This window comes from Electrona antarctica (genome assembly GCF_951216825.1).
Source record: "Electrona antarctica genome assembly, chromosome: 21".
Taxonomy (NCBI): Eukaryota; Metazoa; Chordata; class Actinopteri; order Myctophiformes; family Myctophidae; genus Electrona; species Electrona antarctica.
Genome location: NC_136802.1, coordinates 3,705,823 through 3,777,911, shown reverse-complemented (window position 1 = coordinate 3,777,911; position 72,089 = coordinate 3,705,823). Strand labels below are relative to the sequence as shown.

The 72,089-nt window shown below is 42.6% G+C and overlaps 2 protein-coding genes across 6 annotated transcripts in view; both read right to left on the bottom strand.

Annotated features, from left to right (window-relative positions):
* LOC306914513 (GTPase IMAP family member 8-like) overlaps positions 1-12,630 on the bottom strand; it is a 138,664-nt gene extending 126,034 nt beyond the window's left edge. Inside the window, exons 1-8 of one of the 5 annotated variants that reach the window (XM_079491577.1) lie at positions 12,105-12,630; positions 11,547-11,665; positions 9,882-10,548; positions 9,111-9,178; positions 8,926-9,004; positions 7,088-7,161; positions 6,716-6,848; positions 5,096-5,644 (exon numbers count right to left, since the gene is read on the bottom strand). In XM_079491577.1, the coding sequence (XP_079347703.1) occupies positions 5,487-5,644; positions 6,716-6,848; positions 7,088-7,161; positions 8,926-9,004; positions 9,111-9,178; positions 9,882-10,548; positions 11,547-11,665; positions 12,105-12,591 (1,785 nt within the window). In that variant the 5' untranslated portion in view covers positions 12,592-12,630 and the 3' untranslated portion in view covers positions 5,096-5,486. Of the gene's footprint in view, positions 1-5,095; positions 5,645-6,715; positions 6,852-7,087; positions 7,162-7,859; positions 7,939-8,043; positions 8,112-8,925; positions 9,005-9,110; positions 9,179-9,881; positions 10,549-11,546; positions 11,666-12,104 lie in introns of those variants that run through there. The other 4 variants (XM_079491578.1, XM_079491579.1, XM_079491580.1 and 1 more) reach the window with 4 other exon arrangements.
* A 44,716-nt stretch (positions 12,631-57,346) lies between these two features.
* LOC306913727 (GTPase IMAP family member 8-like) lies at positions 57,347-64,027 on the bottom strand (the record flags this gene model as incomplete). The annotated part of the gene is made up of 8 exons (XM_079490540.1): positions 63,454-64,027; positions 62,821-62,939; positions 60,819-61,464; positions 60,200-60,267; positions 60,015-60,093; positions 58,756-58,823; positions 58,402-58,505; positions 57,347-57,356 (listed from the first exon to the last, which is right to left on the bottom strand). The coding sequence occupies exons 1-8, from the start codon at positions 63,938-63,940 to the stop codon at positions 57,347-57,349; spliced, it is 1,581 nt and encodes a 526-aa protein (XP_079346666.1). The 5' UTR covers positions 63,941-64,027.
* Positions 64,028-72,089: the final 8,062 nt, after the last annotated feature.

Below are 72,089 nucleotides of genomic sequence, written 5' to 3'. Positions count from 1 at the left end.
GTCCTTGAGGGAGTTCCAGGGGAACCCCAGCTAAATGATAGTTTGGAACCAAATGGACCCTTATGGGTCTGTAACTCTGAGAGTGTACAAATGGAATCAAATGGACTCTTAAGGGTCTGTAACTCTGAGAGTGTACAAATGGAACCAAATGGACCCTTATGGGTCTGTAACTCTGAGAGTGTACAAATGGAACCAAATGGACCCTTATGGGTCTAACTCTGAGAGTGTACAAATGGAACCAAATGGACTCTTATGGGTCTGTAACTCTGAGAGTGTACAAATGGAACCAAATGGACCCTTATGGGTCTGTAACTCTGAGAGTGTAGAAATGGACCCTTATGGGTCTGTAACTCTGAGAGTGTAGAAATGGACCCTTATGGGTCTGTAACTCTGAGAGTGTACACATGGAACCAAATGGACCCTTATGGGTCTGTAACTCTGAGAGTGTACACATGGAACCAAATGGACCCATTAGGGTCCATTTGGTTCCATGTGTCACCTCTCAGAGTTAAATTAAGATTGATTTTACAACATGTATTGGGGGTCCCAGAGATAGAAAGGCCATGCAATGAGCGTCCGTAGCCTAATTCAGGTCAAACTGGGGGTCCTAGAGACGTAGAACTCTTCTCTAGTGGGGGTCCTTGGCATGTATTTTCAAATGGGGGGGGGGGGGGTCTGCGGGCTGATGAGTATCTTCTCGGGCGTCCTTGACATGAACAAGTTTGGAATCCACTGACTTGGAGAATCAATGGTCCATAGCATTGTTTGATTGTTTGACCTATAGCTAAGCCCCTCCCCAAACTGCTATGGTCCAATCACAGCTAAGCATAACATGGGTTAGATCAGAGTAATCTAGTAAGAGAGTGGCGACACTAGCGTTGACTCCCATTGTAACAACGGAACCCGGAAGTGCTCATTCTATCTCAATGGGATAGTTCCAGCCATACGAGCAATGTTTGGAACTATAGCACTTAAGTGGTAAAGGGCAGGGCATGTTAGCATTTTTAGCAATGCTAGTGGAAGACAATGAGAACTGGAGCATGATGCCATTTCAGCCGATATTGAAAGAAACAATGAACCTCTTGACAGTATTTAAAAACATGTTTTATTTCTGATTTTTTTAAATTTATGTTTAACTGAGATTGTAATTAACCAGATACTGTAACCCTATTGGTATCCTTTGTGTTTATTCAAATGATCAGATGTATTCCAGTTGTTATGTTTTATGTTTTATGTTCTTATTTATAACGTTATTTTATACACCTGGTTTTGAATTTAATTTCAATTCTTTTTTTTTCCATCAGTGTAATAATTTAAAATGGAGAAATAAAGTTTGGAGAAAACGGGATCTCAGCAGGAGTCTTTTTTTCCACCTGAGCGCTATTTAAGAACTGCTATCAGCTGTGTGTGTTGGCAGTGTGTTTGACTGTGAGTACGTCGCGACACCCCACAGGTGATATCATCCACCCCACACAGGTGATTTCATCCACCCCACATAGGTGATTTCATCCACCCCACATAGGTGATTTCATCCACCCCACACAGGTGATTTCATCCACCCCACATAGGTGATTTCATCCACCCCACATAGGTGATTTCATCCACCCCACATAGGTGATTTGATCCACCCCACAGGTGATTTCATCCACCCCACATAGGTGATTTCATCCACCCCACACAGGTGATTTCATCCACCCCACACAGGTGATTTCATCCACCCCACACAGGTGATTTCATCCACCCCACACAGGTGATTTCATCCACCCCACATAGGTGATTTCATCCACCCCACATAGGTGATTTCATCCACCCCACACAGGTGATTTCATCCACCCCACACAGGTGATTTCATCCACCCCACACAGGTGATTTCATCCACCCCACATAGGTGATTTCATCCACCCCACACAGGTGATTTCATCCACCCCACACAGGTGATTTCATCCACCCCACACAGGTGATTTCATCCACCCCACACAGGTGATTTCATCCACCCCACATAGGTGATTTCATCTACCCCACATAGGTGATTTCATCCACCCCACACAGGTGATTTCATCCACCCCACATAGGTGATTTCATCTACCCCACACAGGTGATTTCATCCACCCCACACAGGTGATTTCATCCACTCCACATAGGTGATTTCATCCACCCCATAGGTGATTTCATCCACCCCACATAGGTGATTTCATCCACCCCATAGGTGATTTCATCCACCCCACACAGGTGATTTCATCCACCCCACACAGGTGATTTCATCCACCCCACATAGGTGATTTCATCCACCCCACACAGGTGATTTCATCCACCCCACACAGGTGATTTCATCCACCCCACACAGGTGATTTCATCCACCCCACACAGGTGATATCATCCACCCCACATAGGTAAATGGTAAATGGTGCATTTATATATAGCGCCTTTATCCAAGGCGCTTTACAGAGATTGTGCATTACATTCACACATTCATACACCGATTGCAGTGGAAGCCATGCAAGGTACCAACCAGCACATCGGGAGCAATTTGGGGTTCAGTGTCTTGCCCAAGGACATGTAGCCAGGAGGAGCCGGGATTCGAACCGCCGACCCATGGATCATTGGACGACGAGCCACAGTCGCCCCTGACCACCCTATATACTGACTGTTTTTTGCTTTTTTTCCCCCACTTGGACATCAAAACAACTCTGTTTCTCCATTATATGAAAGCCTATTATTGGCCCATTTAAGATGTATTGAACGGCAACTGAGCCATTTTTGCCTATAGCCAAAGCATGCCTATACCTGGGAATTGAATAACAATAATGTTGAAATACAACCATGTTCTCTTCAATAAAGCTCACATTGTTGTAAATGCATTCATTGTAACATGATGTCGGGTTTATTTATTGACCAATAGAGATTTAAAGAAAGGGACAATTATGTAAATATGCAAATATCAGCCTATGTCGTCAGCTGGACGATATATATCGGTCAAGAGTTGCCACCCTCTGTACTTAAAGATGGAGTGCTGTGATTTGTGTAGTTTTTCATGTGTTCATTCAGTATTTAAGTCTGACGTCATTTTGTAGTGCTACGTTACGTCCGGGTCCAAGTGTAGTGTTTATTAGCCTCGGTCCCAGGCTTACTTTTCTGCGAAAAGAAGAGCCTGGTCACAACGTAAGGCAGAGAAGCTATCGGGCGGATGTATCCTCCGGAACATCCGTCAGATGTATTTCCCCCGGATACGATATTTTCCCGACCAATCACAACACTTGTTTCATTCGCGGAGAATGTAAACTGATTTGTAAAGCATCAACGTAATTTCCTTGGGCGATACTTCCGCTAAAATCCCGCAACTTCCGCTGATAGTCTTTTCAGTGTAGGTCTTGCCCAGGGTGGTCCAAGTGGCACCAGCTCCCGTCCGCATCTCATTGTAAATAGAATATCTAAACGCGTGAATCTTTTTACAATGACGTTATTTTTCAGAAAGGAAGCCATTGAGGGTTAAAATGGGTCTTAATGCTTCCAACTCGAGTAGAATTATTAATGTTTTGTACAATTTGTCCATGACAAAAAAAATATATGATGTGGAGACAATAAAGACTATTATTATCATTATTATTGAAGGTGGTAACAGTCCATTTGCTCAGTAAAATATTTCGGGGGCATATTTAGAATGTTTGCAGGCTTGAGTATGTTGAATCTAGTTTGCATTAATGAGGATTTAGTTGACACAATGAAATAAAATGGCGATAGTATTCCGTGTGGGGCAGAAAGCCTGTCAGCCAGATTTGGGAGAGCAGCGCGGCTTTGTTGTTGCGAGGAAAGCGGTAAAATTAGACTTTCGTGGTTGTTTTCGTCTCAGATTTAGTTCGACGGAGCGTCACAGTATAACTCTATGGGGACACAAAAGCGACACAAAAGTAGGACCCGGAAGTATCTCAGGAGGCGGAGCTGATCGTCACAGCTAAAATACTGAATAAGACCCCTTGGTGTGGTCGGTTTGTGCAATGCAGAGCCATAGAGTATAGATAGTTACGCAAACTCTGTTCACTTCATGGGGCTTCAGTCCAATGGCAGCTCTCCTACATAGACTTCTATTGGTCACTTCATGGGGCTTCAGTCCAATGGCAGCTCTCCTACATAGACTCCTATTGGTCACTTCATGGGGCTTCAGTCCAATGGCAGCTCTCCTACATATATACACTTCTATTGAGAATGGGGACAGCAAATAGGGACAAATAAGTCCTGGACCGGAAGTAAGCAGAAATGCATTGGACTCAGGCAACAAACAGCCCAGCTTTAATGATCTTAAATCCCTTTATTTTAGATTGTTTTGTAGTAATAGTACAACATAAACATTACAGAGACGTTAGTTGTTACTGTACAATACTTTAAAACAATAACATTTAAATTGCTTTTATTTGTGCCGCCCTCGTTGAAAACAATGTATTTCCAACTCCAGCTTGTCTCAGTTCAGGCTGCATGAACAGCGCTCGAGTGCTCGGTTTCTGCCCCCTCAATGTCATAACTCTTCTATTAGACGTCTTTCCTTTGTATTTAGGGTTTCTTCCTGGAGGCTGAAACCTTGACAGTCAAACGTGCCAATGAAAAAAAAGTGATATAGTGACATCACAATATATCATGTTTTAGGGTGGGGAAAAAATCACTGCTCTCCATCTTAAACAAAAACTTATAGAAATATATGTGATAAAATACAATAAATTAATCGAGATGTGAAAACGGCAAAATAAACATGAACCTAAAGTGATTTAAACACCAAGGTAGGTAGATAGATAGATAGATAGATAGATAGATAGATAGATAGATAGATAGGTAGGTAGATAGATAGATAGATAGATAGGTAGGTAGATAGATAGATAGATAGATAGATAGATAGATAGATAGATAGAGTTTTTATTAAAGTGTCCTACATCATAAGATGCCCAGCCCGCACAGGCTTACAAGACACTCACAAAATTGTACATACATAATGATACATATACACAAAATACATAGATATATAGTTACTCATGGATACATCGTTCTCCAACGTAACTGCCACGCCTTCTCTATGAATTTTCCTAAAACAAAAACGTCATTACTGAACAACCAATTTAACATAAAACACTCAGACATCCAAAACAGATCTGGGTTCTTATCCTGAATTCTTTCAAATAAAGAGTTTCTTAAATCATGGTATAGTGGACAATAGAAAACAAAATGAAACTCATCCTCTACAACTCCCAGGTCACAACGAACACACAGTCGCTGCTCCTCAGGAATGCCAGAAATATGTAGAAATATGTTCATATTAATACAATAATACAAATCTTAGATCTGTACAACTCAAAGTAAAGTTTTAGTGATCTGATCTGAATGATTCACTGAAAAGAACAACAATGCTCATCACTACTAGTTGTGTGAGCTTGTAGATCTGCTATTCATCCGCGTGACACCAGTGTGTGCAACAAAGTATAACTCAAGCCTAATAAAGTTTTCATCTATGAAACATCTTCATCTCTCGCACTCGTCACATCACCAGTGTCTGCCTGGCTGGGAGCAGCTATGCTCATGGTGTCATGTCCTGAAGAGGGCGCTATTGGTCCAGGATATCTGTTCAGCCAATCTGAGACCTTGGCAGAAGCTGTGTCACCACTCACTGCAACACAAGACAACAAACACACACATTTACAATTAGAATAAAAACACAAACCCTCACATTTTGTTCTAAAAGGTGGTATGGCCGACTTACTGGTAGGCCTACTGTAGCCTAGGGGATATTTCTCATGTTAGCCTATTATTATAACAGGCTTAAAGAGACAACGAGAGAGCTTTACAACAGAAAGCCAACTATTAGAGGACTGACTATTAATTAGGGCATTTGAACACTGATGCCTGTCAGTCACAATGTGGGACAGGGTCTCAGTTTGAACACTGATGCCTGTCAGTCACAATGTGGGACAGGGTCTCAGTTTGAACACTGATGCCTGTCAGTCACAATGTGGGACAGGGTCTCAGTTTGAACACTGATGCCTGCCAGTCACAATGTGGGACAGGGTCTCAGTTTGAACACTGATACCTGCCAGTCTCACTGTGGGACAGGGTCTCAGTTTGAACACTGATGCCTGTCAGTCACACTGTGGGACAGGGTCTCAGTTTGAACACTGATGCCTGCCAGTCACAATGTGGGACAGGGTCTCAGTTTGAACACTGATACCTGCCAGTCACACTGTGGGACAGGGTCTCAGTTTGAACACTGATGCCTGTCAGTCACAATGTGGGACAGGGTCTCAATTTGAACACTGATGCCTGCTAGTCACAATGTGGGACAGGGTCTCAGTTTGAACACTGATGCCTGCTAGTCACAATGTGGGACAGGGTCTCAGTTTGAACACTGATGTCTGTCAGTCACAATGTGGGACAGGGTCTCAATTTGAACCCTGATGCCTGTCAGTCACAATGTGGGACAGGGTCTCAATTTGAACCCTGATGCCTGTCAGTGACAATGTGGGACAGGGTCTCAGTTTGTGGGACGCCTGAAAAGTCTTGGAAATGAGGGACTCCACGCAACGGCCGGGGGACATCTGGTCACCCTAAATGTTCATCTTAGAGCAGCCTACTAATCATTCTTTAATGAAAATGCATCCAATCTTGTTATTTTATTAAATGCACAAACACACATTTTAGTAAGTAATGTGTGTCCACATAAGAGGACAACAGTAAGACTCACTACTTGGTTCTTGTGGCTCCGTCATCACAAACGTCAACATCGTCTCGATCAGCTCCTCCTCTCTCTTCTTCCATTCTTCTGCTGTTAGAGTTTTAACTCCTGTCAGTCTCTCAAACAGAGTCTTCTGTCGTGTCTCCTTGTCACAATATCGACAGGAAAGAGAGGGAACATTGTAATTAGTGAAAAAGCACAAATATCATCCCGATATATCAGATAGCTGGTATATCAATCATCAGTACTTAAATCTTCCTATATAAAGACAACAATGGAAAAATATGATCAATTGCATTTTAATTTGTAACCAAAGCTCTTAGTTATCAACAAAGTGTTATGCTATGTTGATTAATGTAATACATAGACCACAATGGAAACACTTACATCAGTCTCTGCCTGGCTTGAAACGACACTCATGGTGTCAAATCCTGAAGAGCGAGTTCCTCCACTCACTGGAACACAAGACAACAGACAGCAACACATTTACACTGACAATATAAACACACTCACTGGAACACAAGACAACAGACAGCAACACATTTACACTGACAGTATAAACACACTCACTGGAACACAAGACAACAGACAGCAACCCATTTACATTGACAATATAAACACACTCACTGGAACACAAGACAACAGACAGCAACACATTTACACTGACAATATAAACACACTCACTGGAACACAAGACAACAGACAGCAACACATTTACACTGACAATATAAACACACTCACTGGAACACAAGACAACAGACAGCAACACATTTACAATGACAACATGAACCATGATGTAATTTTGACCGTGACCTCAACTTCCACGCAAAAGTTCACTACAAAAATTCAGTAATTTTATACTCATGCACACACACACACACACACACACACACACACACACACACACGCACGCACGCACACACGATTACATAACCAATCACTAAATTAATGCTCTAACTATAGTCTGGCTGTGCATGTGTTTTATAACTATTGAACCAATAAAAAGTATTAACAACAGCTGTGACTAAATAATTACTACCCATTGAAACACAGCCTCTTTTTATTTCCTGAAAAGTAACATTATTGGACATACAGTACAGGTTTCCATCTGACAGTGATGACATCATGATGTAAACAGGATATTGATACTCACTGCTTGGAGGACGCCACTGTATGCTGTTCCTTCTCCTGACAGCTGGCAGGGTTGATTCTTCTAGCCCCGTCACCACAGACTGAAAATACAATGAAACATAAAGTAAAGATAAAGAACTTAAATGTTTGTGATTAAAGTCAGACTAAAGTTTCATCTATGAAACATCTTCCTCTCTCACACTTACATCAGCATCAGTGAGGGTTGGAGCTCCACTGGCGGTGTCATATCCTGAAGAGCGAGTTCCTCCACTCACTGGAACACAAGACAACAGACAGCAACACATTTACACTGACAATATAAACACACTCACTGGAACACAAGACAACAGACAGCAACACATTTACACTGACAATATAAACACACTCACTGGAACACTAGACAACAGACAGCAACACATTTACACTGACAATATAAACACACTCACTGGAACACTAGACAACAGACAGCAACACATTTACACTGACAATATAAACACACTCACTGGAACACAAGACAACAGACAGCAACACATTTACACTGACAATATAAACACACTCACTGGAACACAAGACAACAGACAGCAACACATTTACACTGACAATATAAACACACTCACTGGAACACAAGACAACAGACAGCAACACATTTACACTGACAATATAAACACACTCACTGGAACACAAGACAACAGACAGCAACACATTTACAATGACAACATGAACCATGATGTAATTTTGACCGTGACCTCAACTTCCACGCAAAAGTTCACTACAAAAGTTCAGTAATTTTATACTCATGCACACACACACACACACACACACACACACACACATGCACGCACGCACGCACGCACGCACGATTACATAACCAATCACTAAATTAATGCTCTAACTATAGTCTGGCTGTGCATGTGTTTTATAACTATTGAACCAATACAAAGTATTAACAACAGCTGTGACTAAATAATGACTACCCATTGAAACACAGCCTCTTTTTATTTCCTGAAAAGTAACATTATTGGACATACAGTACAGGTTTCCATCTGACAGTGATGACATCATGATGTAAACAGGATATTGATACTCACTGCTTGGAGGATCCCAAATCATGCTTCTCCTTCTCCTGACAGCTGGCAGGGTTGATTCTTCTAGCCCCGTCACCACAGACTGAAAATACAATGAAACATAAAGTAACGAAATGAGAACTTAAATGTTTGTGAATAATGTCAGACTAAAGTTTCATCTATGAAACATCTTCCTCTCTCACACTTACATCAGCATCAGTGAAGGTTGGAGCTCCACTGGCGGTGTCATATCCTGAAGAGCGAGTTCCTCCACTCACTGGAACACAAGACAACAGACAGCAACACATTTACACTGACAATATAAACACACTCACTGGAACACAAGACAACAGACAGCAACACATTTACACTGACAATATAAACACACTCACTGGAACACAAGACAACAGACAGAAACACATTTACACTGACAATATAAACACACTCACTGGAACACAAGACAACAGACAGCAACACATTTACACTGACAATATAAACACACTCACTGGAACACAAGACAACAGACAGCAACACATTTACACTGACAATATAAACACACTCACTGGAACACAAGACAACAGACAGCAACACATTTACACTGACAATATAAACACACTCACTGGAACACAAGACAACAGACAGCAACACATTTACACTGACAATATAAACACACTCACTGGAACACAAGACAACAGACAGCAACACATTTACACTGACAATATAAACACACTCACTGGAACACAAGACAACAGACAGCAACACATTTACACTGACAATATAAACATGCCTGCATGTGAAAACCCTGCAGCCCCCCCCCCCCCCCCCCCCCCATCTCTGCAGACTCTGTTCCTCTTGACCTCTTACACCAAAAAGGTCATCAGAGCATTTGTGCACACACACACACACACACACACACACACACACACACACACACACACACACACACACACACACACACACACACACACACACACACTCACTATCTGGAGGAAAGTCCATGCTTTGTGCATCCTCTTGGTCCATGCTGTTCCTTCTCCTGACAGCTGGCAGGGTTGGTTCTTCTGGCTCCGTCGTCACAGACCTCCTCATCCTCTCTATCATCTCCTGCTCTCTCTTCTTCCATTGTTCTTCTGTTCTTCCTCTCAGTCTTTTAATGAGTGTCATCTGTCCAAAGTGTCCTCTGTCCCTCATCACCATGTCTTCTATTTTCTCCATCAGCTCTGTGACTTCTGAAATGTCCCAGTTCCCACCATGCTGAACATGATACCTGTAGCCACATTTCTCCAGGATCCTCCTCAGAGGTTCTCCTTCAGCCTCGATGTACTCCTCAACACGTCTCCCTCCCAGCCAGTATCCCCACGTGAACAGAACCAGAGCGCGTCTCCAGACTCTGTCCCCCAACAGCTCCATGTGTTCCTCCACTGATCTCCTGTCAGCTTCACAGAAACTGGACCTGACAGGAACAGTCACCAGGACAGCGTGGGGTCCAGGAGAACACAGAGTCGCACCGTGTAGAAGGACGTCTTTGGTCTTCTGTGATGGAGGTGTAGTCGACCAGTCTGGACAGTTCACCACACTCACTTTTCTTCCAGCAACTCGTCTCTGTTGTCTGACACATTCTGTCAGTTTAGTCTGGGTTTTAAACTCCTGGAATATGAAGTTTACTGTATGTTAGTCATAATAATAATCAAAACATTCACTCTATTCTGTCCTCACTGGAGTTGCTCTTAAATCTTACCAGATATTAACTCACTGAATGTATATATTCTCATTTACTTTGTCTAAAGCCCAACACACACCGTCTGTGATGCGGGTGCGCAGCGACGCGGCACAGTATTGCCGCGCGTCACAGCAACACCCACAGGACGTGGCGCGCTACCGCGCGGCTGGCCAGCCACGCCCACGGATTCCCGGATGGAGGCCGCGCGGCAACGCCTGGGAAATAGAACAGCGGCGTATCGGAGCGTCAGGCGAGGCGAGGCGTGAACGTGCGCCAGCGCGCGTCTGACGCCGCCGGTGTGGGATAGGTTCAATGAAAATAACGGAGGCGCCCCCCCCCCCGAAGCAAAGATATGAGTTGAAAACGTTCGCTCTGAAAGAATATATATTCAAAGATTTGCGCCGCATTTGTGCAATTAAAAAAAGAAATAGCAGATCTACAAGCTCATAGCGCGGCACTCAGTGCCGCGCTATGAGCTTGTAGATCTGCTATTTTTCAACAGCTAAAGCATAACATAATGCTTGAAACACCAAAAGGGGTTCCCGCCCACAATGGGTTAAGATGCTGATTCTACAAATGCCTTCTAAATTAGTAGTTGTTACATTTTCAAGATAAATAAAAACTATAAATAGCAGAAGTGACGTAGGATGAGCTGTACATCTGCTATTTATGAATAGCCGCACAAATCTAAAATGACACATTACTGTGTATATTGATCAGTGACACTTCACTGATCACATGATCAATAGACATTCATGACAGCAGATATACAGTATATATATATATATATATATATATATATATATAGTATAATATTATATTATATACTGTTACATTATCTTCAGAAAACATATTTGATCTCTTTACTGTTTATTAACTTAGAGTGAAGTCATTCATTATAATTATAACATCACATGTTACTCACCTTGAATGGAGTTGGTTTAAACACATTATCCTGCAGTATGAGATCTCCAGCTCTGCTTCTCTGATCCTGTTCTCCACCAACCAGCATCACCTTCACCTCTGGTAGACTCTGATGTTCTCCTGACACACGCACACGCACACACACGCACACGCACACACACACACACACACACACACACACACACACACACACACACACACACACACACACACACACATTAGTGAGATTAAACTGCAAAAATGATTGCACTAAACTGACCACAGAACAATACATAATGTATCATTTGAAGTTATACTGACTAGTATCATGTGATCAATTATGTAAATGAGTTGAAATGCATTAATTAAAGCACCAATATAATAATATAATGTTCATTAGATCAGTTCAATGGAGGAACAAGTACTGTTATTTAACCCATTAAAACCAGGAAAGGATCCATCCATGCACACACACACACACACACACACACACACACACACACACACACACACACACACACACACACACACACACACACACACACACACACACACACACACACACACAGATGAACATCACCTTCAAACAGAGCTTTCAGAGCAGTTCTTTGTCTCTGTATCTTGGTCATCAATGTGTGGACATGTTCCTCTCTGATCTTCTTCCTCTCTGACGTCGTCTCTGAAACATCTCCACCATCTTCATAGTGTCCACCTCTGTTTCCTGCCACCATCTCCTCCATCTTCTGCAGCAGCTCTGTGACCTGAGTGTCATCTGTCTTCTGGTTGTTGAAGACATGGTACCTGTTCCCACATGTGTCAAGAAGCCAGCGGAGGTCTTCTCCTTCAGCCTCGATGTGCTGCTCGATGCTTCTGTCTCCCAGACAGTCTCCATTGGTGAACAGGACTATAGCATGACTCCACGCGCTCTGTGACAGAAGGGTCATGTGTTCCTCTACTGCTACTCTGTGTGCTTTGGTGAATGCATAATGAAGAGGAACGGCCAGAAGGACAGCATGTGGTCCAGGAGGACAGAGAGACACACTGTCCTGGATCTCCAGTTTGTCCATCTCTGAGGTGTCCTGTAGTGGACGGTTGTAGTACCAGCCTGGTGACTTCACCACTGTCACATGTCTCCCTGCTACGCTACCCTGTCTCACCTCACACTGTGCTGACCTTTGACCTGCCTGACTAACTTTGAAACCCCTTCCTCCCAGAATGGTGTTTCCTGCTGAACTCTTCCCTGATTTCCCGCTTCCCAGCAGCAGAATCCTGAGGTCCGTCAGTCCTGTCAGAGAAAACATTGTTTACTTTCACTTTGACAGCTTCTTATTTAAAAACTGGAGACATATAATTATTTCATCATTCATCGCAGTACAAATGGCAAACAATAGCAGATCTACAAGCTCACAATTAACACAATATGTTTTGAGCTTGTAGATCTGCTTGGAAATGTTCGCCTACAGTGTAATGACATGCCCATATTAGGAATGATGATTGATTAAGAACCAGGATACAATGTCCAGGAAATTATATGTTGTTACTAATATGATAATATCTAATTCATAATATCTAATTAGGTTTGTTCAGTGTACAGTTCAGAATGTCCACCAGGAGACATCATAGAATAATACTAATGTACGTACATTACTACTTAGACTACTGTGTGTGTGTGTGTGTGTGTGTGTGTGTGTGTGTGTGTGTGTGTGTGTGTGTGTGTGTGTGTGTGTGTGTGTGTGTGTGTGTACCAGTATCTTTTGGAAGTCCAGTGGTTCGTTTCAGAGAGTCTGTCCTCCTTTGTTCTGCTCTTCTGCTGATAGTTCTCTCCTTCTCCTTCAGTTCCTCTGAGACGTGTTCTTCTGTCTCATAGTGACCACCACTACTCTTCACCATCTGATCTATCTTCTCCATCAGCTGTGTGACCTGACTACCATCTCCTCTGTCACTGATGTTAAGAACATGGAAGCGACCTTCACATTTCTCAGTGAGATATCTTAATTGACGATTAGATCTAATGAGACCAGGTCTCATGTTGGTTTTATCAGCTACAGTGAACACCATAATAGCGCGTTTCCACACTCGGTCACTGAGGAGAAGACTCACATGCTCCTCTGCTGACAGATCTGTTCCTACATATGGGACGTCCAATGGCATCACTAGGACGAAGGCATGTGGTCCTGGAGGACACAGACTCACACTATGTTGGATTTCTAACTGGGTCAGTTTTGGGGTCAGATCTAGGGGTACATGAGACACCCATCCTGGAGTGTCGACCACACTGACCTGTCTCCCTGACACTAACTCTTGTCTCATGACACTCTTAGTTGTGTTTGTTTTAAAACCATCTCTGCCCAGGATGAGGTTTCCTACTGAACTCTTTGCACTGGGTCTTCCCCCGATCAGAACAATGCTCAGTTCTGACGGCTCGCTGTTCTTCCCTGGTTGGAGAAATAAACATAATATTGATAAAAATCACAGATGTGACTAAACCAGTATCAGTTTGTTGGTTTCATCTGATTTAGACCTGAGGCCGATTCTACAAATGCCTTCTAAATCAGTAGTTCTCAAACGTTTTCAAGTCAAGGACACCCAGAATGATGTGTATTTGCTGCAGATCCCCCCCCCCTGCTCCATCGGAAAATATCTTTCCAGGGACCCCCAGAAGAGAGGATTTGTGTTAAAATATTCCACATTTTTATTATTCCACATTTTTCAAACACTCAACACTGAGGCGTGGCACAAAGTGTCGTGCTGTGAGCTTGTAGATCTGCTATGCTATAGATCTGCTATGCTATAGATCTGCTATGCTATAGATCTGCTATGCTATAGATCTGCTATCCTATAGATCTGCTATGCTATACTATAGATCTGCTATCCTATAGATCTGCTATGCTATACTATAGATCTGCTATACTATAGATCTGCTATGCTATAGATCTGCTATGCTATACTATAGATCTGCTATGCTATAGATCTGCTATGCTGTAGATATGCTATCCTATAGATCTGCTATGCTATAGATCTGCTATGCTATAGATCTGCTATGCTATAGATCTGCTATACTAGAACCTCTGTTCTAAATCCTAAGAGTTTTCTGATAAAACTACATTGCTATCCAGTATATAGGCCTATATATACGTTTAGCTGAACTGTAAAACCACACAGATCCTTTCCCAGTTCTAAAGGGTTGATAGAACTCACCAGTGATGGAAGCTGAGGTTCCACTGGCCATCCTGTCTACAGCTGTTGGTTGAACTGTAAAACATTAACATACAGTAAGTTACAATAATCTGCTGTTATTATAGGTTTGTTGTCATTACTGTTATATTGTTATATCACACATTGGACAATATAATGAATATAATATATTTAGACCAGCGGTTTTCAAAGAGGGACCTGCACCAAATGGACCCTCAGGTCCATTTGGTTCCAGTTCATGGTAGATTTCAGAACCACTGCTAGAGATGAACAGACTCTAAATGTGTCTCCATCACAACATCTCTCTCACATGTAATAGTTCTCTGACCGACACCATGTCAACATTAGTGTGTCCACACTAGACCTACTGATTCATTATTTAGAGCCTGGATTCACACATTAATTTTGACTGAACTAACCACAGAGCTCTGTGTGCGTGCGTGCGTGCGTGTGCATGTGTGCGTGCGTGTGTGTGCTTGGCTGCGTGCACATAAACATTACTAATAATATAACTGTTACAGTGATAATCACATTCCTCACTGTCTGTCATTTACCACACACACACACACACACACACACACACACACACACCAGCAGGTGAAAGCAGATGTTAACAAGCCTTTCTTGTTGTTCTAACCTCGTATCCACATTCATTACAAAAAAAAGTGGTGAAAATAGCAGATCCACAAGCTCAATACACGTAGTATCGCAATGCATTGTGAGCTTGTAGATCTGCTATTTTCCGCTATTTTCCAGGGACACATGGCGGCCCAGTGATGATACTACGATGTGATTGGACACTAGACTGGCCCAGTGATGTTACTACGACCTGATTGGACACATGACGGCCCAGTGATGTTACTATGATGTGATTGGACACTAGACTGGCCCAGTGATGTTACTATGATGTGATTGGACACTAGACTGGCCCAGTGATGTTACTACGACCTGATTGGACACTAGACTGGCCCAGTGATGATACTACGATGTGATTGGACACTAGACTGGCCCAGTGATGTTACTACGATGTGATTGGACACTAAACTGGCCAAGTGATGATACTACGATGTGATTCGACACTAGACTGGCCTAGTGATGTTACTACGATGTGATTGGACACTAGACTGGCCCAGTGATGTTACTATGATGTGATTGGACACTAGACTGGCCCAGTGATGTTACTACGACCTGATTGGACACGAGACTGGCCCAGTGATGATACTACGATGTGATTGGACACTAGACTGGCCCAGTGATGTTACTACGATGTGATTGGACACTAAACTGGCCCAGTGATGTTACTACGATGTGATTCAACACTAGACTGGCCCAGTGATGATACTACGATGTGATTGGACACTAGACTGGCCTAGTGATGTTACTACGATGTGATTGGACACTAAACTGGCCCAGTGATGTTACTACGATGTGATTGGACACTAGACTGGCCCAGTGATGTTACTACGATGTGATTGGACACTAAACTGGCCCAGTGATGGTTACTACGATGTGATTGGACACTAGACTGGCCCAGTGATGTTACTACGATGTGATTGGACACTAGACTGGCCCAGTGATGGTTACTACGATGTGATTGGACACTAGACTGGCCCAGTGATGTTACTACGATGTGATTGGACACTAGACTGGCCCAGTGATGTTACTATGATGTGACACTAGACTGGCCCAGTGATGTTACTACGATGTGATTGGACACTAGACTGGCCCAGTGATGTTACTACGATGTGATTGGACACTAGACTGGCCCAGTGATGGTTACTACGATGTGATTGGACACTAGACTGGCCCAGTGATGTTACTACGATGTGATTGGACACTAGACTGGCCCAGTGATGTTACTACGATGTGATTGGACACTAGACTGGCCCAGTGATGGTTACTACGATGTGATTGGACACTAGACTGGCCCAGTGATGGTTACTACGATGTGATTGGACACTAGACTGGCCCAGTGATGTTACTACGATGTGATTGGACACTAGACTGGCCCAGTGATGTTACTACGATGTGATTGGACACTAGACTGGCCCAGTGATGTTACTATGATGTGATTGGACACTAAACTGGCCCAGTGATGGTTACTACGATGTGACACTAGACTGGCCCAGTGATGTTACTACGATGTGATTGGACACTAGACTGGCCCAGTGATGTTACTACGATGTGATTGGACACTAGACTGGCCCAGTGATGGTTACTACGATGTGATTGGACACTAGACTGGCCCAGTGATGGTTACTACGATGTGATTGGACACTAGACTGGCCCAGTGATGTTACTACGATGTGATTGGACACTAGACTGGCCCAGTGATGTTACTACGATGTGATTGGACACTAGACTGGCCCAGTGATGTTACTATGATGTGATTGGACACTAAACTGGCCCAGTGATGGTTACTACGATGTGATTGGACACTAGACTGGCCCAGTGATGGTTACTACGATGTGATTGGACACTAGACTGCAGGTCAAAACGTCAACAGCAACTTCTACTTCGTTAAAGGGCCACTTCACCTCTTTTGCAACCAGAACTTATTTTAATGATGTTTAGGACACAATAAACACTGTCCTGGGTGGAAAATGCAGTCTCACTTCCTTCCTGGACTCAAATTGTGCTGCTGTTATCTACTACAAATACTATTATTATTGACTGATTGCAGTTTCTTTCAGCGGTGGAATGGCCCTATAGGCCTGACGTCGGAATAAAAAAAAAGTCTTCTGAAAGAATATATATATATTCAAAGATTTGTGCCGGATTTTCACGATTTTTCTAAAATAGCAGACCTACAAGCTCGTAGCGCGCCACTCGGTGGCGCGCTACGAGCTTGTAGATCTGCTATTTTTAAATAGCTAAAGTATAACATAATGCTTAGTAAAAACACCAAAAGGGGTTCCCGTCCAGAATGGGTTAAGGATTACATTATAAAAAGCATGCAGCCAGAAGACAGAGTCCAGTAAATAAAATAATAAACATGTCAAACCAAGTCAGATCAGGATAAAGTCCAACAGGTATAAAGTGACAGGTGAATAAAAGCAGATTAAACATCAACAGAACCTCTCTGGACTGAAGGGAGTTCTACTCAATAAAGTCCATCTGGGACTCTGACAGGATTCTGAATCCACTACAAGCATTAGTTTAGATCTGGGACTCTGACAGGATTCTGAATCCACTACAAGCATTAGTTTAGATCTGGGACTCTGACAGGATTCTGAATCCACTACAAGCATTAGTTTAGATCTGGGACTCTGACGGGATTCTGAATCCACTACAAGCATTAGTTTAGATCTGGGACTCTGACAGGATTCTGAATCCACTACAAGCATTAGTTTAGATCTGGGACTCTGACAGGATTCTGAATCCACTACAAGCATTAGTTTAGATCTGGGACTCTGACAGGATTCTGAATCCACTACAAGCATTAGTTTAGATCTGGGACTCTGACGGGATTCTGAATCCACTACAAGCATTAGTTTAGATCTGGGACTCTGACAGCCAGGATTCTGAATCCACTACAAGCATTAGTTTAGATCTGGGACTCTGACAGGATTCTGAATCCACTACAAGCATTAGTTTAGATCTGGGACTCTGACAGGATTCTGAATCCACTACAAGCATTAGTTTAGATCTGGGACTCTGACAGGATTCTGAATCCACTACAAGCATTAGTTTAGATCTGGGACTCTGACAGGATTCTGAATCCACTACAAGCATTAGTTAAACACTCCTAAAACAGCCATATTAGCTGTCATCACAAATGTGATGAGGACATCACATTTGGGCAAGTGGCTGAATTCAGCCCAAGGAGTGTTTTTCGTGCAAAACTAATGGTTGGAATGCATTCAGAATCATGAACCCCCCCTAGTTTGACACGTCACATGCTACTGAAAGCAGAATGACATTTAGAAATGTTTTTGTTATAGGTTTTTAATGATACTCCAGCTTTCAGCCACTGTTTTTGATTGATATAATATTTATTAACAGTTTGCAGAATTACAGTACATTTCAAGCACAACTCAATACAAAGACTGTTAACTGTGAGTGGACGACCCAATAAAGCATTACACTTGTTTACAAGAGGGTCCACCTTGTTCAATTCATCAAAACATTTAGAGACGTACAAATAGACACTTCTATATAGCCAAGCAAAGTTTCCCAAGGTCGCCGGCCTCGGGCGCCCTAGCTAAATCATTAGAGCAGCCCTTGGGCGACAAAATGTGGAGCTTTTAGACAAATTAGTGCAAAATCACCCTTTTCTCTATAAGCTCCTCCACTATGAGGACATTCAGAGCAACATTGATTGAGATACAGGTTTAAATCACCAAGCAACACTCTCTCAATGATGACAGAGGTTAAACTTAAAAGGTCACTAGAATCAGACAAATAGGAGCTGCTAAAACCATGAGGATACAATAAAACTAGAAAAAGTGCCCTTCTGGGCACAGGTCTCCACCAGGAGGATAGGAGTGTGTGTGTGATGTTTGGCAAAATGTTTAGGAGCAATATAAATGTGTGTGTGTGTGACGTGGCTTGGCCTGTTGTAGCGCCACCATGAGGCTGATTTGAAAACTGTCAAGTGACAGCCCATACATCCAAACAGAAAAGTCCTATCTGATTGACAACCCATACATCACAACAGAAAAGTCCTATCTGATTGACAGCCCATACATCACAACAGAAAAGTCCTATCTGATTGACAGCCCATACATCACAACAGAAAAGTCCTATCTGATTGACAGCCCATACATCCAAAGTTCCAAACAGAAAAGTCCTATCTGATTGACAGCCCATACATCCAAACAGAAAAGGCCTATCTGATTGACAGCCCATACATCCAAACAGAAAAGTCCTATCTGATTGACAGCCCATACATCACAACAGAAAAGTCCTATCTGATTGACAGCCCATACATCCAAACAGAAAAGTCCTATCTGATTGACAGCCCATACATCACAACAGAAAAGTCCTATCTGATTGACAGCCCATACATCCAAACAGAAAAGTCCTATCTGATTGACAGCCCATACATCACAACAGAAAAGTCCTATCTGATTGACAGCCCATACATCCAAAATGAAAAGTCCTATCTGATTGACAGCCCATACATCACAACAGAAAAGTCCTATCTGATTGACAGCCCATACATCCAAACAGAAAAGTCCTATCTGATTGACAGCCCATACATCCAAACAGAAAAGTCCTATCTGATTGACAGCCCATACATCCAAACAGAAAAGTCCTATCTGATTGACAGCCCATACATCCAAACAGAAAAGTCCTATCTGATTGACAGCCCATACATCCGCACAGAAAAGTCCTATCTGATTGACAGCCCATACATCCACACAGAAAAGTCCTATCTGATTGACAGCCCATACATCCAAACAGAAAAGTCCTATCTGATTGACAGCCCATACATCCACACAGAAAAGTCCTATCTGATTGACAGCCCATACATCCAAACAGAAAAGTCCTATCTGATTGACAGCCCATACATCCACACAGAAAAGTCCTATCTGATTGACAGCCCATACATCCACACAGAAAAGTCCTATCTGATTGACAGCCCATACATCCACACAGAAAAGTCCTATCTGATTGACAGCCCATACATCCACACAGAAAAGTCCTATCTGATTGACAGCCCATACATCCAAACAGAAAAGTCCTATCTGATTGACAGCCCATACATCCAAACAGAAAAGTCCTATCTGATTGACAGCCCATACATCCAAACAGAAAAGTCCTATCTGATTGACAGCCCATACATCCAAACAGAAAAGTCCTATCTGATTGACAGCCCATACATCACAACAGAAAAGTCCTATCTGATTGACAGCCCATACATCACAACAGAAAAGTCCTATCTGATTGACAGCCCATACATCCAAACAGAAAAGTCCTATCTGATTGACAGCCCATACATCCAAACAGAAAAGGCCTATCTGATTGACAGCCCATACATCACAACAGAAAAGTCCTATCTGATTGACAGCCCATACATCCAAACAGAAAAGGCCTATCTGATTGACAGCCCATACATCCAAACAGAAAAGGCCTATCTGATTGACAGCCCATACATCCAAACAGAAAAGTCCTATCTGATTGACAGCCCATACATCCAAACAGAAAAGTCCTATCTGATTGACAGCCCATACATCCAAACAGAAAAGTCCTATCTGATTGACAGCCCATACATCCAAACAGAAAAGTCCTATCTGATTGACAGCCCATACATCCAAACAGAAAAGGCCTATCTGATTGACAGCCCATACATCCAAACAGAAAACTCCTATCTGATTGACAGCCCATACATCACAACAGAAAAGTCCTATCTGATTGACAGCCCATACATCCAAACAGAAAAGTCCTATCTGATTGACAGCCCATACATCCACACAGAAAAGTCCTATCTGATTGACAGCCCATACATCCAAACAGAAAACTCCTATCTGATTGACAGCCCATACATCCAAACAGAAAAGTCCTATCTGATTGACAGCCCATACATCCAAACAGAAAAGTCCTATCTGATTGACAGCCCATACATCCAAACAGAAAAGGCCTATCTGATTGACAGCCCATACATCCAAACAGAAAAGTCCTATCTGATTGACAGCCCATACATCCAAACAGAAAAGTCCTATCTGATTGACAGCCCATACATCCAAACAGAAAAGTCCTATCTGATTGACAGCCCATACATCCAAACAGAAAAGTCCTATCTGATTGACAGCCCATACATCCAAACAGAAAAGTCCTATCTGATTGACAGCCCATACATCCAAACAGAAAAGGCCTATCTGATTGACAGCCCATACATCCAAACAGAAAACTCCTATCTGATTGACAGCCCATACATCACAACAGAAAAGTCCTATCTGATTGACAGCCCATACATCCAAACAGAAAAGTCCTATCTGATTGACAGCCCATACATCACAACAGAAAAGTCTGATTGCATTAAAGGACGTTAACCTCACGTCGCCACTCCCTTTATGCATGTTCACCCTGATATTAATTTAAATACCCTGATATTAATTTAAAACAGCTACACTGATATTAATTTAAAACAGCTACACTGATATTAATTTAAAACAGCTACACTGATATTAATTTAAAACAGCTACACTGATATTAATTTAAAACAGCTACACTGATATTAATTTAAAACAGCTACACTGATATTAATTTAAAACAGCTACACTGATATTAATTTAAAACAGCTACACTGATATTAATTTAAAACAGCTACACTGATATTAATTTAAAACAGCTACACTGATATTAATTTAAAACAGCTACACTGATATTAATTTAAAACAGCTACACTGATATTAATTTAAAACAGCTACACTGATATTAATTTAAAACAGCTACACTGATATTAATTTAAAACAGCTACACTGATATTAATTTAAAACAGCTACACTGATATTAATTTAAAACAGCTACACTGAGCTACATCACTGGCTTCAGGCCTGAAAAAGCATCTGTCAGAAAACGACTAACTACTAAATGGAGATATAATTATAATTAAGGTATTAAATCCCAAACCATTTTAACACATGTCTCTTGGCCTGCTGTCTAACATACAGTCCTCTGATCAGATACTGTACACTGTATAATGCTTCCTAATCCACCACAGAGCGACGGCCGCCTGACTGACTCACTGGCAGTTTTTTGATTGTAATATGTATTAACAGTTTACAGAATTACAGTACATTTCAAGCACAACTCAATACAAAGACTGTTAACTGTGAGGGGACGACCCAATAAAGCATTACACTTGTTTACAAGAGGGTTCACCTTGTTCAATTCATCATAACATTTAGAGACGTATATACACTTCTATAGCCAAAGAACAGAACAGGAATTCATCATAAAGATTTTACGGGGGCCAGTTTAGAATTGCAGCCGTCCGTAGGTGCCCTTTGAGAGCGGTTTTGAAGGAGTCAAGGGATTTGCATGTCTTAATGACTGTTGGTAGGGCGTTCCACATTTTGGTGGCATAGGAGCTAAATTAATGTATTCCCTTGTTTGTGCCGAAGTGGAGCTGCTTCAGCCGCTGTCACTCATAATGCTTACAAAACAACCTCAGAAATAATACAGGAATATGAATGCATGCTTTCTTAACGACCTCAGACAATAAGAATTTAATTTAATAATTTAATAATATTGCTAGTCATAACTTTCCCTCCTCCCCCCACGGCTGCCGTGGCCGCTGCTGGAAAATGCACTCGCTCTCCCTCAAAAACATAAAATAAAAATAAAATAATCCTAGCTGTCGTTTGCTACAGTATTGAAAACAAACAGTATTGTAAATTAAAAAGAAGACAATACTGCATTTGTGTAAGAGAAATAATAATACAAACGTTTTTTCGGTCATTTGTCTAGAAAATGATTTTAGTGAAAAATCGTTTGGTGAAGCTAATATCGTTCACTGTAGGCCAGTGGTTCCCAAAGTGGGGTCCGGGGACTCCCAGGGGTCCTTGAGGGAGTTCCAGGGGGTCCCCAGCTAAATGATAGTTTGGAACCAAATGGACCCTCGAGGGTCTGTATTCTCTGTAACTCTGAGAGTGTACAAATGGAACCAAATGGACCCGTTAGGGTCCATTTGGTCCATTAGTCCATTAGTCCATTAGTTCCATTTGTACTCTCAGAGTTAAATAAACATTGATTTTACAATATAAATTGGGGGTCCCAGAGATGCCATTAAATGAGCATTTAATGGCATAAAACGTATTCATGTCAAACGGGGGTCCTTGAAATTAAACGGGTTGAGAATCACTGGCTTGAGCCGTAGAAATGTTCCTCGTATGCATGGGGGTCCCTATAGCTGCTGTATGGTTTCAAACGGGGGTCCGCGGGGTAATACATGTCAATGTGGGGGTCCTTGATATGAAACGGGGGTCCGCGGGGTAATACATGTCAATGTGGGGGTCCTTGATATGAAACGGGGGTCCGCGGGGTAATACATGTCAATGTGGGGGTCCTTGATATGAAACGGGGGTCCGCGGGGTAATACATGTCAATGTGGGGGTCCTTGATATGAAACGGGGGTCCGCGGGGTAATACATGTCAATGTGGGGGTCCTTGATATGAAACCGTTTGGGAACAGCTGCTGTAGGCTAGCCGCTCTTTTTACAGCGTGGCACACGAGGAGCTTCTGTCCAGAACTCTGTCTGTCTGTCACAATATAGAACCAGAACCAGAACCAGAACTCTGTCTGTCTGTCACAATATAGAACCAGAACCAGAACTCTGTCTGTCCGTCACAATATAGAACCAGAACTCTGTCTGTCTGTCACAATATAGAACCAGAACCAGAACTATGTCTGTCTGTCACAATATAGCAGTGGTTTTCAACCCTTTTCACATCAAGGTCCATTAGTTATTTGGCATTTGAGCCACGGAACCACCGTTTGATGACATTTAGCCTCTCAGACCCATCTGAGCCACGGAACCACCGTTTGATGACATTTAGCCTCTCAGACCCATCTGAGCCACGGAACCACCGTTTGATGACATTTAGCCTCTCAGACCCATCTGAGCCACGGAACCACCATTTGATGACATTTAGCCTCTCAGACCCATCTGAGCCACGGAACCACCGTTTGATGACATTTAGCCTCTCAGACCCATTTGAGCCACGGAACCACCCTTTGATGACATTTAGCCTCTCAGACCCATCTGAGCCACGGAACCACCGTTTGATGACATTTAGCCTCTCAGACCCATTTGAGCCACGGAACCACCGTTTGATGACATTTAGCCTCTCAGACCCATCTGAGCCACGGAACCACCGTTTGATGACATTTAGCCTCTCAGACCCATTTGAGCCACGGAACACCATTTGATGACATTTAGCCTCTCAGACCCATTTGAGCCACGGAACCACCATTTGATGACATTTAGCCTCTCAGACCCATTTGAGCCACGGAACCACCGTTTGATGACATTTAGCCTCTCAGACCCATTTGAGCCACGGAACCACCGTTTGATGACATTTAGCCTCTCAGACCCATCTGAGCCACGGAACCACCATCTGATGACATTTAGCCTCTCAGACCCATCTGAGCCACGGAACCACCATCTGATGACATTTAGCCTCTCAGACCCATTTGAGCCACGGAACCACCGTTTGATGACATTTAGCCTCTCAGACCCATCTGAGCCACGGAACCACCATCTGATGACATTTAGCCTCTCAGACCCATTTGAGCCACGGAACCACCGTTTGATGACATTTAGCCTCTCAGACCCATTTGAGCCACGGACCACCATTTGATGACATTTAGCCTCTCAGACCCAAAACTTAGAAAATGTTGTTTTGTCCACAATTCCATGCTGTATTGATGTTGGTACCATTAGGAGAGATAACAGGCTGTATTGATGTTGGTACCATTAGGAGAGATAACAGGCTGTATTGATGTTGGTACCATTAGGAGAGATAACAGGCTGTATTGATGTTGGTACCATTACCAAAATAACAAAATAACAATTCTTCTACATTATCTAAATGTGACTTCTTGTAAATTAACTAATGCAGATGTTTAACAATGATTTAACTCTTGAGAGTGTACAATGAAACCAAATGGACCACTGGTTGAAAACCACTATAGCATTAGCAGCAGACAGCACAGTGGCCACAACACAATACAGATAGTCCAGGGGCTGAGTCACATGCTGGTACCACCTATGGTGACCGTAACATTTGTGTATTCCTGCATGTCTCTAGTTTATTATTTTGGTATGGTAACTATTCCATTCAGTAGCTTAATGCCAGTTATCACCACTTATATGTGACTATACCATTAACAACCTATAGGCTATAAGGCAACATTGTCCACATTTCATTATGCTCTAAGTAGCATGTGCCATGTCAAACTATGGGGGTTTTCATCATTCTGAATCCATTCCAAGCATTAGTTTTGCACAAAAAACACTCCTTGGCATACATTCGACCATATTAGCCACTTGCCCAAATGTGCCCAAATGCTTCGTTCCGCCTCTCATCAAGCTCAGCCAATCATCGGAAGAAGGCTGTCCACCTGAGCACTATTTAAGAACTGCTATCAGCTGTGTGAGTTGGCAGTGTGTTAGAAAATGTCCATGGAGATGGTGGATGTGTGTGGTAGTTTGCTATCACCATGTTGTTGACCTACACACCCTTCTGGACTTTAATGATCGGTTTTGTTTGGTAAATGTTGAACTTTCTAGAAGGCTGTTAAAGTTTCAGGGCAGCCTATGGTTGGTTGACTGATTGTCTGATTACTGCTAAGCACTTTGACTTGATGTGATTTGTTTGTAGAGCTACTGGCGCCAGCTTTTTGTAACAGTTTATTTTGATATATATATATATATATATATATATATATATAGGTTGTTAGATCACTTGTAGATTTCACTTGTCATTTTTATTTCATGTTAGGTAAGGTGGGGTGTACTTAAAGTTAGGTTAAGAGTGTTGTTTATTGAATTACGCCATGCAGGGCTTATTTTCTGTGTCTGTTTAAGTTTAAAGTCATGTCTTGAAATATATACATTTATAAATACCATATATTGCAGTAAATTATGGTTGTCTAAAGAGTGTTGGCTTTTAAATGTAAATTGCACATGAACTCTTTAAAAATAACCTTATCAAAGGGCAGAAAATAAACAACGGTTCACTTTTCAGTCGCAATCCTTTATTCCCCCGAGACCTACAAGGATTGTAACAAATACACAGAACACAATGTTACCTGTACCCTTGGTATTCCCTAGGATCTAACACAATGTTACCTGTACCCTTGGTATTCCCTAGGATCTAACACAATGTTACCTGTACCCTTGGTATTCCCTCTAGGATCTAACACAATGTTACCTGTACCCTTGGTATTCCCTAGGATCTAACACAATGTTACCTGTACCCTTGGTATTCCCTAGGATCTAACACAATGTTACCTGTACCCTTGGTATTCCCTAGGATCTAACACAATGTTACCTGTACCCTTGGTATTCCCTCTAGGATCTAACACAATGTTACCTGTACCCTTGGTATTCCCTCTAGGATCTAACACAATGTTACCTGTACCCTTGGTATTCCCTAGGATCTAACACAATGTTACCTGTACCCTTGGTATTCCCTAGGATCTAACACAATGTTACCTGTACCCTTGGTATTCCTTCTAGGATCTAACACAATGTTACCTGTACCCTTGGTATTCCTCTAGGATCTAACACAATGTTACCTGTACCCTTGGTATTCCCTCTAGGATCTAACACAATGTTACCTGTACCCTTGGTATTCCCTAGGATCTAACACAATGTTACCTGTACCCTTGGTATTCCCTAGGATCTAACACAATGTTACCTGTACCCTTGGTATTCCCTAGGATCTAACACAATGTTCCCTGTACCCTTGGTATTTCCTTGTACAGGATCTTGTTGCTAAACATGTACTGTACACTGTTGCTGCTTCACACGTTGACATTTAGACTCTTAAGGTTTCAGTTGTTCCACAACCTGTGATCATCTCTCATCCTCCATGTCTGTCTGTCTGTCTGTCTGTCTGTCTGTCTGTCGCTCCACCTCCATCACTGTCTGTCTGTCTGTCTGTCTGCAGCTCCACCTCCACCTCCTCCATCACTGTCTGTCTGTCTGTCTGCAGCTCCACCTCCACCTCCTCCATCACTGTCTGTCTGTCTGTCTGCAGCTCCACCTTCACCTCCTCCTACAAGAACCCCATGGTGAGTCCAGTGTTCTTTTTTAGATATTCTTTTTGGTTTTGGTTTAATAAAGTTTCTAGCATCGTGAGTCGTGACTACGAGCTGTGCGACCTCTGTTCTTAAGTCAAAGATATTTTTTTGGCCTTTATTGATATGGTACACTAGTAATTAGACAGGAAAGGGGGAGACAGATACGATACGATACAACATCATTGTCAGCTTGCACTGACATTTGTTTTGCGTCCATGACGTCACCGTTCAAGATACAGACAAGACAGACACAATACATTACAAAAAGATACATTACAGGACACACATCACAGAAACAGATATAGGAACAAGAACACCTCTGGTTTACCCATTTTGGTTTAAAAGCAGTATACAAAACTACAAAAGAGTTCTTTAGCCTGTTTATCTTATATTTAGGTACTCTAACCCGCCTCATGGAGGGCAACAGTTGATATTCATCATTTAAAACATTTAAGGGCTCAGAGGAGATACTAGACAGGCGTCAAAGGCCGACGGGCTCGGGACTCGAACCCACGACACGCCGTCAGGCTGGGTTACCGTCCGAGGTGCCTGTACCGCTCAGCCGCGGCCCAGGCCGTGAGTCCAGTGTTCTGCTGGACCTTATACTGTATCACTTTATTTAGGGCAGTGCATATTAATGGACACAATAGTGGACCATAGTGGACCAATAGTGGACCATAGTGGACCAATAGTGGACCACAATGGAAACAAGCAAAGGCTTTTTTGTGTCTAAGTCCATTTGGCGTTTTTTAAAATGTCATTTTCTGTCATTTTCTTAAACTGCCAATAAAGTATTCTATCTACATTAATGTTAATTTAATGTGAATATGACGGATTTGGCAAGGAAGCTATAGTTTTCATCTGCAGTCCCACAATACATAAAAACTAAAACAATATAATACATTACATTGGGAAACAAGTATACAGGAACAATGTATGTAGGTGCATACGGTTTAGCAGCGTTTTTATAGGGCAATATATTTGCAAACAAAGTAACTTGCTTTCAAATAAGTCAGGACTGTCAAAGTGCGTGGTGGACCCTCTTGTAAACAAGTGTAATGCTTTATTGGGTCGTCCACTCACAGTTAACAGTCTTTGTATTGAGTTGTGCTTGAAATGTACTGTAATTCTGCAAACTGTTAATACATATTTCAATCAATTAATCAATGGTCAGGTAGGACATCTACTGGACGACAAGAGGTACTGCATAAATCTCAAAGGAAAACTATCATTCCCAGACATGTCCTCTCCATTATAGTTACAGAGTGACCAAACGTGTCCCTTTGCGTGGGACTGACCCTCAGGCATTCCACAAACTGAGACCCTGTCCCACATTGTGACTGACAGGCATCAGTGTTCAAATTGAGACCCTGTCCCACATTGTGACTGACAGGCATCAGTGTTCAAACTGAGACCCTGTCCCACATGGTGACTGACAGGCATCAGTGTTCAAACTGAGACCCACATTGTGACTGGCAGGCATCAGTGTTCAAACTGAGACCCTGTCCCACATTGTGACTGGCAGCCATCAGTGTTCAAACTGAGACCCTGTCCCACATTGTGACTGACAGCCATCAGTGTTCAAACTGAGACCCTGTCCCACATTGTGACTGACAGGCATCAGTGTTCAAACTGAGACCCTGTCCCACATTGTGACTGGCAGCCATCAGTGTTCAAACTGAGACCCTGTCCCACATTGTGACTGACAGGCATCAGTGTTCAAACTGAGACCCTGTCCCACATTGTGACTGACAGGCATCAGTGTTCAAACTGAGACCCTGTCCCACATTGTGACTGACAGGCATCAGTGTTCAAACTGAGACCCTGTCCCACATTGTGACTGACAGGCATCAGTGTTCAAACTGAGACCCTGTCCCACATTGTGACTGACACAATGATTTCATCTGATCTAACGTATTAAGACCTGAGGCTGATTCTACACATGAGTTCTAAATCAGTAGATCTCAAACGTTTTCAAGTCAAGGACACCCAGAATGATGTGTATTTGGCTGCGGCGGACCCCCTACCCCCCCCCCCCCCCTGCTCCATCGGAAAATATGTTTCCAGGGACCCCCAGAAGAGAGGATTTGAGTTAAAATATACAACATTTTAATATTAATGCATTTTTTCAAGACTGAGGATTGTTCTAATAAACCTCGCAGCGTGGCACAATGTGACATGCTGTGAGCATGTAGATCTGCTATGCTATAGATCTGCTATGCTATAGATCTGCTATCCTATAGATCTGCTATGCTATAGATCTGCTATGCTATAGATCTGCTATCCTATAGATCTGCTATGCTATAGATCTGCTATCCTATAGATCTGCTATGCTATAGATCTGCTATGCTAGAACCTCTGTTCTAAATCCTAAGAGTTTTCTGATAAAACTACATTGCTATCCAGTATATATAGGCCTATATATACGTTTAGCTGAACTGTAAAACCACACAGATCCTTTCCCAGTTCTAAAGGGTTGATAGAACTCACCAGTGATGGAAGCTGAGGTTCCACTGGCCATCCTGTCTACAGCTGTTGGTTGAACTGTAAAACATTAACATACAGTAAGTTACAATAATCTGCTGTTATTATAGGTTTGTTGTCATTACTGTTATATTGTTATATCACACATTGGACAATATAATGAATATAATATATTTAGACCAGCGGTTTTCAAAGAGGGTTCAAATGGACCCTCACAGGTCTGTAACTCTGAGAGTACATATGGAACCAAATGGACCCTCACAGGTCTGTAACTCTGAGAGTACATATGGAACCAAATGGACCCTCACAGGTCTGTAACTCTGAGAGTACATATGGAACCAAATGGACCCTCACAGGTCTGTAACTCTGAGAGTACATATGGAACCAAATGGACCCTCACAGGTCTGTAACTCTGAGAGTACATATGGAACCAAATGGACCCTCACAGGTCTGTAACTCTGAGAGTACATATGGAACCAAATGGACCCTTACAGGTCTGTAACTCTGAGAGTACATATGGAACCAAATGGACCCTCACAGGTCTGTAACTCTGAGAGTACATATGGAACCAAATGGACCCTCACAGGTCTGTAACTCTGAGAGTACATATGGAACCAAATGGACCCTCACAGGTCTGTAACTCTGAGAGTACATATGGAACCAAATGGACCCTCACAGGTCTGTAACTCTGAGAGTACATATGGAACCAAATGGACCCTCACAGGTCTGTAACTCTGAGAGTACATATGGAACCAAATGGACCCTCACAGGTCTGTAACTCTGAGAGTACATATGGAACCTCACAGGTCTGTAACTCTGAGAGTACATATGGAACCAAATGGACCCTCACAGGTCTGTAACTCTGAGAGTACATATGGAACCAAATGGACCCTCACAGGTCTGTAACTCTGAGAGTACATGGAACCAAATGGACCCTTACAGGTCTGTAACTCTGAGAGTACATATGGAACCAAATGGACCCTCACAGGTCTGTAACTCTGAGAGTACATATGGAACCAAATGGACCCTCACAGGTCTGTAACTCTGAGAGTACATATGGAACCAAATGGACCCTCACAGGTCTGTAACTCTGAGAGTACATATGGAACCAAATGGACCCTAACAGGTCTGTAACTCTGAGAGTACATATGGAACCAAATGGACCCTCACAGGTCTGTAACTCTGAGAGTGTACATATGGAACCAAATGGACCCTCACAGGTCTGTAACTCTGAGAGTACATATGGAACCAAATGGACCCTCACAGGTCTGTAACTCTGAGAGTACATATGGAACCAAATGGACCCTCACAGGTCTGTAACTCTGAGAGTACATATGGAACCAAATGGACCCTCACAGGTCTGTAACTCTGAGAGTACATATGGAACCAAATGGACCCTAACAGGTCTGTAACTCTGAGAGTACATATGGAACCAAATGGGCCCTAACAGGTCTGTAACTCTGAGAGTACATATGGAACCAAATGGGCCCTAACAGGTCTGTAACTCTGAGAGTACATATGGAACCAAATGGACCCTAACAGGTCTGTAACTCTGTAATAATAATAATAATAATCACCACAGCAGTGTAATTATTTAACTAAATATGCAGCTTAGTAAGACTGTAGGTATAGACCGTGTTCACGCACGCACGCATGCACGCACGCACGCACGCACGCTACATTCTACATTCTTCTCTAATGATGTTGTTCCATGTGTACATGGTTGTATGTGGGTAGGAAACCTGTTTGACAACCTCTCTGTCCCTCCTGTCCCCGTCGTGCTCAAACCAGGAAACATTTATTATTATTACTACTATTATTATTATCAACTATATCTACTGCAGGTTCCCAAACATTCTAACCCTTTGACCCAAAAGAGAGAATGTTTTCTCTCCGAGACCCAAACTAGAGAAATCACTTCACGCTGTGTTGTGAGCTTGTAGATCGACTGTGTTGTGAGCTTGTAGATCGACGGTGTTGTGAGCTTGTAGATCGACTGTGTTGTGAGCTTGTAGATCGACTGTGTTGTGAGCTTGTAGATCGACTGTGTTGTGAGCTTGTAGATCGACGGTGTTGTGAGCTTGTAGATCGACTGTGTTGTGAGCTTGTAGATCGACTGTGTTGTGAGCTTGTAGATCGACGGTGTTGTGAGCTTGTAGATCGACTGTGTTGTGAGCTTGTAGATCGACTGTGTTGTGAGCTTGTAGATCGACTGTGTTGTGAGCTTGTAGATAGACTGTGTTGTGAGCTTGTAGATCGACGGTGTTGTGAGCTTGTAGATCGACTGTGTTGTGAGCTTGTAGATCGACTGTGTTGTGAGCTTGTATAGATCGACTGTGTTGTGAGCTTGTATAGATCGACTGTGTTGTGAGCTTGTAGATCGACGGTGTTGTGAGCTTGTAGATCGACTGTGTTGTGAGCTTGTATAGATCGACTGTGTTGTGAGCTTGTAGATCGACTGTGTTGTGAGCTTGTAGATCGACGGTGTTGTGAGCTTGTACCTTGTAGATCGACGGTGTTGTGAGCTTGTAGATCGACGGTGTTGTGAGCTTGTAGATCGACTGTGTTGTGAGCTTGTAGATCGACTGTGTTGTGAGGTTGTAGATCGACGGTGTTGTGAGCTTGTAGATCGACTGTGTTGTGAGCTTGTAGATCGACGGTGTTGTGAGCTTGTAGATCGACTGCGTTTGTGTGAGACACCATCTACTCGCTGAAGATAACATGTGAGCATTCCTCCATAGCTAAACCCAATTTAAAACTTCCTTTAACTTGAACTACATTGAATGTAGGCTGTAGACCATTATGGAAGAACATTTGCGCACACACACGCACGCACGCACGCACGCACGCACGCACGCACGCACGCACGCACGCACGCACGCACAAAGTCATTATGAAAAACCTTCTCAAAACAATGAGCATTTTACCTTATTGGTTGTGTGACAGAAAGGTGCTGAGTGGATTCCAGCTGCGTGAGGCGGTGCTTCTGGAATGTGTTGTATTCTAAAAGCATAAAGAGAATGATAGCAGTCAATAATGGAAACACGACAGTATAAAAACATGCTCTACTTTGACACATAATATGATATTACCTATAATTACGACACCCTCCTCTCTCTACTGTCTGCTGGCTAGTGTTTCTGACATTTACAAATGTAAGACCACGCCTTTCTGGTCCACGCCTTCATCACCTCATGAATAGATCACTGCAACGCCCTCTTCTCCGGTTTACCATCAACAGCAACAAATGCTCTTAGATTAGTCCAAAATGCAGCAGCTAGAGTATGAATGAATGAATGAAAAACTTTATTCCGAACATTTTAAAAAATTAGACAAAAGTCAGAGAATTAAAATAAGTTCAATATAGAACAAATAAAATAATATTCCAAAAAAAAACAACAACAAAAAAAACCAAGCCTCACTGGCTGCAAGTATAATTATTATTATTTATTTATTTTACTTTTATATGTTCGGAAAGGAGTAGGGAGAAGTTAAAAAACTTATATAACCCTAACCCTTAATAACTTAATTTCATCGTCATCGCTTGACGTCATTACATAAATACCAACATGGTATAAACTAAATAAAATAATTCACAACAGAGAAATTAATTGCATAATTAACTAATGTAATAGTGTAAGTCATATATATTTATAAACATGTATATGCTCTATAATGTATTCAATTCTATATAACATATTATCAATACAAAATACTCTATATATTCCATATAATACATACATTCGGCACATCATATATATATTCCTATATACATGATACAAGTACAATTATCTAAATGATATGTCTGTGTCATTGTAACTCTTCATCTCTATACCTCATAATAATGCATTCTTTATATCTTTTTTGGTTCACACTTGAGCATTGCTTGAGTTCCACATGCATACTGTTCCATAGTTTTACTCCACATATTGAAATACAAAATGATTTTAGTGTTGTCCGAGCCACTCTGGTTTTTAGATTTAGTTCCCCCCTTAAATTATAGCCCCCCTCTCTATCAGAGAACATCACCTGAATATTTCCAGGGAGTTGATTATTCCTTGCTTTGTACATTATGGGCAGTTTTATATTCTATTATATCCATGAATTTTAAAAGATATGAGTTTAAAAATAATATATTAGTGTGATCTCTATATCCAGCATTATGTATAATTCTTATAGCTCGTTTTTGAAGTATAGTTATTGCATTAAGTGAAGTTTTATAAGTATTCCCCCAAACCTCTGTACAGTAGTTTAGGTACGGCAAAACCAGGGAACAGTATAGCATACGTAGTGACTTATAGTTCAAAAGGTGCTTTGCTTTATTTAAAACTGAAAGACTTCTAGATAATTTATTATATATTTAATATGAGACTTCCAGTTAATTCTATCATAAATTATTACACCAAGAAATTTGTTCTCAGAAACTCTCTCAATTTCAACACCATCTATCTGTATATTTACTTGATTATCTATTTTGTAATTACTGAATATCATTAGTTTTGTTTTAGCCAGATTTAGTGACAATTTATTCTTATCAAACCACCTTTTTAACTTGCATAATTCTGAAGTGACCAGGTCCAATAGCTTCCGGAACAAATTTTTTTTGTCATCTGCGAAAACTACCATTTTCAATATATTAGACACATCACACATATCATTTATATACATAATAAACAGTTTAGGACCCATTACCGACCCCTGGGGGACTCCACAAGCAATGCCCAAGCATGAAGAGACAGACTCACCCAACTTAACAAATTGTTTCCTGTCACTTAAATAGCTTCGCACCCAATTTAATACTCTTCCTCTAATCCCATATCTTTCCAATTTATTAATTAATATGTCATGATTAATAGTATCAAATGCTTTTTTAAGATCTATAAATACTCCAGCTACATACTTATATTCATCTATGGAATTAGTGATCTCCTCAATCGAGTCCATCAATGCCATTGCTGTTGATCTGTTTGCTCTAAATCCGTATTGACTGTCACTGAGTAGACTGTGTTTTTCAATGAATGTATCTAATCTATTGTTGAACAGTTTTTCTAAAAGTTTGGAGAATTGTGGAAGTAACGATACAGGTCTGTAATGTGAAGTTGTGTCTGTCTCCAGAACAGTAACGATACAGGTCTGTAACTGGGGGGTCTGTAACGATACAGGTCTGTAATCTGTGAAGTTGTGTCTGTCTCCAGAACAGTAACGATACAGGTCTGTAATCTGTGAAGTTGTGTCTGTCTCCAGAACAGTAACGATACAGGTCTGTAACTGGGGGGTCTGTAACGATACAAGTCTGTAATCTGTGAAGTTGTGTCTGTCTCCAGAACAGTAACGATACAGGTCTGTAATCTGTGAAGTTGTGTCTGTCTCCAGAACAGTAACGATACAGGTCTGTAATCTGTGAAGTAACGATACAGGTCTGTAATCTGTGAAGTTGTGTCTGTCTCCAGAACAGTAACGATACAGGTCTGTAACGGGGGGGTCTGTAACGATACAGGTCTGTAATCTGTGAAGTTGTGTCTGTCTCCAGAACAGTAACGATACAGGTCTGTAACGGGGGGGTCTGTAACGATACAGGTCTGTAATTTGTGAAGTTGTGTCTGTCTCCAGATTTAAACAGTGGTATGACTTTAGCTATTTTCATGCCATTTGGAAATTTACCAGTTTGAAAAGATAAATTGCAGATGTATGTTAATGGTTTAGAAATCCCTCCAATTATCTTCTTTACTAGTTTCATATCTATATCATTACAGTCAGTACTCACAATGGAAAAAGGAAAATTGACCACATCACGTCAACAATCATAGCACTACACTGGCTGAATACAGGATCACACCATAGCACTACACTGGCTGAATACAGGACCACACCATAGCACTACACTGGCTGTATACAGGACCACACCATAGCACTACACTGGCTGAATACAGGACCACACCATAGCACTACACTGGCTGAATACAGGATCACACCATAGCACTACACTGGCTGAATACAGGACCACACCACACCATAGCACTACACTGGCTGAATACAGGACCACACCACACCATAGCACTACACTGGCTGTATACAGGACAACACCATAGCACTTCACTGGCTGTATACAGGACCACACCACACCATAGCACTACACTGGCTGTATACAGGACCACACCATAGCACTACACTGGCTGAATACAGGACCACACCATAGCACTACACTGGCTGTATACAGGACCACACCATAGCACTACACTGGCTGAATACAGGACCACACCATAGCACTACACTGGCTGTATACAGGACCACACCATAGCACTACACTGGCTGTATACAGGACCACACCATAGCACTACACTGGCTGTATACAGGACCACACCATAGCACTACACTGGCTGTATACAGGACCACACCATAGCACTACACTGGCTGAATACAGGACCACACCATAGCACTACACTGGCTGAATACAGGACCACACCATAGCACTACACTGGCTGAATACAGGACCACACCATAGCACTACACTGGCTGTATACAGGACCACACCATAGCACTACACTGGCTGAATACAGGACCACACCATAGCACTACACTGGCTGAATACAGGACCACACCATAGCACTACACTGGCTGTATACAGGACCACACCATAGCACTACACTGGCTGAATACAGGACCACACCATAGCACTACACTGGCTGAATACAGGACCACACCATAGCACTACACTGGCTGTATACAGGACCACACCATAGCACTACACTGGCTGTATACAGGACCACACCATAGCACTACACTGGCTGAATACAGGACCACACCATAGCACTACACTGGCTGTATACAGGACCACACCATAGCACTACACTGGCTGTATACAGGACCACACCACACCATAGCACTACACTGGCTGAATACAGGACCACACCATAGCACTACACTGGCTGTATACAGGACCACACCATAGCACTACACTGGCTGTATACAGGACCACACCATAGCACTACACTGGCTGAATACAGGACCACACCATAGCACTACACTGGCTGAATACAGGACCACACCATAGCACTACACTGGCTGTATACAGGACCACACCATAGCACTACACTGGCTGTATACAGGACCACACCATAGCACTACACTGGCTGAATACAGGACCACACCATAGCACTACACTGGCTGAATACAGGACCACACCATAGCACTACACTGGCTGTATACAGGACCACACCATAGCACTACACTGGCTGAATACAGGACCACACCATAGCACTTCACTGGCTGTATACAGGACCACACCACACCATAGCACTACACTGGCTGTATACAGGACCACACCATAGCACTACACTGGCTGTACACAGGACCACACCATAGCACTACACTGGCTGTATACAGGACCACACCATAGCACTACACTGGCTGTATACAGGACCACACCATAGCACTACACTGGCTGTATACAGGACCACACCATAGCACTACACTGGCTGTATACAGGACCACACCATAGCACTACACTGGCTGTATACAGGACCACACCATAGCACTACACTGGCTGAATACAGGACCACACCATAGCACTACACTGGCTGTATACAGGACCACACCATAGCACTACACTGGCTGTATACAGGACCACACCATAACACTACACTGGCTGTATACAGGACCACACCATAGCACTACACTGGCTGTATACAGGACCACACCATAACACTACACTGGCTGTATACAGGACCACACCACACCATAGCACTACACTGGCTGCCCATACAGGCCAGAGCCGACTTCAAAATACTCCTCCTGACCTATAAAACCTTAAATGGAGTCGCGTCGTCTTACATGTCCAGTCTAGTTAAACTATACATCCCTCCAAGACCACTATACGCTCTCAGGATGCCGGAAACCTCAGTCACATATAGGGCATTCACTAAAAAATCGATTTATCGATTTCATTAACACAAGTCGATTCAGTTTAGGAGGAGTTTTCCCCATATCATATGTTTTGCTCTGTGTGCGTGCGTACATAATTCAAACTGTAGCATTGATTATTGTCACGGACAGAAGTCAATCCTTGGTTTCTGTTGTGTTTGAACAATAATAGCAATTCAAAACAGAACCTCCAGTCGCTGTCATAAGAACGGGAGGTGCGCTCATGAACACGGCAGCAGAGCCTATTTGTGCACGGCTGCACGCGCACCTGCAGCCCATCAAGTATAATTTATGCTTCGTCCCGCGATGGTGTCGCGCACGCAGACCTCTACGCTCACAACAGTCGCATCTGCGATGCGAGCTTGTATATCAGCTGTTCTCTGTGCGCAACACTGTTGGGAATTGATTACATGAAACAGTCACCCGTGCGCGCCCAGTCCCAATGTTTGTAAACAAATAATTGGTCTATTAGTTTGCATTGCATTCAGAAGTTCAGAACGCGCCCTTAATTAAAAACCAACTGCAGCTGTGTATGTGGCTCTCAGCGCGCGGTGTACTGGCTGAATTTGAAGTTTGAACTGCGCTGCGTCAGAGAAGTAACAGATAGAAGCGCGCAAACTTTATCCCCAAACGATATCCCCCTCACCTCCATGCTGGAAATAAAACGTCTGGCTTTCCGAGGCTACATCCGTGCTGACGCAATGACTCCTGTTTCTGGTTTAGCTTTACGCGCGGGGCACATCATATGAACCTCTCCGTCTCCGGTCAGTGCGGTCCGGGTTGTTGTTTATTTGCATGGCTCAGAAAATAAGTAACAAACTAACATGAGAACGTTATCGAGTTGGAGGGGAAGGAGGAGGAGAAGGTTCACGTGGAAGGTAATGCAGATTGTATTCTGATGATGTGCCAAACTGCTGCTGGCTGCTGTGATGATAATATATAGACCTATGTCTTCTATATTGTGTTCTGAAGGTCGGGCTGACTGCCACTAGTGTTAATGTTATATTTTGTATTGTGTACTTCTCGGGCCGCTGTGCTGCGCTGTGCTGCTGCGCTGCTGCTGGCGCTGTGTGCCAATGATGCCCCCTCTCCTGTTGTGTTCTCTTTTCTGGTCTGTGTACCAGTGTGCGACGCACACACTGTTTAACATACACTGTGCCATATTGGAGAGGCCACTGTGTGCGCAGTGCTTTGTTTGACAGGCTCCGTATTGCGCGCACCTCCGCCCGCCCCTGTTGAGCGCGCGCACCTCCACCCTCATACAAAACGATAAATCGACTCAACTTCGACTTTACTGTCTGACAAGTCGACTTGGAAAAATCTCAAGTCGTTAATGCCCACAACACACAATAAAAGAACGGTTGGGGCAGAGCTTTCACACATGGTGTCCCCTGTCTGTGCACTACGGTTCTGTGCACTACGGCTCTGTGCACTACGGCTCTATGCACTACGGTTCTGTGCACTACGGTTCTGTGCACTACGGCTCTGTGCACTACGGCTCTGTGCACTACTACCTATAGTTGTATTCTTGATGATCTATTTCAAGTGAAAGTGGAACGATAGCGTATATATACAGTACAGCTCAACAATATAAACTGACAGAAACTCTGTGTGTCTGTTTGCTCTACACTTCTTCTGCTATTGTAACCAGAGGCTATTGGTACATACTAGACGGACCACAGACTTATTAAAATATACAATCTTTATTGGAAAATGCAATAGATAATATTGCACTATATCACTTTTTTCATTGTAGTCCTGGGATGTAGTACCACCCATGGTGTATGGCCGGGATGGGAAATGTAGTTCAACAGGCCCATCCCCATGTTTTACAGATTTAAAGGCCCACCTCTATGTTCTTTGGATCACTGGGTCCATCATCCGGATGAGTTACAGCTCTACTGAATCATTCCTAGTGCTACAAATCTATCAATCATATACCGTATGTCCTGGGTTCCTTCACACACCAGGTGGCGTTTGGAGCCTCTCGGCTCTTCTTCACACACCAGGTGGCGTTTGGAGCCTCTCGGCTCTTTTTCACACACCAGGTGGCGTTTGGAGCCTCTCGGCTCTTCCTCAGACTGAACCCTGCAAAGGAAAGGAAGCCAAGAAACCTGTTGAAGTTAGCTGCCATACTACTATTTGGCCAGGAGATGGGGCCGTTGCCCAGTGCCAGCCGTATTTGGAATAGATGGCCAAATAGCTAGCGGATGTTGACATCGGCTTGAACCGGAAGTGAAAGTCGGCCAGGTCACATGTCTTATCTGGGCCTTTCTATACTAGCGATCCATTTTATTATCATAATTAAGTCAATCTAAGGTGTAATCAAGCGCCGAATATCGCATTTTTTTTTAGCCATAATGCATATAGATACGGCTTGTGCGATTTTTGGCAGTTTTTACGTGAAAATCGCTCGGCGCTAGCTAAAAATGCTGCAACATGCTATTGCTAACGTGATGCTAATCAAACGGGGATTAGCGCTGATTAAACAAAACTCGCCATTACGGCTCTGGAATGCGGGACAAAGTAAGGGTAATTCATTCAACATTCTGGGATGTTATCAGATGACTGAATGGGTTTGGGATGTTATCAGATGACTCGTTAAACTGAATGGTTTCAGGATGTTATCAGATGACTCGTTAAACTGAATGGTTTCAGGATGTTATCAGATGACTCGTTAAACTGAATGGTTTCAGGATGTTATCAGATGACTCGTTAAACTGAATGGTTTCAGGATGTTATCAGATGACTCGTTAAACTGAATGGTTTCAGGATGTTATCAGATGACTCGTTAAACTGAATGGTTTCAGGATGTTATCAGATAACTCGTTAAACTGAATGGTTTCAGGATGTTATCAGATGACTCGTTAAACTGAATGGTTTCAGGATGTTATCAGATGACTCGTTAAACTGAATGGTTTCAGGATGTTATCAGATGACTCGTTAAACTGAATGGTTTCAGGATGTTATCAGATGACTCGTTAAACTGAATGGTTTCAGGATGTTATCAGATGACTCGTTAAACTGAATGGTTTCAGGCTGTTATCAGATGACTCGTTAAACTGAATGGTTTCAGAATGTTATCAGATGACTCGTTAAACTGAATGGTTTCAGGATGTTATCAGATGACTCGTTAAACTGAATGGTTTCAGGCTGTTATCAGATGACTCGTTAAACTGAATGGTTTCAGGATGTTATCAGATGACTCGTTAAACTGAATGGTTTCAGGATGTTATCAGATGACTCGTTAAACTGAATGGTTTCAGGATGTTATCAGATGACTCGTTAAACTGAATGGTTTCAGGATGTTATCAGATGACTCGTTAAACTGAATGGTTTCAGGATGTTATCAGATGACTCGTTAAACTGAATGGTTTCAGGATGTTATCAGATGACTCGTTAAACTGAATGGTTTCAGGATGTTATCAGATGACTCGTTAAACTGAATGGTTTCAGGATGTTATCAGATGACTCGTTAAACTGAATGGTTTCAGGATGTTATCAGATGACTCGTTAAACTGAATGGTTTCAGGATGTTATCAGATGACTCGTTAAACTGAATGGTTTCAGGATGTTATCAGATGACTCGTTAAACTGAATGGTTTCAGGATGTTATCAGATGACTCGTTAAACTGAATGGTTTCAGGATGTTATCAGATGACTCGTTAAACTGAATGGTTTCAGGATGTTATCAGATGACTCGTTAAACTGAATGGTTTCAGGATGTTATCAGATGACTCGTTAAACTGAATGGTTTCAGGATGTTATCAGATGACTCGTTAAACTGAATGGTTTCAGGATGTTATCAGATGACTCGTTAAACTGAATGGTTTCAGGATGTTATCAGATGACTCGTTAAACTGAATGGTTTCAGGATGTTATCAGATGACTCGTTAAACTGAATGGTTTCAGGATGTTATCAGATGACTCGTTAAACTCCGTCATCAGCCCTTTATCAACACCATGCCATGGAGCCAGTATGGACATTTACTACATATTGACGTTTGTTGTCCGGCGTTGCGTTGGTCGTGTTGTCCTACTACTCATCATCATCATTTTTCGACCGCGGTCGAGATCATGGATTTCACGATGCCACGCCAGACTTCCCGGTCCTTCATTTCCATCCCCAGTTCCTGCTTTACTGATGCACGTGTCCCTAGCGATAGGGACAGTTTTTCTACTCCAGAGAAGAAGAAGGGAAGATATAACCTCATTGTCAGCTCTGTAGCAGTGGCCGGCAAACTGTGTTCTTCTGGATCGGACTAGTGTAGAAACACGGGGAAGGTTGCTGTATATTAGATCAGTCGATGGGTGTCTCTTAGAGACTGACACGGGAGTGGATTTTCACTCCTGTCCTGTCCCACTCCCACAGAAAAAATCCTGTCCTGTCCCAATCCTGGGCCAGAGTTTAAAAAAAAATCCTGTCCTGTCCCACTCCTGTAGAATGACTCCTGATCCCATCCCGCTCCCACTCGAAATTACTCCCGCTCCCATCCCGCTCCTGTTTTTTTTTTTTTTTTTTTTTATGTTAGTCATTAGGAAAGGCAATTGATTGATCGATCCATCTATCCATCTATCTATCTATAGGCCTATCTATCTATCACTTCTGGCTTCTCAAGACAGATAGCCTACCAATAAAATTAAAATAAATAAAGTGGGCAATGTTGGATTTAACTTTGACTACCAAATACAGTTCTGACACTTCATTTAAGTCCTATACGGTTTTTCCCTGAACAGAACTTAAAGCTTAACAGTTAACAAGTGCTTTGTCAATTAAGATAAAAAAAAACCTGTCAATTTAACTCTATATGATTAATTATTCAGTGTACAAGTCTATGTGTATGGCAGTGGTCCCCAGGGGTCCTTGAGAGAGTTCCAGGGGGTCCCCAGCTAATTAATAGTTTGGAACCAAATGGACCATTATGGGTCTGTAACAAATTATGTTATGGGAGTGTACAAATGGAACCAAATGTTGTTCCATTTGTACACTCAGAGTTAAATTAACATTGATTTTACAATATAAATTGGGGGTCCCAGCGATAAAAATGCCATTCAATGGGGGTCCATAGACTAATGCATGTCAAACTGGGGGTCCTTGAAAATAAAATGGTTGAGAATCACAGCTAGAACCGTAATACAAATCTTCTCTTATGCCCCTGGCATCTTTTCAAATGGGGGTCTGCGGGCTAATAAATGTCAATTTAGGGGTCCTTGACATGAAAATGTTTGGGAACCACTGGTGTATGCGACTCGGTTGGGAGAAAGAAAGGAGACGATGTATTGTAGAACATTCGCTCAGAATAGAACAGCTGTTCAGAGAGCTGTAACAGCGTTAGCATGTAGCTAACATAGCATCACAATTGAAAGTTGCAACGTTGCCACTGCCAGGGGAAACAAATGCATCAGGATGATCTGGCTATAAATAATCGATTAAATCACGGCACCGGCGCGATGCAGAATCATACACGGCCGCATTACGATGTCTTCATATAAAACTTTATAAGACGTCCAGCCCGACTGGTTTGCAATTGGAGGAGGTGTTTGACTGTTTGTGTTGTGGAAGCACTAGCACTGCTGGATTATGGGTAATGTAGTTGGCTCACAGAAAGATGACTACATCGATGTCAATCCCGCTCCTGCACGCTCCTGTTGATTTTCATTCCCGTCCCGTCACGATCACGGGATTAATACAAATATTAATCCCATCCCGCGGGAATCCCGCGGGAATCCCGTGACCCGCGGGAGTCCCGACAAAATGTCAGTCTGTCTGTCTCTTCCAAGACAGATTTTGTGCTCTCATTAGAAGGCGGGAGTGTAAGTGCCCGTCAAGTGTCCATCAGTGGCGTGCACAGACATTTAGAGGGGCAGGTGCTCAAGTGAAAAAAGGGCACCTTGTGCAGCGCGTGGAAACGGCCGGTTGCCTTAATAGTGTGAGTTTTATAGATTGTGGGGCTAAATAATATATTAGAAGCTTTTTATCAAGAATTGATCAATGTCACCATGGAATAAGAAAGGGCACATTGCGCTCTAGCACCCCCTAGTGTCTATCTGTGCACGCCACTGGTGTCCATGTCTCGGAACCATAGAGTAGAATACTAACCCTATAGAGCGTCGCAGTCCCCCCCCCCCCCCCCCCCCCCCCCCCCGAGGGACCCGGAAAAGTATTCCCCGTTCATTTTCCTCTTAGACTTTTCAAAAAGTATTAATTTATTTAAAGACGTTTACGCTGCGGACAAAGCCAACTCGAGTTGTGACAAATCATGACAATAAACACAACCTCAGTCTTAACCGGGCCACGTGAGTAAACATAAAGTGAAGTTCTCGTATTATCGCAGTGTCGCCAGCATGTTTCTGCCTCGGGGAGCAGTATAGTTTCACTTCGGTAGGCAGTATGTAGGAAATGTCCATATTGCTCCATTGCGTGTTCTTGATAAGAACATATTGGTCATTATGGGTTGATGACATTCGACGCGGGTGGTTTTGGGAGTGTGGGGGGGGGGGGGGGGGGACGACGACGTGTAATATTAGGAGAGACAGAAGATGATTGGACGTTTCTCTGAAGGCACTTTAATTATCACACGTCGCGTCGAGACGGACAAATAATAATCGTCCATGAACCAATCAACGACGAAGAGGATGTATTCAGCCAATAGGAACGACGCAGTGTCGCCGTAGAGCGCTACTGAACCGACTACTGTATGTTGCACACACACACACACACACACACACACACACACAGATGCTATTATGTATGTGCTGCCTCTGTTATGCTGCTGCTTGGGTCATGTGGGAACAGCTGCTCCATTTATATTTATATTAGCTGAAGATTCTATTTACTACTGCTGAAGGCTGGGCGACACACAGCGAACATTACCCCTGGAACAACATATTTTCAGACGGGGCGTCGGCGGCCAAATGCAGATCATTCAAATTTAAATTTCGTCCTCGGGTCTAAATGTGTTAACACATACATTTATATATGGTCGCAAGTTACCACAGTAGAGAGAGGGGAGGGGGGAGGGGGGTGGCCATGTTTGCTGTTGTGACATCATCGAGTGACGGCGCTGATGGCCAATCAGCGCCTGCGTCAGAGTCACCTGACCTGAATCGCCATGACATCTTATTTTGTAATGGTAGTGATTCAGGGCTGGAGCCAGGCTAGTTTAGTGTGATGCATTATGAACTTGTAGATCAGTGATTCAGGGCTGGAGCCAGGCTAGTGTAGTGTGATGCATTATGAACTTGTAGATCAGTGATTCAGGGCTGGAGCCAGGCTAGTTTAGTGTGATGCATTATGAACTTGTAGATCAGTGATTTTCACACTACTTTCACCCGACATCACACGAGTAGAAAAAAATGAACTTTTTGTTGTCCTCGCAATGTTGCCTGCTTGCCGTACTGGCCGTTTATAATGACATCATCCATGTAGCAGTCCTGTGTATATATGGCTTCATCATTAAATATGCTAATTACTACTCGTTAATGGTAATTAAGGCTAATTAATAACAGTGATTGATAACAGTGACAGACGGAGCCTCCCAATTAAGTTTGGAGCTGCAACGTTTCGGAGCTTTGAACCGCAATGATGTATATATTGGTTTTTTTATTTTCATTTTCCCGTTTGAACTGGAATTATATATATTGGTATCGACACGTTGTCTCGTACGCCAGACCGTCGCCTCCCACGGCGTTCCAATGCCTCCACTCAGAGGTCAGGGGTCAGAGGTCATCAATATGTCCCTATGCACAGGTCAGGTGTTGTTTTCGTCGACTAAAACTAAGACGAAAAAAGTTCGTCGACTACCTTTTTTCACTGAGGAAAAACTAAATGGAAACTAATTGAAAACTAAGCTATGGTGACTAAAAGTAAGACTAAATATATTGACAATTTCTTCAACAAATAAAAAGTAGACTAAAATGTTAGGAAGGGACTAGTGGACAAGAGATCCAGTATAAGTCATTTTACACTTGGTTGCATGCTGAAAATAGCCGATCTACAAGCTCACAACGCATCGCGCTGCTTGCTATTTTCAGCAAGTGTAAAAACGGTCATTACGACGGCATCAAGGCCCGCCGAAATACATTTTAGTCGACTAAATCAACCGTAGAGTCAGTGGACTTAAATCGTATGATATTTAGTCGAGTAAAACTAGACTAACACTAAAACATTCCAGGTGACTAAAATGTGACCAAATGGAAACTATTCAAGAGACTAATGACTAAAACTAAACACTGATACAGATACATGTGTCCATGAAACTAAAACTAAACACTGATACATTTGTCCGTGGCAAAGACTCATGACTAAAACTAAACACTGATACAGATACATGTGTCCGTGGAACTAAAACTAAACACTGATACAGATACATGTGTCCATGGAACTAAAACTAAACACTGATACAGATACATGTGTCCATGGAACTAAAACTAAACACTGATACAGATACATGTGTCCATGGAACTAAAACTAAACACTGATACAGATACATGTGTCCGTGGAACTAAAACTAAACACTGATACAGATACATGTGTCCATGGAACTAAAACTAAACACTGATACAGATACATGTGTCCATGGAACTAAAACTAAACACTGATACAGATACATGTGTCCGTGGAACTAAAACTAAACACTGATACAGATACATGTGTTCGTGGCAAAGACTCATGACTGGCACATTTTTTACTTTCTTTTTTTCCCCCACATCTTTTATCATGTTTATAATGTTCTTATTTTGAACATAAGATCTAGTTACTGAATGTCAATTAAGTTCTCCAGGTCCCCCCCCCCCCCAACCCCTCCCGTCCCCCCTTACTACGACACTATGGTTTGGTACATTAGGAGTCCAACTAACTACTAGTCGTTCTCAAATGTTTTAGTTGCGAAGAAAGACCCCCTTTAATTAACGTTGTGACTCTCAGAGTTACAGAACTGTTATGGTCAATTCACCCTTTGTCAGGTCCCGCCCCCTGGTTGTGGCCCTCTTCGCACCCATTGGTTGCGTGGTTTCGTGGTTGGACAAAAATCCTCTCTCTCCATCCACTACCATTGAAATAAGGTGTTTTTCAGTTGCTTCATATTGATATTCTGTGCGTTCAATTCTTATTTTAAACTTGGTGTCAGTAAGAAGGAACATCACAGGTGCTAGCCTGGCTAATAAGGATGGGGGTGTGTGGGGTGGGGGGGGGTGGGGGTAGCCTGGCTAATAAGCCAGACCGAATCAGCCGTTGGCAAAAAAGAAAAAAGCCTGCCGGCGGATTACGGTCTGGAGAGGCTCAATTGTACGCCCATTTCCTACACCAGAGAACTGGTGTGGCCAATCGGGACACGGTATGCAATATGGGCGGGCTTTGGTACAGTGACGTTCAATGCTTGAGACCTTTGACTGACAGTAGCTCTGACCAATTGCGTCAAAGAGAAAATGTTTGAACCCGCCCCCCGGGAAACAAGATCCATACACAGCATCTCCAGACTCAAATACCACACGACAGTGTGATTTGAGTCTGGCTTATTAGCCAGGCTACACAGGTGCAGCACGGTGACTGCAGGGCAGATCATGTTTGTTTTTAGTTTGTTCCAAAAATGATGTTTTAGCAAATTCAATATAAACTAGGCGGAACCAGGGCGGAACAAGGCAGAAAGAGCCTGCTGGTTGGTCAGTCAGGGACCAATCAGAAGGCTGACAAAGGGTGAATTCATGTGTTTATGTGTTTCTGGTGATATTATTGTCCACTCATTTCGTTTGTCCGTGTGGCAAAAAATGGGAATTTTTGACCAAAAAAGTCCACCACAAGCCATCATGTGGATGAGCCCTGCTTCCATCGTTCAGTCTGTCTGGAGAAGGGGTGGGCAACTGGCGGCCCGGGGGCCACATGCGGCCCCCACCTTCACTTAATGTGGCCCTCAGGTTAATGTCAGAATACTGATATAATATTGGTTTCAGATGTTAAAATTCAAAACATGCAAACAGGACCCGCTTTAATTCAGTCTAAATTAGTAGCTCAATGCTTCAACACAAGTATACCGTAATTAAAGGCATTTGAAATTACATAAAATGTTCAGGATTCCAATTCAAAAATATCAAAAAATAATTCAAGATTTCAATTTGAATATCTATTTTGGCTATGACAGTAATATATGGCCCTAGTGTGGAAATATAGTGGCCCTCTCCATGGTCAAAGTTGCCCACCCCTGGTCTGGTCTCCATGGTCAAAGTTGCCCACCCCTGGTCTGGTCTCCATGGTCAATGTTGCCCACCCCTGGTCTGGTCTCCATGGTCAAAGTTGCCCACCCCTGGTCTGGAGCGACAGAAGCTCTAAATACCATCCAGACGTAAAACGGCGGATGTGGCGCTATAAACGTCTCAAATAAATAACGTTATGGGTCGCACACACCAAGACTGTATTTCAATAATCTAGACAAAACGTTTGGGCTATCCCAGCCTGGTTATAGCTGGCTATCCCAGCCTGGTTATAGCCTGGTTACAGCCTGGTTATAGCCCAAAACGTTTGGGCTATCCCAGCCTGGTTATAGCCCAAAACGTTTGGGCTATCCCAACCTGGTTATAGCCCAAAACGTTTGGGCTATCCCAGCCTGGTTATAGCCCAAAACGTTTGGGCTATCCCAGCCTGGTTATAGCCCAAAACGTTTGGGCTATCCCAACCTGGTTATAGGTTTATAGGCTATCCCAGCCTGGTTATAGGTACCCTAACCCTATCCCAGCCTGGTTAGGGTTAGGGTTAGGGCTATCCCAGCCTGGTTATAGCCCAAAACGTTTGTCTCCTGTTCAAAATGCAAGAATAAATGATTGAAATGCAGTCTTGGTGTGTGTGTGTGTGTGTGACCCATTACCGTTATTTATTTGATATGATTTGAACGGGTAACGTACCTAAAGTCAGAGCGCGGTGGTCACATGAAGACCCTATAAACGTCCCAATGTAAATCTACATAATTGAAGCCTAATATAGCTTTGCTGCTTTAGTAGAGATGAGAATTCAACAGTCTGATATAGTATTCACACCCGTTTCCACTGTTATCAATAGACAAGACCGCAGTGATCACTGAGGATCAGTACGATTAGAGGATGGGCACGCTCTGCCGACTGATAAAACAAACCGACAGGATTAAGGTTGGCGAACATGGGTTAATATTAGGACCGCGCTGCGACATGCTTGCAGTTAAGTTTAGGGGAGGGTATGAGGAGGCTTGTCATTCTCAGTAGGCTCCCAGCATGTCCAGTAGACCTGAGTAGACCGATAAGATCGGTTAACGTGTCATCAACGCCAATCGCAGCCAGTAGGCTCCAGACTACATGCAGTAGGTCCGATTGGCTAGATAAGATCGGCGTAATAATAAGTAACCTACTGGGAATTATCGGTTGATTTTCGGTCGAAGCGGCTCGTATTCAGAGGTTGTGGAATTAGTTCCAGAACTACTTCGAAATGGGTTCCGGTCTGGTTTAATGGGTTCCGGTCTGGTTTAAATGGGTTCCGGTCTGGTTTAAATGGGTTCCGGTCTGGTTTAAATGGGTTCCGGTCTGGTTTAATGGGTTCCGGTCTGGTTTAATGGGTTCCGGTCTTAAATGGGTTCCGGTCTGGTTTAATGGGTTCCGGTCTGGTTTAATGGGTTCCGGTCTGGTTTAATGGGTTCCGGTCTGGTTTTAATGGGTTCCGGTCTGGTTTAATGGGTTCCGGTCTGGTGTAATGGGTTCCGGTCTGGTTTAATGGGTTCCGGTCTGGTTTAAATGGGTTCCGGTCTGGTTTAAATGGGTTCCGGTCTGGTTTAATGGGTTCCGGTCTGGTTTAATGGGTTCCGGTCTGGTTTAAATGGGTTCCGGTCTGGTTTAAATGGGTTCCGGTCTGGTTTAATGGTTTACGGTCTGGTTTAATGGTTTACGGTCTGGTTTAATGGGTTCCGGTCTGGTTTAATGGGTTCCGGTCTGGTTTAATGGGTTCCGGTCTGGTTTAATGGGTTCCGGTCTGGTTTAAATGGGTTCCGGTCTGGTTTAAATGGGTTCCGGTCTGGTTTAATGGGTTCCGGTCTGGTTTAATGGGTTCCGGTCTCTGGTTTAATGGGTTCCGGTCTGGTTTAATGGGTTCCGGTCTGGTTTAATGGGTTCCGGTCTCTGGTTTAATGGGTTCCGGTCTGGTTTAATGGGTTCCGGTCTCTGGTTTAATGGGGTCTGGTCTGGTTTTCTGGGTTCCGGTCTGGTTTAATGGGTTCCGGTCTGGTTTACGCGAGACTCAGTCAAGAGTCGTAGTGAAGCATGTGTGTGTTGCATATGAGACTCATACGTAGGATTATAATTAATACAACACAGTTATAATTAATTCAAGTAATTATAAGACTTAATATGTTAGGGATGCAACCGTTCACCGATCATCATTTTGGTGTTAGCATTATGTTATGCTTTAGCTATTGAAAAATAGCTAAAGCTCATAGTGCTCATAGCGCGCCACTCGGTGGCAGAAACATAGCTTTTCAGAAAACTGTCAGGATGTAGAAGACATTTTTAGAATCTGATCTCAGGTCAAAATGGGTTAACTATAGAAAACAGCTGAGAAAGATGCACATTTAGCACAATCTCACATTGTATTAGGAATTCTGCAACCCAGAACCACAGTATAACGGGTGTAAATTAAACCCTATATACTGGTGGAAATGTTTTATTGCAATAGCGATAGCGGAACTTTTGACCGATGTCATTGATCGGTTAAAATGTCGCATCCCTACATAAAGTATTGTGCTGTATTCATTATAGATAATATTAACCTTCTGCTTCATGTTGCTTTTCTCTGTGTGTAAAGAAAAATAATCGATTGATTGTTTCTGTTGCTTTTCACATGTGACAAAACAAAAGCAAAGAATGTTCACTTTAAAAATGTAAAAATATTATATATATTATATTCAAAGATTTGCACAAATTTTCACGATTTTTCAAAAATAAATCTGCAATTTTTGATTAGCCAAAGAAGTATAAAATATAGTTAATGTGGTTAAAATGATTGTGTTAATATAAATTATGTTTGCAAAATATGTTGGCTATATTTTTCTGAGGACCACACTTGGTCAGCAGTGGTTCCTAAAGTGGGGTCCGGGGACCCCCAGGGGTCCTTGAGGGAGTTCCAGGGGGTCCGGGGACCCCCAGGGGTCCTTGAGGGAGTTCCAGGGGGTCCGGGGGGGTCCTTGAGGGAGTTTGAGGGGGTCCGGGGACCCCCAGGGGTCCTTGAGGGAGTTCCAGGGGGTCCGGGGACCCCCAGGGGTCCTTGAGGGAGTTCCAGGGGAACCCCAGCTAAATGATATTTTGGAACCAAATGGACCCTTATGGGTCTGTAACTGAGAGTGTACAAATGGAACCAAATGGACTCTTATGGGTCTGTAACTCTGAGAGTGTACAAATGGAACCAAATGGACCCTTATGGGTCTGTAACTCTGAGAGTCTAGAAATGGACCCTTATGGGTCTGTAACTCTGAGAGTGTACAGTGTACACATGGAACCAAATGGACCCTTATGGGTCTGTAACTCTGAGAGTGTACAAATGGAACCAAATGGGCTCTTATGGGTTTGTAACTCTAAGAGTGTACAAATGGAACCAAATGGACCCTTATGGGTCTGTAACTCTGAGAGTGTACACATGGAACCAAATGGACCCTTATGGGTCTGTAACTCTGAGAGTGTACAAATGGAACCAAATGGACTCTTATGGGTCTGTAACTCTGAGAGTGTACAAATGGAATCAAATGGACTCTTATGGGTCTGTAACTCTGAGAGTGTACAAATGGAATCAAATGTACTCTTATGGGTCTGTAACTCTGAGAGTGTAGAAATGGAACCAAATGGACCCTTAAGGGTCTGTAACTCTGAGAGTGTACAAATGGAACCAAATGGACCCTTATGGGTCTAACTCTGAGAGTGTACAAATGGAACCAAATGGACTCTTATGGGTCTGTAACTCTGAGAGTGTACAAATGGAACCAAATGGACCCTTATGGGTCTGTAACTCTGAGAGTGTAGAAATGGACCCTTATGGGTCTGTAACTCAGAGTGTACAAATGGACCCTTATGGGTCTGTAACTCTGAGTGTGTACACATGGAACCAAATGGTCCCTTATGGGTCTGTAACTCTGAGAGTGTACACATGGAACCAAATGGTCCCTTATGGGTCTGTAACTCTGAGAGTGTACACATGGAACCAAATGGTCCCTTATGGGTCTGTAACTCTGAGAGTGTACACATGGAACCAAATGGACCCATTAGGGTCCATTTGGTTCCATTTGTCACCTCTCAGAGTTAAATTAAGATTGATTTTACAACATGTATTGGGGGTCCCAGAGATAGAAAGGCCATGCAATGAGCGTCCGTAGCCTAATTCAGGTCAAACTGGGGGTCCTAGAGACGTAGAACTCTTCTCTAGTGGGGGTCCTTGGCATGTATTTTCAATTGGGGGGGGGGGGGTCTGCGGGCTGATGAGTATCTTCTCGGGCGTCCTTGACATGAACAAGTTTGGAATCCACTGACTTGGAGAATCAATGGTCCATAGCATTGTTTGATTGTTTGACCTATAGCTAAGCCCCTCCCCAAACTGCTATGGTCCAATCACAGCTAAGCATAACATGGGTTAGATCAGAGTAATCTAGTAAGAGAGTGGCGACACTAGCGTTGACTCCCATTGTAACAACGGAACCCGGAAGTGCTCATTCTATCTCAATGGGATAGTTCCAGCCATACGAGCAATGTTTGGAACTATAGCACTTAAGTGGTAAAGGGCAGGGCATGTTAGCATTTTTAGCAATGCTAGTGGAAGACAATGAGAACTGGAGCATGATGCCATTTCAGCCGATATTGAAAGAAACAATGAACCTCTTGACAGTATTTAAAAACATGTTTTATTTCAGATTTTTTTTAATTTATGTTTAACTGAGATTGTAATTAACCAGATACTGTAGGCCTATTGGTATCCTTTGTGTTTATTCAAATGATCAGATGTATTCCAGTTGTTATGTTTTATGTTTTATGTTCTTATTTATAACGTTATTTTATACACCTGGTTTTGAATTTAATTTCAATTCTTTTTTTTTCCATCAGTGTAATAATTTAAAATGGAGAAATAAAGTTTGGAGAAAACGGGATCTCAGCAGGAGTCTTTATTTCCACCTGAGCACCATTTAAGAACTGCTATCAGCTGTGTGCGTTGGCAGTGTGTTTGACTGTGAGTACGTCGCGACACCCCACAGGTGATATCATCCACCCCACACAGGTGATTTCATCCACCCCACATAGGTGATTTCATCCACCCCACACAGGTGATTTCATCCACCCCACATAGGTGATTTCATCCACCCCACATAGGTGATTTCATCCACCCCACACAGGTGATTTCATCCACCCCACACAGGTGATTTCATCCACCCCACACAGGTGATTTCATCCACCCCACATAGGTGATTTCATCCACCCCACACAGGTGATTTCATCCACCCCACATAGGTGATTTCATCCACCCCACATAGGTGATTTCATCCACCCCACACAGGTGATTTCATCCACCCCACATAGGTGATTTCATCCACCCCACACAGGTGATTTCATCCACCCCACACAGGTGATTTCATCCACCCCACATAGGTGATTTCATCCACCCCACACAGGTGATTTCATCCACCCCACATAGGTGATTTCATCCACCCCACACAGGTGATATAGCCAAAGCATGCCTATACCTGGGAATTGAACAACAATAATAATGTTGAAATACAATCATGTTCTCTTCAATAAAGCTCACATGGTTGTAAATGCATTCATTGTAACATGATGTGGGGTTTATTTATTGACCAATAGAGATTTAAAGAAAGGGACAATTATGTAAATATGACTGAAATATGCAAATATCAGCCTATGTCGTCAGCTGGACGATATATATCGGTCAAGAGTTGCCACCCTCTGTACTTAAAGATGGAGTGCTGTGATTTGTGTAGTTTTTCATGTGTTCATTCAGTATTTAAGTCCGACATCATTTTGTAGTTCTACGTTACGTCGGGGTCCAAGTGGCACCAGCTCCCGTCCGCATCTCATTGTAAATAGAATATCTAAACGCGTGAATCTTTTTACAATGACGTTATTTTTCAGAAAGGAAGCCATTGAGGGTTAAAATGGGTCTTAATGCTTCCAACTCGAGTAGAATTATTAATGTTTTGTACAATTTGTCCATGACAAAAAAAATATATGATGTGGAGACAATAAAGACTATTATTATCATTATTATTGAAGGTGGTAACAGTCCATTTGCTCAGTAAAATATTTCGGGGGCATATTTAGAATGTTTGCAGGCTTGAGTATGTTGAAACTAGTTTGCATTAATGGGATTTCGTTGACACAATGAAATAAAATGGCGATAGTATTCCGTGTGGGGCAGAAAGCCTGTCAGCCAGATTTGGGAGAGCAGGCTTTGTTGTTGCGAGGAAAGCGGTAAAATGAGACTTTGGTAGTTGTTTTCGTCTCAGATTTAGTCCGACTGAGCGTCACAGTATAACTATGGGGACACAAAAGCGACACAAAAGTAGGACCAAAGATGGTTTATGTATGAAGATGGGCCAACTTCATTGGAGCCACTAGAGGCGAAATGGTACACAAAGCCTACAAATGGTCTCCTAAATATAGTAGGCGTGGTTTGCTTCTCCCCGACCTCCACCCTCCCCCCCTGACAACAACACTGTTTCCACACTCAGTCTAGTAGGTGGCGGTAATGCACCATTTAGGTTTGCCGACCGCCATGAAACCCGATAGAAGAAGAAGACAACAACACTGACAAGTCATTTAACAAAGTACATTGAAAACAACTGACAAGGTGTACTTTTGAAATAGTCGTTTTAGTTTCTCGAAGTCCAACCATATAAATTCATGATTTGGATCTATCTCATTAAAAAGTCTCTCCCTAATAGAGTTGTAGAATGGACAATAAAAATTTCCTTTAGATCACACAGACTACATAATCTATCCTCCTCAACCGTGCCTACATATCTGCCTGTCTCAATATGCAGACCATGCCAGCTCTAATTTGGGCACATAAGGATCATTTCTAATCGTTTTAAATATGTCCATTCATTTCACATTATAATATTCACATATTATCATCTTAAATATGGGGTCAGAGCCCCCTATGTGTTGTCCGTGAAATTGCAGATGGACAGAGAGAGGCTTCCGGACTCATCTCAAATCTCGCGAGAGTTTGTTGCTGGGATAAAGAAATGTCATTAACAAAGTAGATTTTCTCCTGGTTTGTCTCGCTAAAAGAAGCCATTTTACTATGAATATCTTGTAAATATTGTGTGCCTTGTGATGATTTGGTCCAGTATTTAGTTCAGTGACCATGGAGTTAAGGAATGGTTCAGAAGCTGTGTTCACGTTCACTCTCCCATTGGAAATGAATAGACTCCAACATTCTTCCTGTCTCCTAATAATGTTACCGCCCACCTCACGCAGATACAGGAAGTAAGCAAAGTTGGCCTCTCTTGCTAATTCTCCTCTTGGGTAGGACCCGGAAGTATCTCAGGAGGCGGAGCTGATCGTCACAGCTAAAATACTGAATAAGACCCCTTGTGGTCGGTATGTGCAATGCAGAGCCATAGAGTATAGATAGTTACGCAAACTCTGTTCACTTCATGGGGCTTCAGTCCAATGGCAGCTCTCCTACATAGACTCCTATTGGTCACTTCATGGGGCTTCAGTCCAATGGCAGCTCTCCTACATAGACTCCTATTGGTCACTTCATGGGGCTTCAGTCCAATGGCAGCTCTCCTACATAGACTTCTATTGGTCACTTCATGGGGCTTCAGTCCAATGGCGGCTCTTCTACATAGACTCCTATTGGTCACTTCATGGGGCTTCAGTCCAATGGCAGCTCTCCTACATAGACTTCTATTGGTCACTTCATGGGGCTTCAGTCCAATGGCAGCTCTCCTACATAGACTTCTATTGGTCACTTCATGGGGCTTCAGTCCAATGGCAGCTCTCCTACATAGACTCCTATTGGTCACTTCATGGGGCTTCAGTCCAATGGCAGCTCTCCTACATATATAGACTTCTATTGAGAATGGGGACAGCAAATAGGGACAAATAAGTCCTGGACCGGAAGCAAGCAGAAATGCATTGGACTCAGGCAACAAACAGCCCAGCTTTAATGATCTTAAATCCCTTTATTTTAGATTGTTTTGTAGTAATAGTACAACATAAACATTACAGAGACTTTAGTTGTTACTGTACAATACTTTAAAACAGTCGTCATGTTGCACGCGTGCCTAAAATAGCTTTTATTTGTGCCGCCCTCGTTGAAAACAATGTATTTCCAACTCCAGCTTGTCTCAGTTCAGGCTGCATGAACAGTGCTCGAGTGCTCGGTTTCTGCCCCCTCAATATCGTAACTCTTCTAGTAGATGTCTTTCCTTTGTATTTATGGTTTCTTCCTGGAGGTCAAATGTGCCAATGAAAAAAAAAAAGTGATATAGTGACATCACAATATATCATGTTTTAGGGTGGGGAAAAAATCACTGCTCTCCATCTTAAACAAAAACTTATAGAAATATATGTGATAAAATACAATAAATGAATCGAGATGTGAAAACGGCAAAATAAACATGAACCTAAAGTGATTTAAACACCAAGGTAGGTAGATAGATAGATAGATAGATAGATAGATAGGTAGGTAGATAGATAGATAGATAGATAGATAGATAGAGTTTTTATTAAAGTGTCCTACATCATAAGATTCCCAGCCCGCACAGGCTTACAAGACACTCACAAAATTGTACATACATAATGATACATATACACAAAATACATAGATATATAGTTACTCATGGATACATCGTTCTCCAACGTAACTGCCATGCCTTCTCTATGAATCTTCCTAAAAAAAAAACTTCATTACTGAACAACCAATTTAACATAAAACACACAGACATCCAAAACAGATCTGGGTTCTTATCCTGCATTTTTTTCAAATAAAGAGTTTCTTAAATCATGGTATAGTGGACAATAGAAAACAAAATTAAACTCATCCTCTACAACTCTCAGGTCACAAAGAGCACACAGTCGCTGCTCCTCAGGAATGCCAGAAATATGTAGAAATATGTTCATATTAATACAATAATACAAATCTTAGATCTGTACAACTCAAAGTTAAGTTTTAGTGATCTGATCTGAATGATTCAGTACACTGAAAAGAACAACAATGCTCATCACTACTAGTTGTGTGAGCTTGTAGATCTGCTATTCATCCGCGTGACACCAGTGTGTGCAACAAAGTATAACTCATCTATGAAACATCTTCATCTCTCACACTCGTCACATCACCAGTGTCTGCCTGGCTGGGAGCAGAGCTGCTCATGGTGTCATGTCCTGAAGAGGGCGCTATTGGTCCAGGATGTCTGTTCAGCCAAGCGGAGACCTTGGCAGAAGGTGTGTCACCACTCACTGCAACACAAGACAACAAACACACCACACATTTACAATTAGAATAAAAACACTGTCACTGCAACACAAGACAACATGTCACCACACATTTACAATTAGCATCTCACATATTGTTTTAAATGCTAATTTTGGTCATGGGTGGTATGGCCGACTTACTGGTAGGCCTACTGTAGCCTAGGGGATATTCCTCATGTCAGCCTATTATAACAGGCTTAAAAACACATCTTGCTGGAAAAGAGACAACGAGAGAGCTTTACAACAGAAAGCTAACTATTAGAGGACTGACTATTAATTATGGCATTTGAACACTGATGCCTGCAAGTCACAATGTGGGACAGGGTCTCAGTTTGAACACTGATGCCTGCCAGTCACAATGTGGGACAGGGTCTCAGTTTGAACACTGATGCCTTCCATGTCACAATGTGGGACAGGGTCTCAGTTTGAACACTGATGCCTGCCAGTCACAATGTGGGACAGGGTCTCAGTTTGAACACTGATGCCTGCCAGTCACAATGTGGGACAGGGTCTCAGTTTGAACACTGATGCCTGCCAGTCACAATGTGGGACAGGGTCTCAATTTGAACACTGATGCCTGTCAGTCACAATGTGGGACAGGGTCTCAGTTTGAACACTGATGGCTGCCAGTCACAATGTGGGACAGGGTCTCAGTTTGAACACTGATGCCTGTCAGTCACAATGTGGGACAGGGTCTCAGTTTGAACACTGATGCCTGCCAGTCACAATGTGGGACAGGGTCTCAGTTTGAACACTGATGCCTGCCAGTCACAATGTGGAACAGGGTCTCAGTTTGTGGGACGCCTGAAAAGTCTTGGAAATGAGGGACTTCACGCAACGGCCGGGGGACATCTGGTCACCCTAAATGTTCATCTCAGAGCAGCCTACTAATCATTCTTTAATGAAAATGCATCCAATCTTGTTATTTTATTAAATGCACAAACACACATTTGAGTAAGTAATGTGTGTCCACATAAGAGGACAACAGTAAGACTCACTACTTGGTTCTTGTGGCTCCTTCATCACAAACGTCAACATCGTCTCGATCAGCTCCTCCTCTCTCTTCTTCCATTCGTCTGCTGTTAGAGTTTTAACTCCTGTCAGTCTCTCAAACAGAGTCTTCTGTCGTGTCTCCTTGTCACAATATCAACAGGAAAGAGAGGGAACATTGTAATAATGTGAAAAAGCGCAAATATCATCCCGATATATCAGATAGATGGTAATCATCAGTACTTCAATCTGATTTATCTTCCTATTTAAAAACAACAATGGAAAAATATGATCAGTTACATTTTAATTTGTAACCAAAGCTCTTTTCTGTTATCAACAAAGTGTTATGCTATGTTGATTAATTGAATACATAGACCACAATGGAAACACTTACATCAGTCTCTGCCTGGCTTGAAACGACACTCATGGTGTCAAATCCTGAAGAGCGAGTTCCTCCACTCACTGGAACACAAGACAACAGACAGCAACACATTTACACTGACAATATAAACACACTCACTGGAACACAAGACAACAGACAGCAACACATTTACACTGACAATATAAACACACTCACTGGAACACAAGACAACAGACAGCAACACATTTACACTGACAATATAAACACACTCACTGGAACACAAGACAACAGACAGCAACACATTTACACTGACAACATAAACACACTCACTGGAACACAAGACAACAGACAGCAACACATTTACACTGACAATATAAACACACTCACTGGAACACAAGACAACAGACAGCAACACATTTACACTGACAATATAAACACACTCACTGGAACACAAGACAACAGACAGCAACACATTTACACTGACAATATAAACACACTCACTGGAACACAAGACAACAGACAGCAACACATTTACACTGACAATATAAGCACACTCACTGGAACACAAGACAACAGACAGCAACACATTTACACTGACAATATAAACACACTCACTGGAACACAAGACAACAGACAGCAACACATTTACACTGACAATATAAACACACTCACTGGAACACAAGACAACAGACAGCAACACATTTACACTGACAATATAAACACTCACTGGAACACAAGACAACAGACAGCAACACATTTACACTGACAATATAAACACACTCACTGGAACACAAGACAACAGACAGCAACACATTTACACTGACAATATAAACACACTCACTGGAACACAAGACAACAGACAGCAACACATTTACACTGACAATATAAACACACTCACTGGAACACAAGACAACAGACAGCAACACATTTACAATGACAACATGAACCATGATGTAATTTTGACCGTGACCTCAACTTCCACGCAAAAGTTCACTACAAAAGTTCAGTAATTTTATACTCATGCACACACACACACACACACACACACACACACATGCACGCACGCACGATTACATAACCAATCACTAAATGAATGCTCTAACTATAGTCTGGCTGTGCATGTGTTTTATAACTATTGAACCAATACAAAGTATTAACAACAGCTGTGACTAAATAATGACATGAAACACAGCCTCTTTTTATTTCCTGAAAAGTAACATTATTGGACATACAGTACAGGTTTCCATCTGACAGTGATGACATCATGATGTAAACAGGATATTGATACTCACTGCTTGGAGGACGCCACAGCATGCTTTTCCTTCTCCTGACATCTGGCAGGGTTGATTCTTCTAGCCCCGTCACCACAGACTGGAAATACAATGAAACATAAAGTAACGAAATGAGAACTTAAATGTTTGTGATTAATGTCAGACTAAAGTTTCATCCATGAAACATCTTCCTCTCTCACACTTACATCAGCATCAGTGAAGGTTGGAGCTCCACTGGCGGTGTCATATCCTGAAGAGCGACTTCCTCCACTCACTGGAACACAAGACAACAGACAGCAACACATTTACACTGACAATATAAACACACTCACTGGAACACAAGACAACAGACAGCAACACATTTACACTGACAATATAAACACTCACTGGAACACAAGACAACAGACAGCAACACATTTACACTGACAATATAAACACTCACTGGAACACAAGACAACAGACAGCAACACATTTACACTGACAATTTAAACACACTTACTGGAACACAAGACAACAGACAGCAACACATTTACACTGACAATATAAACACACTCACTGGAACACAAGACAACAGACAGCAACACATTTACACTGACAATATAAACACACTCACTGGAACACAAGACAACAGACAGCAACACATTTACACTGACAATAAGAATTTAAAAACTACTGGATGTGAAAACCCTACATGACACTGTTCCTCTTGACCTCTTAAGGACCCAAAAGGTCATCACACACGCGTGCACGTGCATGCACACACACTCGCATGCAAGCACACACGCAGGAACAATGCCATTATGCTGACAGGATATTGATACTCACTACTCGGAGGAAGGTGCTCCATGCGGTTCCTTCTCCTGACAGCTGGCAGGGTTGGTTCTTCTGGCTCCGTCGTCACAGACCTCCTCATCCTCTCTATCATCTCCTGCTCTCTCTTCTTCCATTGTTCTTCTGTTCTTCCTCTCAGTCTTTTAATGAGTGTCATCTGTCCAAAGTGTCCTCTGTCCCTCATCACCATGTCTTCTATTTTCTCCATCAGCTCTGTGACTTCTGAAATGTCCACTTTCTCGGAGTTTAGAACATGGTACCTGTAGCCACATTTCTCCAGGATCCTCCTCAGAGGTTCTCCTTCAGCCTCGATGTACTCCTCAACACGTCTCCCTCCCAGCCAGTATCCCCACATGAACAGAACCAGAGCGCGTCTCCAGACTCTGTCCCCCAGCAGCTCCATGTGTTCCTCCACTGATCTCCTGTCAGCTTCACAGAATCTGGACCTGACATCGACAGTCACCAGGACAGCGTGGGGTCCAGGAGAACACAGAGTCGCACCGTGTAGAAGGACGTCTTTGGTCTTCTGTGATGGAGGTGTAGTCGACCAGTCTGGGCAGTTCACCACACTCACTTTTCTTCCAGCAACTCGTCTCTGTTGTCTGACACATTCTGTCAGTTTAGTCTGGGTTTTAAACTCCTGGAATATGAAGTTTACTGTATGTTAGTCATAATAATAATCAAAACATTCACTCTATTCTGTCCTCACTGGAGTTGCTCTTAAATCTTACCAGATATTAACTCACTGAATGTATATATTCTCATTTACTTTGTCTAAAGCCCAACCCACACCGTCTGTGATGCGGGTGCGCAGCGACGCGGCACAGTATTGCCGCGCGTCACAGCAACACCCACAGGACGCGGCGCGCTACCGCGCGGCTGGCCAGCCACGCCCGCGGATTCCCGGATGGAGGCCGCGCGGCAACGCCTGGAAAATAGAACAGCGGCGTATCGGAGCGGCAGGCGAGGCGTGAACGTGCGCCAGCGCGCGTCTGACGCCGCCGGTGTGGGATAGGTTCAATGAAAATAACGGAGGCGGCTGTTTTGACGCGCGGCGTTCACAGACGGTGTGTGTTGGGCTTAACAGTGACAGTAATATGGGATTAATATCGTTCATTAATCTGAATTCTGAAACGGACAAATCTCTAAAAGTTTAAACTCTGTGTTTGAAAGCTGTTCATTTGACATTCTATCTTCTCCACAGGATGTTCAGAGCAGTTTATTAACACATTCATCCATTTAGACCTGACGTCCACATTTAAAAAATATCTTCTAAATCATGACAATTTTCTGAAAAACCTCATGTTTCTGTATCAGCGGTGCTCAATATTTATTGTCAAGGACCCCAAAGATTATATGTAATTGGCCGCCAACCCCCATCTCAAAATATGTTGTTCCAGGGACCCCCCCCCCCCCCCCCCCGAAGCAAAGATATGAGTTGAAAACGTTCGCTCTGAAAGAATATATATTCAAAGATTTGCGCCGCATTTGTGCAATTAAAAAAAGAAATAGCAGATCTACAAGCTCATAGCGCGGCACTCGGTGCCGCGCTATGAGCTTGTAGATCTGCTATTTTTCAACAGCTAAAGCATAACATAATGCTTGAAACACCAAAAGGGGTTCCCGCCCACAATGGGTTAAGATGCTGATTCTACAAATGCCTTCTAAATTAGTAGTTGTTACATTTTCAAGATAAATAAAAACTATAAATAGCAGAAGTGACGTAGGATGAGCTGTACATCTGATATTTATGAATAGCCGCACAAATCTAAAATGACACATTACTGTGTATTGATCAGTGACACTTCACTGATCACATGATCAATAGACATTCATGACAGCAGATATATATATATATATATATATATAGTATAATATTATATTATATACTGTTACATTATCTTCAGAAAACATATTTGATCTCTTTACTGTTTATTAACTTAGAGTGAAGTCATTCATTATAATTATAACATCACATTCATATAATATTACTCACCTTGAATAGAGTTGGTTTAAACACAGTATCCTGCAGTATGAGATCTCCAGCTCTGCTTCTCTGATCCTGTTCTCCACCAACCAGCATCACCTTCACCTCTGGTAGACTCTGATGTTCTCCTGACGCACGCACACGCACGCACGCACGCACGCACGCACGCACGCACGCACGCACGCACGCACGCACGCACGCACGCACGCACACACACACACACACACACACACACACACACACACACACACACACACGCACACACCATTAGTGAGATTAAACTGCATAAATGATTGCACTAAACTGACCACAGAACAATACATAATGTATCATTTGAAGTTATTGACTAGTATCATGTGATCAATTATGTAAATGATTTGAAATGCATTAATTAAAGCACCACTATAATAATATAATGTTCATTAGATCAGTTCAATGGAGGAACAAGTACTGTTATTTAAACCATTAAAACCAGGACAGGCTCCATCCGCCCGCGCGCACACACACACACACACACACACACACACACACACACACACACACACACACACACACACACACACACACACACACACACACACACACACACACACACACACACACACACACACACACACACACACACACAGAGATGAACATCACCTTCAAACAGAGCTTTCAGAGCAGTTCTTTGTCTCTGTGTCTTGGTCATCAATGTGTGGACATGTTCCTCTCTGATCTTCTTCCTCTCTGACGTCGTCTCTGAAACATCTCCACCATCTTCATAGTGTCCACCTCTGTTTCCTGCCACCATCTCCTCCATCTTCTGCAGCAGCTCTGTGACCTGAGTGTCATCTGTCTTCTGGTTGTTGAAGACATGGTACCTGTTCCCACATGTGTCAACAAGCCAGCGGAGGTCTTCTCCTTCAGCCTCGATGTGCTGCTCGATGCTTCTGTCTCCCAGAAGGTCTCCATGGGTGAACAGGACTATAGCATGACTCCACGCGCTCTGTGACAGAAGGGTCATGTGTTCCTCTACTGCTACTCTCTGTGCTTTGGTGAATGCTGAATGAAGAGGAACGGCCAGAAGGACAGCATGTGGTCCAGGAGGACAGAGAGACACACTGTCCTGGATCTCCAGTCTGTCCATCTCTGAGGTGTCCTGTAGGGGATGGTTGTACCGCCAGCCTGGTGACTCCACCACTGTCACATGTCTCCCTGCTACGCTACCCTGTCTCACCTCACACTGTGTTGACCTCTGACCTGCCTGACTAACTTTGAAACCCCTTTCTCCTAGAATGGTGTTTCCTGCTGAACTCTTCCCAGAGTCCTCCTCTCCCAGCAGCAGAATCCTGAGGTCAGTCAGTCCTGTCAGAGAAAACATTGTTTACTTTCACTTTGACAGCTTCTTATTTAAAAACTGGAGACATATCATTATTTCATCATTCATCGCAGTACAAATGGCAAACAATAGCAGATCTACAAGCTCACAATTAACACAATATGTTTTGAGCTTGTAGATCTGCTTGGAAATGTTCGCCTACAGTGTAATGACATGCCCATATTAGGAATGATGATTGATTAAGAACCAGGATACAATGTCCAGGAAATTATATGTTGTTCCTAATATCTAATTCATAATATCTAATTAGGTTTGTTCAGTGTACAGTTCAGAATGTCCACCAGGAGACATCATAGAATAATACTAACGTACGTACATTACTACTTAGACTAGTGTGTGTGTGTGTGTGTGTGTGTGTGTGTGTGTGTGTGTGTGTGTGTGTGTGTGTGTGTGTGTGTGTGTGTGTGTGTGTGTGTGTGTGTGTGTGTGTGTGTGTGTGTGTGTGTGTGTGTGTGTGTGTGTGTGTGTGTGTGTGTGTGTGTGTGTGTGTACCAGTATCTTTTGGAAGTCCAGTGGTTCGTTTCAGAGTGTCTGTCCTCCTTTGTTCTGCTCTTCTGCTGATAGTTCTCTCCTTCTCCTTCAGTTCCTCTGAGACGTGTTCTTCTGTCTCATAGTGACCACCACTACTCTTCACCATCTGATCTATCTTCTCCATCAGCTGTGTGACCTGACTACCATCTCCTCTGTCACTGATGTTAAGAACATGGAAGCGACCTTCACATTTCTCAGTGAGATATCTTAAGTCAGGGGAAGATCTAATGAGATCAGGTGGTCTCATGTTGGTTTTATCAGCTACAGTGAACACCATAATAGCGCGTTTCCACACTCGGTCACTGAGGAGAAGACTCACATGCTCCTCTGCTGACAGATCTGTTCCCGCATATGGGGCGTCCAATGGCATCACTAGGACGAAGGCATGTGGTCCTGGAGGACACAGACTCACACTATGTTGGATTTCTAACTGGGTCAGTTTTGGGGTCAGATCTAGGGGTACATGAGACACCCATCCTGGAGTGTCGACCACACTGACCTGTCTCCCTGACACTAACTCTTGTCTCATGACACTCTTAGTTGTGTTTGTTTTAAAACCATCTCTGCCCAGGATGAGGTTTCCTACTGAACTCTTTCCACTGAGACTTCCCCCGATCAGAACAATGCTCAGTTCTGACGGCTCGCTGTTCCTCCCTGGTTGGAGAAATAAACATAATATTCATAAAAATCACAGATGTGACTAAACCAGTATCAGTTTGTTTGTTTGTTTCATCTGATTTAGACCTGAGGCCGATTCTACAAATGAGTTCTAAATCAGTAGTTCTCAAACGTTTTCAAGTCAAGGACACCCAGAATGATGTGTATTTGCTGCAGACCCCCCCCCCCCCCCCCCCCCCCCCCCCGCTCCATCGGAAAATATCTTTCCAGGGACCCCCAGAAGAGAGGATTTGTGTTAAAATATTCCACATTTTTATTATTCCACATTTTTCAAACACTCAACACTGAGGCGTGGCACAAAGTGTCATGCTGTGAGCTTGTAGATCTGCTATGCTATAGATCTGCTATGCTATAGATCTGCTATGCTATAGATCTGCTATCCTATAGATCTGCTATGCTATACTATAGATCTGCTATACTATAGATCTGCTATGCTATAGATCTGCTATGCTATACTATAGATCTGCTATGCTATAGATCTGCTATGCTGTAGATATGCTATCCTATAGATCTGCTATGCTATAGATCTGCTATACTAGAACCTCTGTTCTAAATCCTAAGAGTTGTCTGATAAAACTACATTGCTATCCAGTATATATAGGCCTATATATACGTTTAGCTGAACTGTAAAACCACACAGATCCTTTCCCAGTTCTAAAGGGTTGATAGAACTCACCAGTGATGGAAGCTGAGGTTCCACTGGCCATCCTGTCTACAGCTGTTGGTTGAACTGTAAAACATTAACATACAGTAAGTTACAATAATCTGCTGTTATTATAGGTTTGTTGTCATTACTGTTATATTGTTATATCACACATTGGACAATATAATGAATATAATATATTTAGACCAGCGGTTTTCAAAGAGGGACCTGCACCAAATGGACCCTCAGGTCCATTTGGTTCCAGTTCATGGTAGATTTCAGAACCACTGCTAGAGATGAACAGACTCTAAATGTGTCTCCATCACAACATCTCTCTCACATGTAATAGTTCTCTGACCGACACCATGTCAACATTAGTGTGTCCACACTAGACCTACTGATTCATTATTTAGAGCCTGGATTCACACATTCATTTTGACTGAACTAACCACAGAGCTCTGTGTGCGTGCGTGCGTGCGTGTGCATGTGTGCGTGCGTGTGTGTGCTTGCGTGCACATAAACATTACTAATAATATAACTGTTACAGTGATAATCACATTCCTCACTGTCTGTCATTTACCACACACACACACACACACACACACACACACACACACACACACACACACACACACACACACACACACACACACCAGCAGGTGAAAGCAGATGTTAACAAGCCTTTCTTGTTGTTCTAACCTCGTATCCACATTCATTACAAAAAAAAGTGGTGAAAATAGCAGATCCACAAGCTCAATACACGTAGTATCGCAATGCATTGTGAGCTGGTAGATCTGCTATTTTCCGCTATTTTCCAAGGACACATGACGGCCCAGTGATGATACTACGATGTGATTGGACACTAGACTGGCCCAGTGATGTTACTATGATGTGATTGGACACTAGACTGGCCCAGTGATGTTACTATGATGTGATTGGACACTAGACTGGCCCAGTGATGTTACTACGACCTGATTGGACACTAGACTGGCCCAGTGATGATACTACGATGTGATTGGACACTAGACTGGCCCAGTGATGTTACTACGATGTGATTGGACACTAAACTGGCCCAGTGATGATACTACGATGTGATTCGACACTAGACTGGCCTAGTGATGTTACTACGATGTGATTGGACACTCGACTGGCCCAGTGATGTTACTATGATGTGATTGGACACTAGACTGGCCCAGTGATGTTACTACGACCTGATTGGACACGAGACTGGCCCAGTGATGATACTACGATGTGATTGGACACTAGACTGGCCCAGTGATGTTACTACGATGTGATTGGACACTAAACTGGCCCAGTGATGTTACTACGATGTGATTCGACACTAGACTGGCCTAGTGATGTTACTACGATGTGATTGGACACTAAACTGGCCCAGTGATGTTACTACGATGTGATTGGACACTAAACTGGCCCAGTGATGGTTACTACGATGTGATTGGACACTAGACTGGCCCAGTGATGGTTACTACGATGTGATTGGACACTAGACTGCAGGTCAAAACGTCAACAGCAACTTCTACTTCGTTAAAGGGCCACTTCACCTCTTTTGCAACCAGAACTTATTTTAATGATGTTTAGGACACAATAAACACTGTCCTGGGTGGAAAATGCAGTCTCACTTCCTTCCTGGACTCAAATTGTGCTGCTGTTATCTACTACAAATACTATTATTATTGACTGATTGCAGTTTCTTTCAGCGGTGGAATGGCCCTATAGGCCTGACGTCGGAATAAAAAAAAAGTCTTCTGAAAGAATATATATATATTCAAAGATTTGTGCCGGATTTTCACGATTTTTCTAAAATAGCAGACCTACAAGCTCGTAGCGCGCCACTCGGTGGCGCGCTACGAGCTTGTAGATCTGCTATTTTTAAATAGCTAAAGTATAACATAATGCTTAGTAAAAACACCAAAAGGGGTTCCCGTCCAGAATGGGTTAAGGATTACATTATAAAAAGCATGCAGCCAGAAGACAGAGTCCAGTAAATAAAATAATAAACATGTCAAACCAAGTCAGATCAGGATAAAGTCCAACAGGTATAAAGTGACAGGTGAATAAAAGCAGATTAAACATCAACAGAACCTCTCTGGACTGAAGGGAGTTCTACTCAATAAAGTCCATCTGGGACTCTGACAGGATTCTGAATCCACTACAAGCATTAGTTTAGATCTGGGACTCTGACAGGATTCTGAATCCACTACAAGCATTAGTCTAGATCTGGGACTCTGACAGGATTCTGAATCCACTACAAGCATTAGTTTAGATCTGGGACTCTGACAGGATTCTGAATCCACTACAAGCATTAGTTTAGATCTGGGACTCTGACAGGATTCTGAATCCACTACAAGCATTAGTTTAGATCTGGGACTCTGACAGGATTCTGAATCCACTACAAGCATTAGTTTAGATCTGGGACTCTGACAGGATTCTGAATCCACTACAAGCATTAGCTTAGATCTGGGACTCTGACAGGATTCTGAATCCACTACAAGCATTAGTTTAGATCTGGGACTCTGACAGGATTCTGAATCCACTACAAGCATTAGTTTAGATCTGGGACTCTGACAGGATTCTGAATCCACTACAAGCATTAGTTTAGATCTGGGACTCTGACAGGATTCTGAATCCACTACAAGCATTAGTTAAACACTCCTTGGGCTAAAACAGCCATATTAGCTGTCATCACAAATGTGATGAGGACATCACATTTGGGCAAGTGGCTGATTTCAGCCCAAGGAGTGTTTTTCGTGCAAAACTAATGGTTGGAATGCATTCAGAATCATGAACCCCCCCTAGTTTGACACGTCACATGCTACTGAAAGCAGAATGACATTTAGAAATGTTTTTGTTATAGGTTTTTAATGGTACTCCAGCTTTCAGCCGCTGTTTTTGATTGATATAATATTTATTAACAGTTTGCAGAATTACAGTACATTTCAAGCACAACTCAATACAAAGACTGTTAACTGTGAGTGGACGACCCAATAAAGCATTACACTTGTTTACAAGCGGGTCCACCTTGTTCAATTCATCAAAACATTTAGAGACGTACAAATAGACACTTCTATATAGCCAAGCAAAGTTTCCCAAGGTCGCCGGCCTCGGGCGCCCTAGCTAAATCATTAGAGCAGCCCTTGGGCGACAAAATGTGGAGCTTTTAGACAAATTAGTGCAAAATCACCCTTTTCTCTATAAGCTCCTCCACTATGAGGACATTCAGAGCAACATTGATTGAGATACAGGTTTAAATCACCAAGCAACACTCTCTCAATGATGACAGAGGTTAAACTTAAAAGGTCACTAGAATCAGACAAATAGGAGCTGCTAAAACCATGAGGATACAATAAAACTAGAAAAAGTGCCCTTCTGGGCACAGGTCTCCACCAGGAGGATAGGAGTGTGTGTGTGATGTTTGGCAAAATGTTTAGGAGCAATATAAATGTGTGTGTGTGTGACGTGGCTTGGCCTGTTGTAGCGCCACCATGAGGCTGATTTGAAAACTGTCAAGTGACAGCCCATACATCCAAACAGAAAAGTCCTATCTGATTGACAACCCATACATCACAACAGAAAAGTCCTATCTGATTGACAGCCCATACATCACAACAGAAAAGTCCTATCTGATTGACAGCCCATACATCACAACAGAAAAGTCCTATCTGATTGACAGCCCATACATCCAAACAGAAAAGTCCTATCTGATTGACAGCCCATACATCCAAACAGAAAAGTCCTATCTGATTGACAGCCCATCCATCCAAACAGAAAACTCCTATCTGATTGACAGCCCATACATCCAAACAGAAAGGTCCTATCTGATTGACAGCCCATACATCCAAACAGAAAAGTCCTATCTGATTGACAGCCCATACATCCAAACAGAAAAGTCCTATCTGATTGACAGCCCATCCATCCAAACAGAAAAGTCCTATCTGATTGACAGCCCATACATCCACACAGAAAAGTCCTATCTGATTGACAGCCCATACATCCAAACAGAAAAGTCCTATCTGGTTGACAGCCCATACATCCAAACAGAAAAGTCCTATCTGATTGACAGCCCATACATCCAAACAGAAAAGGCCTATCTGATTGACAGCCCATACATCCAAACAGAAAAGTCCTATCTGATTGACAGATTGTACAGATACTGTACACTGTATAATGCTTCCTAATCCACCACAGAGCGACGGCCGCCTGACTGACTCACTGGCAGTTTTTTGATTGAAATATGTATTAACAGTTTACAGAATTACAGTACATTTCAAGCACAACTCAATACAAAGACTGTTAACTGTGAGGGGACGACCCAATAAAGCATTACACTTGTTTACAAGAGGGTTCACCTTGTTCAATTCATCATAACATTTAGAGACGTATATACACTTCTATAGCCAAAGAACAGAACAGGAATTCATCATAAAGGAGGTAAAAAGGGAAAATAAACATATACAGTGAGGGGAAAAGGGGGAGGTTGGGTGGGGATGGGGGGATTCAGATTTTACGGTGGCCAGTTTAGAATTGCAGCCGTCCGTAGGTGCCCTTTGAGAGCGGTTTTGAAGGAGTCAAGGGATTTGCATGTCTTAATGACTGTTGGTAGGGCGTTCCACATTTTGGTGCATGGCATAGGAGCGAAATTAATGTATTCCCTTGTTTGTGCCGAAGTGGAGCTGCTTCAGCCGCTGTCACTCATAATGCTTACAAAACAACCTCAGAAATAATACAGGAATATGAATGCATGCTTTCTTAACGACCTCAGACAATAAGAATTTAATGTAATAATTTAATAATATTGCGAGTCATAACTTTCCCTCCTCCCCCCACGGCTGCCGTGGCCGCTCTCCCTCAAAAACATAAAATAAAAATAAAATAATCCTAGCTGTCGTTTGCTACAGTATTGAAAACAAACAGTATTGTAAATTAAAAAGAAGACAATACTGCATTTGTGTAAGAGAAATAATAATACAAACGTTTTTTCGGTCATTTGTCTAGAAAATGTATTTTAGTGAAAAGTCGTTCAACCTAATATCGTGATTTGAATCGTATGGTGAGTTGAGGGAATCGTTACATGCCTACTATTAATATCACGCGGCCCACCTTTAAGACACTTACAGTATGTAACTCCATATAAATAATCATATTTGTACTGTTGTTGTTCAAAGATGTTCTCATAGTCAGAATGCTTACCTGCCAACAAGGTGTGTCGTTGAAGTTACAACTCCTGACTAAACTTCAGACCTCCAGACAATTCCTGTAAGTCATAAACTGTGTAATCATTAACTTCACTGTAGGCCAGTGGTTCCCAATGTGGGGTCCGGGGACCCCCAGGGGTCCTTGAGGGAGTTCCAGGGGGTCCCCAGCTAAATGATAGTTTGGAACCAAATGGACCCTCAAGGGTCTGTATTCTCTGTAACTCTGAGCGTGTACAAGTGGAATCAAATGGACATTTGTACACTCAGAGTTAAATAAACATTGATTTTACAATATAAATTGGGGGTCCCAGAGATAGAAATGCCATTAAATGAGGAACCGTAGACTTATTCATGTCAAACTGGGGGGTCCTTGAAATTAAACGGCTTGAGAATCACTGCTAGAGCCGTAGAAATATTTATCTTATGCATGGGGGTCCCTAGCTGCTGTATCGTTTCAAATGGGGGTCCGCGGGGTAATACATGTAAATTTGGGGGTCCTTGACATGAAGTTCGAGAACATGCACTGCTGTAGGCTAGCCCGTCTTTTTTACAGCGCGGCACACGAGGAGCTTCTGTCTAGAACAGTGTCTGTCTGTCTGTCACACTATAGCAGGGGTATAACACGAGGAGCTTCTGTCTAGAACAGTGTCTGTCTGTCTGTCTGTCACACCATAGCAGGGGTATAACACGAGGAGCTTCTGTCTAGAACAGTGTCTGTCTGTCACACTAGGGGTATAACACGAGGAGCTTCTGTCTAGAACAGTGTCTGTCTGTCTGTCACACTATAGCAGGGGTATAACACGAGGAGCTTCTGTCTAGAACAGTGTCTGTC